This window comes from Symphalangus syndactylus, chromosome 11 (genome assembly GCF_028878055.3).
Source record: "Symphalangus syndactylus isolate Jambi chromosome 11, NHGRI_mSymSyn1-v2.1_pri, whole genome shotgun sequence".
NCBI classification, from domain to species: Eukaryota; Metazoa; Chordata; class Mammalia; order Primates; family Hylobatidae; genus Symphalangus; species Symphalangus syndactylus.
In genome coordinates this window covers 44607843-44679931 of record NC_072433.2, presented here as the reverse complement: position 1 = coordinate 44679931, position 72089 = coordinate 44607843, and positions in this window count along the sequence as shown.

Sequence of the window (72089 nt, the reverse complement as noted above, 5' to 3'; positions counted from 1 at the left end):
CTTTCATGGCAAAGACTTGGGAATCAATGATGACTACAGTTGCCTTGAGACGAAGCCCATATATTTAATCTGGCATTTAGTCATACCTCAATATACCCTTCTGGGTTTATTCCTCCCAACTCTCTCCAATCTTGCACTTCTTATTTATTTATTTACTTATTTATTTAGAGACAGGGTTTCACCTCTTGCCGATGCTGAGTGCAATGATTTGATCATGGCTCACTGCAGCCTCAGCCTCTAGGGCTCAAGTAATCCTCCTACCTCAGCCTCCCAAATAGCTGGGACCACAGGTTTGTGCCATCACGCCTGTCTACTTTTTTTATTTTTGGTAGAAATGGATTTCGCTATGCTCCCAGGCTGGTCTTAAACTGCTGGACTCAGGCAATCCTCCTGCTTCAAAATGTTGCATTTTAGACACATCCACAATGCGTTGGTTTTCTGATACTCCCTACATATCTCCATCCTCAAATGCACCTTCACTGAAGAACTTCTTCAGTTTGCGGTCTTGAAGACTTTTCATCTATTTTTTTATTCATTACTTGACATTATTTACAAGACCAGGATTCTTATTGCTCATGCCTTTGCTTACACAGGTCCCTTCACCCAAATGCTCCTCTCTCCTCCAGCTCCCTCATTCAGCTTGGCCTCATTAATGGCCAAGCTAAATGTCACACCTGATGCTCCTGGTGGTATTATCATCACCCACCTTCATGTTGCCATAGAACCTTCCTTGAAGTCCCCTTACACTACCTGCCACACTTTACCCTATAGATCATGGAGTAACTCAGAAATTGATAACTAAAAGAACATAACAGTCAGAGTTCAATCAAAAGAAAGGAATCATATGATAAATGTTTGAGGTGATGAATATCTTAATTACCCTGATTTGATCACTATCCATTGTATGCATTTAACGGAATATCACATGTACCCCTAAAATATGTACAATCATTATGTATCGATTAAAAAGGAAACCACTCTGATATGTCAAACAGAGGGAATGTAATTGGTTACACAAGTAATGGAAAAAAACAGAAAAATTAAGCAAAGGATGCAAGTTAGCCAAAGATTGGTGATGGTAAGAAGCTGCTACCACCACAAGACTGGCGGGCGGGCAGGAACTGGGAGGAAGTGGGGTTACCAGAGCCTGGGTTTCACGTCATCCAGCAGAAGTTGGAAATGTGGTAGGTCATTTAGTGAGGGCTAGAGCCTCAGAGGAGATGTAACCTCTAGCAGAGATGTTGCTGCAGGCCATGGAGGGAGATGCCTTGACTTCTCTCTTCTTTCCACCATCTGAACCCAGACGGGGGTGAGCTGGCATGGGAACCTGAGGCTCCTGGCTTCATGATATAGAGCAGGGCAGTGCAGGAGTGGGGAATTGCACAGCTCACATGCAAACCTCATGCTTCTAAAAACTAGAACACTTCATTAAAGTAACAGCATGTTTCATTAACTCATCTCCAGCATGAAACCTTACATAACACTTTTAAGGAAATGCAAACTCTTCAGTGTAGCTTATTTCCCTTACTCACCCTCCATTCCTAGCAATTCTTCACTTTGCTCCAGCTACCCTGAGCCTGACACTGAGGAGAACCACCGTGACCTTTCCCTGGGCTGACGCTCATGACTCATTTCCCACCAATCTCAGCTCTTGGTTTGTGGAGTCACTTCATTTGCCCTAAGGAGACTTCAGTGGGTTATTCTCTACTAACACTCATGACCCAAAAGGCTTACACTTGCCCCATTGGTCTCTTCCAGGATGCCATGTTCTCCTGCCATGGCAAGGCTAAGGGAAATGCTCCACCAGGGGACAGCAGAAAGTAAGATGAAGGCTGTGGACTCAAATCCCAGGGTTTGAACTTCAAACACACACCCCGTTCTCTTGGCTACTGACTTTGGGCATTGACTTGATCTCTCCAGAGTTACAGCTTGCAGTGGGAGCATCTACCTCGTAGGGTTACTGTGAGGATTAAGTAAAATGATACATGTAAAACAGTTGGCCCAGTTCCAAGTACGTAATGCATTTAGTAGCTGTGAGCTATCATCATTTTTCCTTTACAATCAGCACAGCCAAAACATCATGAAAGCCTGTGGGTTGTGTGGATGTAGCAGCCAGGTCCACATTCTCCAACAACTTTGTTTTTAATCAGGCAAACATTCTTTTCATAAATACTTTTTATGTCACTAAGTCCAACTAATTTCCAATGTTTCAGAATCAGTCTTGGAATGTCACAGCTGGTAAAGAGCTTAAAGATTGTCTGGTTTAGTTCTCTCTCACTACATAAAGAGGGACAAAAACACAGGGTAAATTCTTCTTCTGTATATATGTGTATATATATACATATACACACACATATATACATATATACATATATATACATGCACATATATAGATAGATATAGATATAGATATAGATGTAGATATAGATATAGATATATCCACACATACAGTCATGCACCACATGGCATTTCGATCGATGACGGACTGCATATATAACAGTGTTCCTGTAAGATTATAATATCACATTTTTATTGTTCTTTTCTATGTCTAAATATGTTTAAGTACACAATGTGTTGCAATTGCCTACAGTATTCGTCATAGCAACATGCTGTCCAGGTTTATAGCTTTGGAGCAATAGACTATAACACATAGCCTAGGTATGTAGTCAGCTATACTATCTAGGTTTGTATAAGTACATTCCATGATGTTCACACAAATGATGAAATTACTTAATGGTGGATTACTCAAAACATATTTCCTTCATTAAGCAACATATAACTGTGTATATCACAGCAAAAAGAAACAAGAAGAAAACATATACGCATTTATGAACTTACCACTTAGAGATAAGTTGCCATTTTCTATATAACCATTTAGTCTTTCTTATAAATATTTTTAAATAAAGATGAAATTGTAGCATACTTACTCTTTTAAAAAGTAACTTTTTTATCCAGATAACACCATTTCTTCATCGTCTTTCCATGTCATTACATATTATTTTTAAGAGCTTCACTTCTCTATTTTATTTAATAAATCCCACTTTTTAAAAAATTGGAAACATTTAAGATGGTTCCAATTTTTCACCATTATAAACAATGGCTCCAAAATGCTTCTGAAGGGGACAAAATACAACCTTTTCCTCCCAGCACTTTAAGTCATTTGGGCTACAAAAAGCTGTTGAGTTTTCGAGCAAACGGCCTGGCTTCTTCAAGCTGCCTCCTCCAGCAAGGAGATTTCTCGCCTGTTGTTATATGAACCTATTCTTGCAGCATGTTCATGAGATCAGGCCTTGCAGAACTGCAGTGAGTGAGTCTGAGGAACAGATCTCATCTTGGCTGGCTTCCTTGGCCTTTTGCCAGATAAAATCTATCCAAATGTTTTCCTCAGGTGTGGGCCCACATTAGAGGCACAGGGGCTTTTTGTGAAGCTCCACAAATACTTTCTTAAAGATGATGCGTGATATCACAAGCTGACTCTATGATGTGTTTTCCCATCCTCTGCCTTTTCGGGACCTGCAGGGCAGGCTTTGTGTAATATAGGAAGCTTCTGAACTGAGAGCAGCCTCTGGGAGCGTCAGACTCCCCAGACTAGAAAGAATTTAGAAGCAGTGGCCAATGCTCTTGGGATGTGGCCAATGATGTTGCAGTCTTTTGTGTAGTCATAAGAGGCTGGTGTCCCGGAGATGATTATGGGGCACTGGGAACAATCCCTTGCCCCAAAACTTATTCTCCAACAACCTGTGACAGTGCCTCAAGCTCTGCCCTAACAAGATATTAAGGTAATAGATACGAAGGCTTTCATAAATTCCTCTGATAAAATCCACAAATCTCAGGGAGAAGCAATGTACTAGTCCATGACCAGCCCCTGGCCCTCCCCTAGGATTCGCTTGTGAAGGGGAGTCAGTATTCGTTTGCTTGGACTGCCATTACAAAGCATCAGACTGGATGACGAACAACAGAAATTTATTTCCCACAGTTCTTCAGGCTGGAAGTTTGAAATCAAGGTGTTGATAGGGTTGGTTCCTTCCTTCTGAAGGCTGTGAGAGAAGGATCTGTGCCAGGCCTCTCTCCTTGGATTATAGATGTTACCACCTTCTCCCTGCATCTTCACACAACCTTCCCTCCGTAGGAGTCTATGTCCAAGTCTCCTCTTCTTATAAGGTCATCAGTCATAATGGACTAGGGCCCTCCTTTGTGACTTTATTTAAACTTAATTGCCTCTTTTAAGCCCTATCTCCAACTACAGTCACAATCTGCAGTACTGGGGGTAGGATTTCAACACATGAATTTGAGTGTGTGAACAATTCAGCCTGAAATGAAGTCTAAGTACATGAATTAACAAAGAAAGATCTCCAAACAATTGCAGACAGAAAGAAAAAGCAAGTTGAAGAATGATATTCTATACACTATCATTTATGAAACAGTTTGAAAGCATAAAAGTTTATATCCTACATTTGTCTCTTAATTCATAAGTGACAGAGACATGGACAGAAAGGATAAATATGACTTTCATAGTAGTTCCTTCTGAGGAGGAAAAGAAAGATGGAATTTTGAAGATTTCAAAGGGTAAACTTTGCTGTGTCTATCATGCATTTTTTTTTTTTTTTTTTTTTTTTTGAGGCGGAGTCTCGCTCTGTCACCCAGGCTGGAGTGCAGTGGCGCAATCTCGGCTCACTGCAAGCTCCGCCTCCCGGGTTCACGCCATTCTCCTGCCTCAGCCTCTCCGAGTAGCTGGGACTACAGGCGCCCGCCACCACGCCCGGCCAATTTTTTTTTTGTATTTTTAGTAGAGACGGGGTTTCACCGTGGTCTCGATCTCCTGACCTCGTGATCCGCCCGCCTCGGCCTCCCAAAGTGCTGGGATTACAAGCGTGAGCCACCGCGCCCGGCCTATCATGCATTTTTTAAGCTGGGGCATGTATATTAAATCATCAGTACTTGTTCCATCTGGAGGTGATTGCGTATGTGTTATGTAGAATACTCTGTATTCTTCTCTGTTTCTGACATTTTCCATGATTTGGACAATGGAGAAAAGAGGCCAGGGCTCATAGAAGAAACCCTGGGTCTGCCTGGCTTTTCTGATACTCTGGGGAGTGACAGGATTGACTCATTTTACCTCTTAGAGTCGGTGGGAGGGCCGTGAGAGATGAGAATGTGCATGATTCAGGAAAAAGGCTCTCAGCACTAACGGCCCTGCCCAGGCTCCTCAGGACATGACCCTGGAAGCCTCTGAGATAGAAGCATAAAAGCCACAGGATGGAGCCTGCCCTTATCCCAGTAAGAGGGGTGAGGGTTCTCCACAGCCTTTTCACTTTCCTTGTACAGCAACCTCCCCAATGTTCCCCAGCACTCCCACCTCTGCCACCTTCTTCTCCAAAGGCACCAAGTGCCTGTGAAGTGTTTACCAGCCTCTATGGAAAGAAGGAGCCCCACGGTGACCTCATTAGGGCACAGTGAAGCAGCTTATGTCCAGGTCTGTTTTATGCCAAGCACGGAGACCAGCCAAGAAGGGTGATCTACCAACTCCGTGCAAGCAGAAAACTCACCAGGAGGTGTGCCAGCCAATTAAAGGGCACCTGAAGCTCTTTTAAATTCTTTTAATTTTTATTTTAATTTATTTTTAATTTTTGAGGATGGAGAACATGCCTTTTTGTCTTTACATTTATTCTCTCCCAAACATCCAGTCGGAGCGCACCTAGTACATGTCTTACACAATATTTTTGGTAAACTGTTCTGTGGAAAGTATACAAAAACATCAGAGTGAGAATAGAAAACCAAAGTATGAATGAAGAAGCACAAACATCAACATCATTTACAGTCTTTCTGGCTTTTTGGCATTTGTAATATCATTTGATTCTCACAATAAACTATGGGCCAGCTGGGATAGAGAGAAACAGACCAGCTTGCAGTCACGAGGCCCAGAGGCCAGAGGTGACTTGTCCACTCTCCTACCTACCCAGCAGCGCCCTCTTCCTCAATTCACCTAGACCCCATCACACCCGACGTTGTCTGCCCCATTCCTTTCACACCCACGCCCCCTTCTCTGCCTTGCTTTCTACTTCAGTCTGATCCTTTCAATTAGGTTAAAGTGTGAGAGCACAATTCAAACGCTACCCTCAGATGTTCAAACGTGGCATTTTTTACATTCTGTAGCTGAGTTAAATTTCCTATGAATCCCTTACTACTGACTGGTAATGGAGCATACAGAATTTAGGCTTTCCAATCAACATCTCAGTATCAAATGGTTGCTAACACTGTTGAGTAAACATTTAGGAAATTCAGGTTTAGTCCAGGCTGTCTCTGCTCCACCTTTTCTGGCTTTGTATTTTAATGATGCTGAATTCCAGGGGATTTTGTGTGGCAACCTAGTGATGATGAGGTAGGAGCTGCAGAACCAAGTGCTGTTATTTTGTTTGTGGGGAGGGAATTCTGGCCCGTTTGTTTCTGGGGTGGCCATGTTCTGACACATACCACTAAAGTCATGGTAGTAAAATGTATAGTGCCCCCAAAGAACCAAGCCTTCCTTGGTCCCAGCAGACACAGTCCCTCCCAAGCTGTAGGGATCCCTGCAGTGCAACTCAACTGCCAGCCTCACTCCCTTTGAAAGGCTATGAGATCTCGATGCTTCTTTCATGGCTCAATAGAGTCAGGGTAATTGAGAGTCACCAATGTCAACCCTCTCACTTCCTACATCATTGCTGCAGCTGGTCCCAACTACAGCCTGTGTGGGATCATGCTATTCCAGCTCCATGTTAAACATGAGAGTTTTTCTCAGAGGCTTGCAATATTTTTCAGATTGACCCTCATGAAATAAGAAGCAAATTCCCTAATCCAGAAGTTTTCCAAACCTATGGGAGTTTTTCTAACTTTGCCTAGGTCTCCACAACTCCTCCTCTCAAGGGGGGGCCCAGAACCCCAACTTGTGATCTCTTGCCTTCCTTCCACCAATTATTTTCTCCCAAGAACATCTCTTTCTCTTCCTTCCTGGTGAAACACACCTCCTGGTGAGTTTTCCACTTGCACAGAATTGGTAGATCACCCTTCCTGGCTGATCTCTGTGCTTGGCATAAAACAGACCTGGACACAAGCTGCTCCACTGCTCCCATATGAGGTCACCGTGGGGCTCCTTCTTCCCATGGAGGCTGGTGAACACTTCACAGGCACTTGGTGCCCTTGGAGAAGAAGATGGCAGAGCTGGGAACACTCTCTTTATTTTAGCTGCTGAATTTTCTCTGCCTGTGGTTACTAGTGAAGCTGTAGGGTCCAAAGTAGCTAGGCCTGGTTATTGATTTATAAATAAGGCAGCTCTTGAAACTCAACCTGACTGTGGTCTTAAAAAGTCAGCTTTGAGATTCAAAACTGACTAGGAAAACAGGATGTTCAGGTAATGAATATACGTCAAAGACTGCAATCTGGTAGTGTAACCATAAGCATCTTGGATGGTAGGGAACCACCACAAACCTGAGTGAAGAGTATCATATCAACCTTTGTTAAATTGGGGAAAGAAGGTATAAAAGATGCTCCTTTCCACCTTTCTCACTCCTGCTCTGCCACACCAAAATGTCTCCAGAGGTATACCGGATGGCTGAAACATCATTCCTACATTCTATTTGCCATTTTGTGCAATGTAAATATATTCTCTCAGGTTCTTTTCTTCACTCATTTATCCCTTCCCCCTCACTCATCTAATAGAAAACTGGGCAGCCGCTTTGAAATGTCACACCTGAAGTTAGCTCAGCTTGAAAAGTTTAAAAATAGTCAACACAGGGAACAAAGGTGTTTAACAGAAACAAATACTGTTAACAGCTCCTCCTAGACACACTTCAGGTTCCCACAGGGTGACAGAATTGATGTGTGAACAAGGACCCTCCTGCTTCTGCTAGGCTATGACTTTCAAAGTCCTTTCTCCATGGGCAAGCCAGGCCTGCCCCAGCCCCAGAAAGCTGAGCACAAGGGAGATGCCTCTTCCCACATCTGAATCCTTGGACCTTTGTCACAGTCTGATTACTCTAGTGTCTTTCAATATCAGTGGCATAAAAACACAAGTTTTATCTCAGTACATATCATTCTATATTATAATCATTCATTTTATTTGTTTGTAGAAAGGCAATGTAGTGATTAAGGGTATAGGTTTTGGAGCAAGATTGCATGAGCTCAAATTTCTGGCTCTACCACCTGCTAGATGTGTGACTTGAGCCAAGCAATTAGCCTTTCTGTTCCTCTGTTTCCTCATCTGCAAACTAGGATAATAATAGTTCTTACCTCATAGAGTAGTAGTAAGAATTAAATGACTTAATATTGTTAAAGTCTTACACTAGAGCTTGGCAGAAAGCACACTTTATTGTGAGTGTTTGCTATTACTAATATATACCTGGACCCCTTTCCTCCACTAGATGGTAAGCTCCCTCATGGCAAGGACTCCATGGTTTGAGGGCTTCAGGACTATGGACAGGACCAACACCCCATAAAGGTCTTCATTCTTTTTTTTTAATTCCCCCTTAGTCATATTTCTAAGAACATTTTAAAAATTTAACTACAAGATAAACATATATTATTGGTAGAAATGGATATTTGTTGAAAAATTGGATTAATGAATGAATAAAACAGCTCTACCTGTTCAGGGTCATCTCTGCACCCTGCACTCCTACCAGTCCGTTCTTTAGTGGGTTTTTTCTCTGTTCATCCTTTCTATCGCTATTCTTGGTACCAGTCAGGTGCACATCCCGGCCATTGTTTTGAATTTATCAGAAAGGATGGTGTGAGATGCGGCAGGGCAGGGGCATTTTCAAAGTCTGGAGATGCTGATACCTGTATATGCTCAGAAGTTCTCTTTTCATGCGGACTTCCCAAATCGCCCTATCTAAAATTGCACCTTCACTTTTTTTCTTATTCCTCTTCCCTGCTTTAGACTTTCTCCTTAGCATTTATTGATATCTACCTTCTTATTTATTTCACATATCTTGCTTGTTTTCTATATCCATCATAGAATGTAAGCTCATGTAAGCTCCCTGAGAACTGGAATATTTATTTTTTGTTTTTCCTTGTATCCTTAGATTCTTGAATAGTGCTTGATGAATTGTAAGGTCTTGATAAATATTTTTGAATGAATGCATAATATACATGAGTACATACTTTAAATAAAATAAGCTATACAAATCTCCAAGCTAAAAATTTGAGTTTGTGTTAACACATGAGCCTGATTAAACTCCCCTCCTCCAAGTGCTAGCATGCAGTCTGCAAGTGAATCAAGACTGCCAAGCCCTTCTCTCTCGGGTCACAGAGAGATGATCTTGGTGAGGTCTGAAAGAAGAAGGAAAACATTCACTTGACATTTAACAGTTCATTGAAATAGCAAACCTGATGTAGAGAACCAGTGCATTTTCAGCATCTGCCTGCTTCCTTTCCAGTACAGAATCTGGCAGACTTAGAGGGAAAAACATTTGTTATCTAGAGCTAAGTGCCACCCACACTTCTATCAAGATGTCTGAGAGACAGCTGTGAGACTACAACTGGCTAGCAAAGGATAACTCGTACTTGTTAAGCCACTACCACATTCCAGGTGCTCTAGTAGGAGCTTTATTTAGAAGATCTCACTTAATCCTGGGTACCATTTTGTATCCATAAAAATGATAACTCTGGGATGTTACTTGCCCAATGCCCCACAACAGGTTAGTTAGAGCCAGGATTTTCTTCAAGCCCCAGCTTCCACATCATGTCAGTTTCCTGCACCATCTGAAGAGTATGAGATACAAACAGGCTGCCAGTTTTGTCTCATGGGGCCAAGGATCATAAAGGATCAGTTTCTCAGTATCCTTGCCCCAGCTTCATCACTTCAACTTACAGCTCATTGGTCTGAATAAGCCACCAACCCCCACCCAAGCACAATGGACTCAGGGAAGTGAAGTCATGCCAAGGTCCAGAAAGAGAAAAGGGAGCAGAATTGTTGACAATCAGCGCTGACAACTACCTCAGTGAGTAAAGCACCAGCAGATCAACCAACTCTGGAGCGTGGGGATATCTCCTGCCCTGGCCGAGACTGAATTCCCCACTGACCTGGTGGGACGAGAGCTCAGAGTTCAAAGCAAATAAAGGATGACATAATTTCTGCTTTCAGGCTTCTGTGGACTGAGGTTTACCCCTGCTAAATGTCTTTGAATTGTAGCAAATGCATTTGAATTTCATACCAGGGATTCAGGCATAGTCAACATTCCACAAATGAATAATTATAATAAAGTGCAGCCTGTGTTATAAGCTAACAAAAGGTCATTCTTCATAGCAAAAGAATGAGTCCTGTTCTATTCATTGTTCTTCCCATGTGTCTCTATTTACTGGTAACACCAACGTCCAAAAATGAACAGGAAAGAGGCTTGGGACAGTCGTCTGCTTTTGAGCTGATTAAAACCACACTGTTTAGGATCAAGAGAGTCCCTGCTTCAGTTCTAAAGCCAATAATTGACTGCCTAAAATGAATGAAAGTGATCTGGCATGGGGCCACAGAATGGAGACTATGTGTAGATGCAAGTGTCATGTATCAAATTTCTTCTGTAATAATTCAGCAAAGAATCATTGCAAATATGCTTTGTGTATTAATACTAGAAACACACAGCTCATGAGGACAAGAGACAGAGACTGAATGACAGGGAGAGACACAGAGAGAGGCACTAGGGGTTAGCCTCACAAGGCAGTATTCAACATTTATTGAGCACTCTGTCAGGTGCTGCCACATATGATCTCATTTAGTCCTCATCACAATTTTGTGGAATGAGCATATAATTATCTCTACATTAGAAATGAGGAAACTGAGGGTCAGAGAGGCTAAGTGACTTTCCTAGGGTGTCATCGTTAATAATAAGACAAAACTGGGACTGGAATCCAAGTTCTTTTTCACTTCAAAGCATTCCCACCCACGACTCCCCCGACTTTTGATTTTTTTCCTTTTTTAGAGACAAAGTCTTGCTGTGTCACCCAGGCTGGAGTGCACTGGCATGATCACAGCTTACTGCAACCTGGAGCTCCTGGGCTCAAGCAATCCTCCCATCTCAGCCTCCTGAGTAGCTGAGAATACAGGTGCGTGCTACCATGCCCAGCTAATTAAAAAAAAAAAAAAATAGAGACAGGGTCTTGCTGCATTGTCAAGGCTGGTCTCCAACTCCTGGCCTCAAGTGATCTTTCCACCTCAGCTTCCTAAGTGGCTGGGAACCATGCTCAGCCAAAGTATGTAGGTTTAGGCACAACTGTGGTAGCCTGCCTCTTGGCAGATAAATCTGCTCATATTACTAGAGCCAAAAGTTGGAGACAGGCTGGTCAATTAAATAAAGGGAAGAGCCAACAAGATTAAAACAGGGTCTGGAGCCTGGCCTAACCCAGGACAGATCTGGCCACATCTTTGGGCTCCCAGTTAGGGTGACACTCCTTCCCAATTTTACATGTTAACATCAGCATAATATAACGTCCCTTTTCATTCTGAAAGCTGCTTTTGTTTGCACTCTGAATTCTATGGTCAACCTAACTTGGGCCCAGATTGGGATGGGACTCCTTGCTGGAGCTAACCCCTGCTCCCTGGTTTTCATTCGTGACTTAGCAGCTTGCTTTGGAGAAACAACTTTGAAGCAGAAAGATGTGACTAAGAAGCAGGACTGGGGTCAGTAACACTCCCCAGGATATTGTGAGTGAGCAATTGTTTGTCCAGGGAGTCTGGGTAGTTGAAAGGATTGCTGAGCAGCCCAGCCAGGAGAACCTGGTTGCTGGCTCACGGAAAGAAGGGCTTGGAGACCCCTCGCTTTCCTCATCCTAAGCTCCAGTTGGGCAGGAGTGGGGGCTGTTCTCACATTCTCTCTGACATTTTGAGCATGAGCTCTGTTCCACACTGCTAGCCCGTGGCAACCAGGCAGCAAGATGAAACTCTGCTGCGTCCCCCAGCCCATAAAGCCTGTCCCTGCTGCACAGTGAAAATTACAGGCTGATATTACAGGGTGTATGATAGGGAAGTAGCCGGAGGTTCCTGACACAATCAGAGTTCAGGTAGCTTTATTGAGAATTGTGAAATGAAACTGCGTTACCCATGTGCCCAAATTTGAACAAGAACACTCCCCATCCCACAAAAAAACAAAAACAATAACTGAAGCTGTGTTTTTTTTCTTCTTCTTCTTCTTGGTAGAAATATTGTAGCAAGCTACGTCTAGGAGTCCAGAATCTTTTTCCCACTTAAAGAGGAAGCAGCTGGGTGCGGTGGCTCATGCCTATAATCCCAGCACTTTGGGAGACTAAGGCGGGTGGATCACGAGTTCAGGAGGTCGAGACCATCCTGGCTAAAATAGTAAAACCCCATCTTTACTAAAAATACAAAATGAAATTAGCTGGTTGTGGTGGCATACACCTGTAGCCCCAGCTACGCCAGAGGCTGAAGCAGGAGAATCGCTGAACCCGGGAGGCGGAGGTTGCAGTGAGTGGAGATCGCACCAGTGCACTCCAGTCTGGGGGAAAGAGTGAGACTCTGTCTCAAAAAAAAAAAAAAAAAGAGGGAGAGAGAAAGCAAGTCTCTGAAGAATAAAGCAACACTCTAAGGACCAAAGAATATAAGACCATCTTTGCTGCAGTAGCCCTCAGGGCCACAGTTTCACATGGAGTTCCTTGGAGCACTAGGGGATAAAACAGACACCTCGAGGGGTTTGGGGAACAACATGGAGACCCAGGGCCCAGGACTCTGAATTCACACACAGCCGTAACTGCAGCATCTCCACATTAGTCATTGGAAATACTGATAATCTGAATATGAGTTTGCTAGAAAACCATTTTTCATTTTACTGCTTTTTAAAGGCTGTTTTTATTAGAGCAAAACTCAACTATGGTAGAAAACATGAGAAAATTGGATCTGAGGCATAGAGGCAGAGATAGTCTGGGAAGGGGTATGAGAGAACCTTCTGGAGTGAGTAAATGCTCTGCAGCTTAAGAGGGTTTGGGTATATGCATTTGTCAAAATTAGTTCAATGGTACACTTAAAATTGGTGCATTTTACTCTATATAAATTTAATCTTAAAAGAAAAATAACTGTAAACCCAAAGACTGAACTCCAGTTAATAATATGCATGCTGCAGTATTTAGGGTAAAGTGTACTGATGCCTGCAATTTACACTGAAATGCCCTAAAACAAAGACATTCTGGTGGATCTGTACAGACAGAAATGGATAGATGGATAGATATGTAATAAACAAGTACCTTCAAATGTCAGTGGTAGAACCTAAGCTGTGGAAATACTCATGTTCACTTTAAACGTTTTGCATTTTTCTGTATGTTTGAAATTTTTCGTAATAAAATATTGAGAGAAAATGTTACATTTATTAGATCAGTACTTCCCAAGCTTTGCCGATTAGAATCTCCTGCAATATTTGTTTTAAAAATACAAATTCTAGGACCTCTTCTTGCAGATTCAGGTTCAGTAGAGCTGGGGCAGACTATCCGCATTTTTATTGAGCCTTCCCCAGGGAATATGAGGATGAGGAAGGTCTGGAAACACTGGGTTACGTTAACCTGCCCCCAGAGAAACTGATGTTGGATGGAAGGAAGAAATACAACTCAGTGAACGCTGAGAGTGGGAACAGCTTCGCGTACAGATCAGACTCAGGTGTGGCACCAGGAACCTCAGGTTGAACAAACTTCTTGCATGACTATGAAGTACAGGAAGTTGTGAGAATCATCAATTTTGGAAACATCTGCCCCAAGAGAGAAAATCTCAGCCCAACTCTGGCTGGTCATGTTCCTAAAATTCCCCAAAATGTGTAAGCCATAAGTAAGGGGGGAGAATGCACCAGTGAGTCCACAGTCCTCTTTGTGCAGGTTTGGTGCTAGCTGTTGCAAGGCGGTGTCTTTTGCTTCCTCTTGGGCCCTCCTAAGGCCTAGAACTTACAGTACAAATTACCCAAGACTGGGTGAGGGAGACAATTTACCCCTCATGCCTTCACTGCCCACAACCCACTGAATGAGATAACTTAGCAACTCTCACTCAAATCCGGTATTGTGCTGTGTGGTGGGGTAGGAGAGAGGAGTTGCAAAGACAGATGAGTCTCAGTGGCTGCCCTCAGAGACAAATGAGCCCAGTGGCAGGCAGGGCAGGACAGCCAGTACCGAGTGGGTCCAGACAAGAGGGGAGTCGGTAAGAGCTAGGGCACCCATGGGACCTCCTGAAAGACTGCAGACTCCAAATGGGCTCAGAGAGTCAGGGCAGATTTCTTTACAGTAGAGCAAAGAAAAGTAGCAATAATGCCAGCCACAAAGGGGCATGTGATGCCTGGTATCATTATACAAACCCAAGCACACATAAAACAGTAATCTATGTCAGCATTAATGAGTGAAGTATAAAAATATGCAAGGGAGAAACATTAATGAGTGAAGTATAAAAATATGCAAGGGAGAACAACGTCAACAAAAAGTGCCTCTGCGGAGGAAGGGGGCACTGGGAGGAAGGCCGCAAAGGAAAGGGCCCTTGGCTGTATCTGTGCCAATTTATTTCCCAGGAGACGGAAGACAAAAAGGGTCAGAGAGGTGATGTGACCCTGATCTTTGCATTTTATTCTCCCCTTGAGACACTTGATGGGTAATTTCCACATCCCTGATTTTGGTAAACCCTGAAAAAATAGAAAACTGAAGCACAACTCTGTAATCCCACAGCCAACCTCATGGCCTGCTAAATGAATTCTCAGCTCCCAGTGCCCTAATGGAACCTCTGCTCCCTCCTTTCTGACTCAAGCATGTCTTTGCTATCACAAGGGATGCAAGATTCAGGGGTGCTACAGGTATGTTTGCATCAGCTCTAAATAATAATAATAATAAAAGAAGTCTAAACTTACCTGCTATTGAGCTTAGACAGGGTTGGGTTCTCTCACTAGATGTTGGGTTCTAGAGACTAAGGTAAAAATCAAGTTAAGTCCAAATAACTCTTGAATATAGCTTAAATCACCCATTAAATCCAAGGTTCAACGTCATGTGGGATTAGGCACAAAATAGAGAGTGGCACTTCTCAGCTGGTGTTTCAGACAATGTGTAGTTTGGAGGTGGAATCCCACTCCTAGTGGCAAGAGGCATTTTGAAATGCTGGCGACTGAGGAGCACCCCAGGCATGCCCCTCGTTTCATGCTCATTCACTCCTGAGGAGAATCACAGAAACCATTCAAATTGCTCTTTTCTTCTTTTGTAATTTTTTCTATATAAAGTGTAGATAGTTTTCTTACTATAGAGGGGATGCATGTGGAATGCAGCTCCACTGAACTTGGTGTAAATGGCTGGGAAGCTGCTGGAAATTATGGCAATACCCCCTCCCCCAACCACCAGCATGATTTACAATGTGAGTTTCTGTGTTGCATTTAACATTCATGATGGGGGCTGTGCCTGTATCCAGTGCCAGTGTAGGGGGCAACTGCTAGGCACAGATATTCTAGTCAAGGGTCCTGCTGTAAGAAGGAGTGTGAGTAGTTTCTGCTGCAATTAGAGGGACAGACTGGGGAAGTAGGGAGAGCACTCTGATTTAGAGAAAATCCCACCCATCCAGATAGATTTGTTTTCATTATCAGCCTGTCTCTGATGGCCAGGTGAAGGGGACACTACCAGCAACCTTGATGGCAGAAAGTTAGTGAGCATGTGGGGAAAAAAAAAGTGGTTCTGGATATATCCACTTTGAAGTCTGCCCCCTATAAAATACAGGGCCATTTCCTGAAGAGGACACCAGTGTTCTTGGTTGTGAAGTTTTCTTCTAATGAAATTTGAGCAGAAATCTCACTTCCAGATGCACCCCGCTTGGCAGAGAAAACTGACAAGAGCACACTCATATCCCAAATAGGCAAAGGGGGCAGGTGGCTCCCACCACCCATCTCTTGCCTTCCCTTCTAGTCCTACATCTTCCTGTGAGTGGGTTTTTGGTGGGGAGGGAAGTTTAGGACCTGAGGCAGAGGGAGGTGAAGATTAGTAAAAGGTAATTGTTGAACAAGAGCATTTGTGAATAATTTAGCAACTACCTAGTTCTCCTTTCTTCCATGTCTACCTATAATTTTTAACTTTCGCAGTAATTAGTAAGTGAGAATTGCTCTGCAAACAGCACAGCTCCAGATTCATTTTTGTAGAGACAGACAATGAAGAAACAGAGATTTGAAAAAGCACTTGCTTATCTAGTTTCTATCATAGCCCACTCCTCACTCATAGAGCACTCTGCACCCTCCAAATCACTTTCACATCTGCCTTATTTATTTCTCAGACAGCTGGAGAGGATGGAGAGCTTTTACAGAGCTGGGGAAACTGAGGCCCAGATAAGCTCAGTGGCAGCGCAAAGAGCACACTGATGGTAAGCATCCCAGCTGTGACCTGGATTCAGGAAACTCTTTGTGGATGTCCTTTTTCCTTGAGGATTTCATGGCAAAAAAATTAACGAGGCTTGGTTGCCATGAGCCCTGGCGATGCCTTACTCACCTAGTGCCTGCACAGTGACAGGCTTTACCTGTGGCTGCAAACAGCCCCAGACAGGAATGAGTTCCAGCCCATAGGGGATGCCTAGAGAGTGCCTGAATGAGCTGTCACCACCCTCCTCCCTTGCATGCTGACAGGGCCTCCTGGCCCCTCCCTGCTGTGACATTTCTCAGCATCAGAACTCAAGCAGACAAGCTCCGCTGGGCCAAGACAGTTTGGGCTATCAAAGTCTGCAGCTGTGATGGAGGCCTGGCATTTGAGTCTATTGATCAATGACAGAAGGAAAACACGAGGCGAAATATGCACCGGGAGATCTTGTTGTCAGAACCAAATAGAGGCTTCTCCTCTCTGTTTTGAAGGCAGCTGAAAAAGCGAGAGAGAGGGAGGAGGAAAAGACAACCACAAAGCGAGGAGAATGTGGCACCTGAAGGTTTTTGTTGGTGCTTAAAAGTTTAAGGTAGGGGCTGCTGAGAGCAAAGGGGCACTCGATGAGGCTCACACGGGGACATGGCGGGAGGCAAGTTGGGTGAAGTTCTCAATTTTCAGATGGAGGCGAAGTCTGTTTGTGTTCCGCAGCCCAAATGCAAATGTTGTGGCTGTATGCTCGCAAGGTGAGAACTTTTTGCCCTAGGTGCAAGACAGGCCTTGTGCCTTCTTGAACTCTACTGATGTGATCCAGTTGTAGGCATTCTTTTCTGTCTCTGTAAATGCCAGCCTCAAAGAAAAGCTTAGGCTCAGTCCATCTTGCTTGAATGAGAAAAGATGCATCTGCCTGAAAAGGAGGGAAAAGAAGGACCAGAGGAAGTGAAGGGACCCTCAGCATAGGGGAGACCACATTGGACGGAGAAGCAAAGTACTTGGGCTGTTCTGTTATCTAGACCAAGTCGGTCACCTTCCCCGAGCCTCAGTTTCCTCATCTAAAATATAAGCAGATGAAGGTGATGTTTTTGAAGATTCCTTTTGCTCCCATGAAATGACATCAGTAATTCATCAGCTTGCAGAGCTGGACTGGAGTGGAGCAGAGAGCCAGACTGACCCTTTCAAGTGCAAGAAGATGCTGTGTGGGCAGAAGTAGTACCTTGGAGAAAGGAAGCCCAGGAGGCTGGGAGTCCTCAAACTTTAGTGAGCATCAAGGAATGCCCAATGAATCTTCAGAGATTCTGGCCCAGGGTGGAGCCTAAAAATCTGCATTTTTACAATTTGGCTACTCCAGATAATTCAGATGCTGGGAACCTGTGGCCCACACACTCTGAGTGAAACTGGCATTACTGTTAAAGACATGAGCTTTGGACTCAGAAAGCTAGGTCTACCTCTGTCACCTTCCAGCTATGTGTCCTAGCCTGGTTGCTGAATCTTTCTGAGCCTCAGTTTCTTCATATTGTAGGATGGGGATGACCATATCTGCCTTACAGTGTTGAGGGAATTAAATGAGCTAATGTGTGTAAAGTACTTAGTCAAATCTAGCATGTTATAAATGGTCAGTAAATAGTAGTTGATGCTATTATTATTATTGTCATAATTATGATATTGGAGGGGCTTCTGTAGTGAACAGTTCAGCTAGGAGAATTAGAATGAACATTTACTCCAAGAACAATAATTCCACAGCAGCCCATATTCATTTTCATCAACAAAAAAAGAGTGCTTGCTGATGCTTAAATTTCATATGTAACATTTTAAGATCATTCACTTTTATCTTTGTAACCTCATTACTAGCTTGTTCCTGAAAGTGGCCACACATTCTGGTTTAAGGTAAAGAATTCCATCAGCCAGAGGTAAAAATTCTTCACAACTTTCATCAGCAATTGTGCCTACTCACCCCCTGCATTAGTCCATTTGTGTGATCATAACAGGGATTTATAAATACCTGAGTCTGGGTATTTATTAAGAACAGAAGATTGTTTTCTCACAGAGGTTGGGAAGTCCAAGATCAAGGTGTCAGCAGATTTGGTGTCTGGTGTGGGCTGCACTCTGCTTCCAAGATGACGCCTTCTTGCTGCACCCTCTTCACATGGGGGAAAAGTGGAAAGGCAAAAAGGATGAACATCATGTTCTCACATGGCAGAAAAGATGGGAGGGCCAGGCTAGCCTCTCTTGTAAGATCATTAGTCCCATTCACAAGTGCCAGGTCCTTATGCCTTAGTCACTTCCCAATGGCCCTAGTTCTTAATACCATCACCTTGGGGTTAAAGTTCCAACATATGAATTTTAAAAGGACACAAACAATACACCTCCAGATGCCCTGGTCAAACGTTGTCCTTCAGCCTTGAGCCATAATTAGTTAGCTCTCTTTCCTGGCATGAAACTGAGGGGTGGGGAGGAGAGAATATAAAGGAAACCCTGAGAACCACCATAGGCTTTAGAGGATCTCAAACTCTAAAACCTACAGGGGCCAGGTAGGAATTGCCAATGTATGAAGCAGCCCCAGTGGGTAGATACTGAGTGGCAAACTGGAAAGTGGGTACCCCATTTAAAGGGAGGCAATCCTGCTGAGTGCAACCACTTGTCATGGTGCAGAAGGGGGGTTCTGGGTTCCCCGATGTGATTTAAAAGAAAAAGACTGCTATGATCAGAATGTCTGTTTCCTCCTCAAATTTTATGTTAAAATGCTAAGTGATGGTATTAGGAAGTGGTCCTTTGAGAGATGCTTAGGCCACAGAGGAAGATCCCTCATGAATGAGATTAGTGCCTTATAAAAGGGATCCCAGAGAGCTGCCTTGTAACTTTCCACCATGTGAGGACACAGCTAGAAGAACAGTGTCAGGAAGCAAACGCCCACTAGGCAGCACCAGTGGCTTGGTCTTGGACTTCTCAGCCCCCAGAACTGTGCAAAATAAACCTCTGTTGCTTATAAGTTACCCAGTGTAAAATATTTTGTTATAGATGCCTGAATGGACTAAGACAAAGACATAAATCCATTTTTCTTGGTGAAACCTTTTCGTAAATGTCAATTGAATTATTTCTTTTTCAACACACACACAAAAGATCCAGAAATCCTCTGCCTCCTCCAGAAAGTCATCTCTTTTTCCTCTACCCCACCCTGTCTTTCTCTCTTCCTTATCCTCCCCGTCCTCCCTCCCACCCCAGTGTTCTGTGTCTGACCCACCCTAGTTACCCACAACATCCTTCTTGTTCAGGTTGTTCATGTGCTTACTAAGAAGCATGGAGTTTGCCTTCAGACAGTCCTGGGTTTGAGCTCTATTCATCTATTAGTCCCAGCTCTATTAGTCAGTAGTCACATGGATGTCTCTAAGCCTCAGTTACCTCACAATAAAATGGGGATCATTGTAGTGTCTAGCCACAGTGCTGGCATAAAAGTTGAAGCACCGGGCCTGACTATAGTAAATGCTGCACAGATGATTGCTCTTTGAGTCCAAGAACTGCATCTCCTTCATCTCCCCCACATTGCAGAGGACTAGGCATAAGGTAACATCAGTTTCTTGATTCATTTTTTAAACACAGATATTTTTAACTGAGAAATGTTGATTTTAAAGATTTTATACATGTTACCATGCAGGTCATGCACAAAAAAGGAAGAAGCACTGCTTTCTAACCAGGAATACTAGGAGTACAGGGATTTTGGGTTCCTATGATATTGACAACCTACAGCCACCAGCCCATCATGTGAGCTCAAGTTGACTTAGCATCTTTTGGAAAAAGTGAGAAGAGTCAAAAATGACCTCAAGATTATATGTTTGCATATTGTCTGTGTTTTGCTCACAAAACAGGAGAAGTTGGAAATCGCAGTCCAATCAAGCTGAAAATGGATGCCCAGGACATTTCCTTCAAAGACAAATGTTGCTTCTACTTATGATTAGCTTATTCTGTGGCCTTTGATTCCAAAGGTATCAGAGACTCAGCTTCTTAAAGAAGTGTGTATATGTCAAACACACAGAGAAAGTTTGTTCGTTAGAGAGTGAAAACAAATATTTGGGTAAAACAGACCAGAGAAGGCAAACATATTTGGGATTTTGAATTTTGCAAGACTCCTTCCTTTAGTGACCTAATCAATGATGGGAAAAATAAGTGCCACTGGAAGAAAATAATGAGTGACTATTTTGGTCTAAGTGAAGTAGAGAATTACACCAAATAGAGTGTATAGGTAATTCATATCTGCTATCATAGGGCTGGATTGGCAGATGAGAGTGGGAAAGAAACATAGCTTTAGGGACAAAGACACCAAAGTTCTGAAATCTAATACTGGAAAATCATGTCTTTTATCTGACAAGTGTTTACACACTAGACTCCCACAGGCTTGAGCTACTATTAGATAAACAGCATATAAATGTGCTTTCCACTGGAAACTATGGCTCAAACTAGAGTGTCTAGTCTGCTTTAATCCAAGCCTTGATTGTCACTCAAAATGCAGAGTTCAATTCAACAATCATTTAATACACATCTATTTGTTATTGCACACTCTGTCAAATACTGTTGAGAATAGATAGATGAACAAAGCAGATGTTGTTCCCAAGTAGCCCTTAATAAAGGGGCGGAGATAAGCAAGGTTTACATATGAATGCCATATAATGTAGAATACACAAACACCTATAAACAAAGCATGAGCAGAGTGGTGTGAGTGTATGAGAAAAATACTATTTCAAACTGAGAAGTAAGAGGAAACTTTATGAAATGATTAGTCATGAAACAGAAATGAAGGATAGATAGAAATTTGATGAAAGGTGATTTAGAAGCACACTAAATAGAAAACCCCATGGGGAAGACTCAGAAGAGAAAAGGGAATTTTGGGGGAACCCAATAAGTTCTAAAAAAAGGTTGTTAAAGGATGTAATTATCTATCAAACCATCATATTAGATTAAATAGTTTTTAATTCTCAAGGATTAATTATGTAGTTTTTTATTATATGGTCCTAAGAAGATTGTAAACATCTTGATTTCATGGAATTCTCCTCTTTTCAATTTAATAGTGCACCCTTAATAGGAGTTTAGTAATACACATTTGACAATGAGTTAATCGTACCCAACAGAGTGTAAGTTCCTCCACTGGCTTGCAAATGTATTGAAAAAGGGATTGTGACTTCAATAAAAAGTTTATTCACATCATTATATCCAGTTTTTAGCTAAGTTCTTTGTAATAGTTCGCCTGGAAGAAATGTAGTTTTATTGTCTTAAGATTATGCGGGGTTTGTGATCAACTGCCCTTCTTTAGATCTCATCAATATCTGGCTTCTGATGTTACTTGCTCACACCTGGTTCCCAGTAAGAGGTTTGCTTCTACAAAACATAGCATGCTTCCTGGTCAGCCGAGCTTTTCTCTGTGTGTCCATTGTCCTTGGAAAAGGTGTTGGTCCAGTCTGCTAGACCCATCCTCTTCTCTGAGAACTGCCCACTCTACTCCTGCCAGGGTATGCCTCTGGCAGGTATGTTCCTAATTATATGACCCCGACCCCCTTAGGTACAGCTATTTGGATCAAGTGGATGCCAAATGTGCCAAATTTTCTCTCCTAGGAGATTCTGATTGTGAGATATAGAATAAAGGTGGTAAGCTGACTCAAGTCAGTGGCAACTTTCTAGAGGGGTGGCCTATATATTGATCAGGGTTCCTTTGTTGTCAGCAGAAGAGACTGACTTTGGTTGTTTATTGGAATGGGCATTTATGGTAATATAAGTACCTCACAGAATTGTTGGAAAAGCTAAAAAACTTGATAAGGCACAGAATCCAGGTGACCCTTTAATAAGTGGTAACTTTGGGAATAGTTTTATGGTAAGAACAAGCTGTTCCAGGCACTACAGCCCAAAGAGATAAATCCCAACTGTTTTGAGTCTCTTAAATTTCTGATTAGTGTTCAAATTTCAGGCTTAAACAGCCAATTGGACTATCTTGTGTGATGTGGTTTTTTCTTAACTAGGGCCTCTGTTTATAATTCTACCAGGCTGTGTTCAAAAGGGAAATAATACTTTCTCAAAAGGAAGGTTGGAATGGTGTTAGAAAGAGGAATGAATGTTGGGTAGCCTAAAATAACAATACTCAGGGTCACCAAAGAGGTCCTGCTCCAGCCTTTTCTAGAGACGTGATTTTTCTGTCTTTCTAGGGTTCCATGAGAGGCCTCACTCTCCTTCCAGAAAATTCCTTTTTCTATTTAAGCTGGCTTGAGTTGGTTTATGTTACTTTCAATCAAACATTTATTAGCCAAGACACCATTCATCAATTTCTACAAGAAATTAACCTCAACCTTGGCCCTCCCTTGAAACAGACCCAAGTATCGATTGGGTAGCCCATAAGAAATTAGTAACCTGTAAGATTAGAGTTGGTGTGCACCAAGTGAGCTGTGTGTGTTGGCCTTGGCTAAGTGTCTCTAGTCTGTTCATTTCCATTCACAGAGACTCTTTATGTCCATCCATGCCCTCTTCTCCAGCTCCTGAGTGGATAATAGAATAATTTTTAAATACAACAAGGGGTCTAAGGTTGGAAATGCTCTCATAGCAAGCCAAACAAGCCCCTGGAGCCATGGTAACCGTGCAGATGTGTGCTCCATTACCTTGAATCCTAGAGGAGAGAGATATGCTCACTGAATCCCAGGGCTGCAGGGCCAGTCAAAGATAATTTTAGAGCAAGGATATTCTGCAGTCCATTTTCCTTGGATTAAGAAACAAAAGGAAATTCTCTGTTTAAGTGAGGGAATGGGCTGGGGCAGCAGCCTGAACCATATAAATTGGGTAAGGTGTGTGTAAAGGCTTGGGAGTCTTTTTCCTTAGAAATGTTCCTACTTGAAAGTGTAATATTATTATAACAGTAGCAACATGAGTAATAACAAGAGCTCAACTGTTTCAAGTAGTTGCTACATTTCTAGCTCTGTATTAAGTGCTTAAGATTAAGTGATTAAGATTGGTCATTTATGTTAATGGATTGGTCATTTATGCCCTTAAGAAGAACAATAGTCATGTAATGTAGCTAGATTCTCCCATACATACAATTTTAAAGGCCCTTGTTTGCACCTCTTTTTGAACATGTAGCATTTTCTGTGTGTTTTGTGGTTTTCTAGCTCAATCAATCATCTCTTTACTAGCCGAGGTGTTGTGTGGAGTTTGGGAAGTTGAAATTGGGGAATGGCACAAAAGAGTAATTAGACATGTGCCTGCCCTCAGGGAGCTCACAGCTGAATGGAAAAGACCAAAACCAAAAGAAGCAAAAAAATACTAATAGCCAAATAATAATATCCTGTGGGTTCCCACTGACGTATTTTCCATTCCTATGGCAATGGAGAACAGACCAAAATGAGAGAATGTCTCCTTCTGGAGTAGGAAAGGGCACGGAAGAATAGAACACCAAATCCATCCCTGAAGGCTGAAAAGGTCTACAAGGTGAGTGAGATGCTTCTTATTTCCCCTGATATGTCATGAAGATTTGAAACATTTAATTCAACTTTGAACTCTCTTTCATGTTCACCAATCTCAGGTCCTGGGAGAGGACATTGCACCTAGTAGTTGCAATGATAAATGTTTCTCTAACTGGCTCAAAGGACATGAAGTCTCGAAGTCAGACTTGCTTGTTTTAAAAATAAAATTCAACAAGTTGTGCTTTGCTGTGAAAGGTATAGACTGGCATGTTTAAGTTGAAGTGTAAATCATTCTAAGTTTGGACTGTGTTAAAGACTCTTGAGATTCCTTCTTTTTTCAGAAGAGGAAGAAGGGGAGGATATACATAGACAGATGCAATTAATGACGGAATTTTCCAAAGCGAGGGTAAACTTAATATATTACAGACAGCCTCCCCTGCTCATACTCTAGGTGTGTGGGCTTCCAAAGGGAAAATCCTACATTTGTTAGACATTCCAACTTGATATCAGCTCCTACCACTCTTTTTCTGCTCTCCATACAGCTACAGAGGGCTTGCAGATGCTCCTCACACAGGATACGCCTTCCCCATCTGTATTTGCTACCATCAACATGCAATGTCTCTGAAAAGCGAAGGACACTAAGAATCCTAATGCTTCCCATTACTGATTGAGTGATCTCAGACAATGACATCCTTGGACTAAGGCTCATGCTCCTCACTGGAAAAATAAAGAGGATTGGTCATGCCCACATCCTTTACAGAGCTGTCAAAAGGATTAACAGAGATACTATGGAGAGGGTGTTTTGAAATCATTTCCAAGGGCTCTATATTTTAATGAATTATTGTTCTAACATTGCCTCACGTGAATTAATTGATAAGGTTACAAGTCCCTTAGGAGGTAAGGTGGAGGACTGGGAGGTTTCAACAGGGGAGCATGAGAAGAGAGATTCAAGAGGAGTTGGAAAGAGACTATGAGTTCTGTACCTAGAACTCTTAACCTGAGCAAAAGAGTTCACAACTGGATCCCAGAGTCTTAAAACTGTACACAAAGCATACAGAAATATAGAGTTGTGCATTTTTCCTGAGGGACAAAGTCTTTGCTTTCCTCAGTTTCTCAAGGAGTTCCATTGTTTGGGATGCTGATAAGGCATTGACCTGTGGTGCTGGGAGCCATGCAAGAGCATAACTCCCTGCATGGGATCAGGAAGTCAGGAGCAACTTTGGGGTTAGTTTGGAGGGAGGGGTGCAGAAGAGCTGGAAGGATGATCAAATCAAACTGACTCTGCCATCATTTTGCCTGGTGCCCAACTACTCAACCAACACACCTAGCACAACCAGCTTTGTATTTTATCCCTGGATTAATTTGCTCCTGCTGTGTAACAAAACATCCCAGAACCTAATGATTTAAACAATAGCATTTATTTACTATATGATTCTGTGGGTCAGCAATTTGGACTAGACTAAGCTGAGTGATTCTTTGGTCCCAGCTGGGCTCACTGGTGAATCTACAGTTAGCTGTCAAGTTGTCTGTGGGCTGGCTGATCTGGGCTGGCCTCAAGTGGGGCAGCTCATTGTTTGTTCATAGGATAGCTGGGCAGGAATCTAAGATAGCAAGAGAAAGCTTCTGGGGGCCTAGGCTCAGAATTGGCACACCATCACTTCTATGGCACTGTCATGGGCTATTCCATATTCAAGGGAAAGAGGAACCGATTCCACCTCTTGGGCTGGGCGTGGTGGTTCACTCCTGCAATCCCAGCAATTTGGGAGGCCATGGCAGGAGGATCACTTAAGGTCAGGAGTTCAAAACCAGCCTGGGCAACAAAACAAGACTCTGTCTATACAAAAATAAAAATAGATTAGCTGGGTGTGGTAGCACCTGCCTGTAGTCCCAGCTCCTCGGGAAGCTGAGGTGGAAGGATTGTTTGAGCCAAAAAATTTGAGGCTGCAGTGAGCTATGACTATGTCTCTATGCTGTAGCCTGGGTGACAGAAGGAGACTCTATCTAAAAAAAAATGCACCTCTTGATGGAATGAGCTAAAGTCATATTGCAAAGGACATGGATACAGGGAGTAATGAGGGATGGAGGCTATTTTTGCAATCAACCACATCTCCCAACCCCACGCCTAATTCATCAGCCAATTTGGGATTCCCTTCCATTTAACAGGAATTCTGTTCTCCTTGATCTTATACTGACATCTTTGGCAAAAAGAGAAACCCTCAGGTGGAGATCATGAATGGGCCTAGAGAGGAGAGTGGCTTTCCCAAGGTCACACAGCGAGGAAGCAGCATGGCCAGGACCAGCACTCCCTTCTGTCATTTCTTTTCCTTTATCAGCTACATCACAACACACCTCACTCAATTCCCAATGTTTGGGGACTTCCGAAAGCAGGAATCTACATCAGTGTTTCTCAAAGTATTTGTGAAGGAGAACAAGTTTTTGCTGTTGTTTTTTTGGTTTTATTTCTTATCCATCCTGGACCACTGGCATGCAGCTCAGGCCAGGTAGAACATATCCTGTGAATTTGGCAGCACCCAAACTGCCTCATGATCTATTGAATGAAGCATGTCCCTGGATCACACACTTGGATGTCACCACAATATTAAATTGCTATAAAAGTTTCTAAACACTTACTCTTACTTTCTGCAATCATCCTCCTGCAGACTGGTAACACATACTTGGCAGGGTGTTATCACACCCTGAGTAGATTTTGCTCTACATCCATTGTCTCATTCTATTTTCATCGTATCCTGAGGAGGTAGGAAAACTGGGGCTTGGTGGCCCTTCTGAATCAGATAAGGAAAGTGGAAGCCTGGAAAAGTAAAGGGCTTATCTAAGATCACAAAGGGGTAAGCCAGGAGTAGGACCTAGGGCTCCAGACACCCTGTTCAGTGCTCTTCTTAGCCTGCACCATGTCACTCTGCCTCCCTCAATTGCAATTCAAAAAAAATAACCAAATGTGTTTAGTCAAAGAAATCAGCTTTCTCTTCACATCTCAGGCCTAAAGCTCAAACTGAGTTACTGAGGCTGATGAAAGTTTACCTTGCACGTTTGGGATTTATGCATTATTTACATAATCAGATTGATCCCCCTATGCTCAGAGAAACCAATTCAAAATGTAGTTACATGATATTTCACGTTTAAGCATTTAATGGGCTCTTCATCACTCCCCTAGGAACATGTGGGCCCCAGGGCAGTGATGAGAAGATTTCTCCCGGATGCTTCACAAAGCCAAGTTGCTGAGGCAGCAGAACCAGTCCCCACTTCCCTGCAACCTGTGGCTGCATTCTCCTTGGCTGACACCGGCAAAGTCAGAGCACAGGAAGTGGTGATGGTGAGAGGGCGGCAGGCCCACAGCTCAAAGAGGTCCCAGCCCTGCGTCCACTGTAGAAGGGATAAAGAATATTCACCTGCCATGTGCACCCTCTACACAGCCCAGGGAAGGGCACATTCTTGCACCACACTCTCATATTCCATGACTTAATCCAGGAGCAAATGGCTCTGGGCTGAGGTTCTGCCCATCTGTGATGCTGGGCTGTGGAGACCATATGACGCTGGTCTTAGAAGAGGCAACACCCCCCTGCCCCCAACCAAGTTCTCTTCTGGGCCTGTGCTCTGTGATGCTTCAGAGTTGGGAGAAGCCCTTTTGTCTTGACTTAGCAGACCTTACACTCCCCAGACACTATTCCAGCATATAGGCAAGACAGCCAGGACCTCCATGGGACAAGCTTTAGAGGTCATAGTTTGACATGAAGACATTGAAGAAACCAGCAGGGACACTCTTGAATCTCAGAGTTCAGCAAAGAGGCCTGGATCTTTGGAATTCTGAAATTCCAGGCTGATGGAGGGAGGGTCTTTAAACATCATTTCATCCAGGATTTAACTGTGCTCCATATCCTCACTGTTTTATATATTAACTATCAGGTGAAATTTCCTTTGGGGCCAGGTGCGGCCACTCACGCCTGTAATCCCAGCACTTTGGAAGGCAGAGGCGGGTGGATCACTTGAGGTCAGGAGTTCCAGACCAGCCTGGCCAACATGACGAAACCCTGTCTCTACTAATACATTTTTGTATTTTGTAAAAAATAAAAAAAAAATAGCTGGGCGTGATGGCACACACTTGTAATCCCAGTTACTTGGGAGGCTGAGGCACAAGAATTGCTTAAACCCAGGAGGTGGAGGTTGCAGTAAGCTGAGATTGTGCCACTGCACTCCAGCCTGGGTGACAGAGGGAGACTGTGTCTTAAAAACAAAGGAAAAGAAAAAAAATTTTCTTTGAATAAAAGTCTCAATAGCTGGATATGCAAAAGGAAACCACTGAAGTATTTCAACACCCTCATTTCTACTAGGGGATTGAGGAAACAGGTCTAGGTGGGGAAAGTGATGTCCAACAAGAGTGACATGCTCAAGGCCACTCAGCTAACAGAGACCAGACAAACCACAAGGATCTAGTAGTTTTTCCCACTGGCCCAAGGATCTTTCCTCCACACTCACCTAACATTCCAGTTCCTCCCTATTCCAATGCCTTACCTGGCCTCAGGTGCAGCGGCATCAGTTTAAAGGGGCAGAGGCCTCCAACACTTTGGGGGGCCTCACTGCTGCCTTGAGGTCTTACACATTCCCTCTAGCTGAAAGGCTCTTCCTGCAGATGTTCATTTGGCTGGCTTCCTTGCGGCACTGACATCTTGATCCAATGTCATCTCAGAGAGGTTTGTCCTGCCTTTCCTTTAAAAGTGACTTCTCTACCATCCTTACAAACACATGCCAGGCACCTTCTTCCACATTTTATTTTCTTTACAGCCCTTATTAATGACTGAACTTGTCTTGTTTGTTTGTTAGACTAATTAACATCTGTCTTTCCCAAAAGAATGTAAAGTCATGATCATGGACCTTGTCTGTCTCATCTACTATTTTATCAGCTCCTAGCACACTGCCTGTCACATAGTAGGCACTTCATATGTCTTTGAATGAATGAGTGTTCACTTCATTTTGTATATGAAACATACGACTTTCAGAGTCGTCACAATTTGCTCCAGTGTTCCGTGGGTTTGTCACCACAAATTGCTCCAATCACACTCATCACACACATTTGTGAAGGAATCTGCATGAATCCTTCATCTTCAAGATGCTCACAGCTGAGCTGCTCTGGCAACATCTCAGCTGCTAAATACAAGGGCCATAGAAAAAGCATCCAGTTCCACTTGGCCTTGGTTTCCTGGGTAGCCAAGTTTGTGTGCTTAGATGCACATGACCAAACAGGACTCTCCCAGGGGACATGAGTATTGAAAACTCAGGCACCAGCTGCATGTTTTTTACTTGCTCAAGTAGTCATGGCTGAGACTCTGACAATCAGCTCAGTGGCTTCATCTCCAGGGCCAGAACCAAAACATCAGTGGACAAGATGCCCAGCCCCAATACCAAATGTTTACATCCAAGCCCAGGGAATGCATGGGCTCCAGGCTGTTGAAGATATAATTGTATATTAATTCACATTTTATTGTATATGCACTATTATAATCAGACAAAAATTGAATACCCCATTCTTCTATGCATGGAACCAAGTCACACCTAATATGCTTATCTAAAAGTATTCCCTTTCATGTCAATTCATCAAGAAGATAGGGCAATTGTAAATATTTATGTACTCAACATTGGAGCACCCAAATATATAAAACAACTACTAACAGAACTGAAAAAAAAAACAGCAATACAATAATGGTAGGGGACTTCAATATTGATCCTCAACAATGAGAGATTATCCAGGCAGAATAATCTATCAAGGAAGAAATGACAAATTTGAACATTACTCCAGATCAAACAGACCTAGCAGACATATACAGAATGTTTCACTCAACAGCATTAGAATACACATTCTTCTCAAGTATGGATGGACATCCTCCAGGACAGATCATATGTTAGGCCACAAAACAAGTCTTAACAGATTCAGAAAGATCGAAATTGCATCAAGCATCTTGTCAATTACAAGGATACCAAACTAAAAGTCAATAAGAATAAAAGTTGAAGACTTTACAAATAAGTAGAAATTAAACAATACCCTCCTGAAAAACCAATGGATCAAAGAAAACATCAAAAGGGAAAGTAGAAAGATATCTTGAAATAAATGAAACTGGAAACGCAACATGTCAACACCTATGGGTTGCAGCAAAAGTAGTTCTAAGGAGAAAGTGTATAGCTATATATGACCTCATTAAAAAAATGAAAGATCTCAAAAAAACGCCCTAACTTTACACTTGAAAGTTCAAAAAACTAAGTCCAAAGGTAGCAGAAGAAGGGAAGTTACAAAGATTAGAACAGAAATAACGAAAGACTAGAAAAGATCAACACCACCAAAAGATTTGGTTTTTTGAAAAGGTAAGCAAAATTGACAAATCTTTAGCTAGATTAACCAAGAAAAAAAGAGAGAGAATTCAAATAAATGAAATTACAAATGAAAAAAGGATATATTAACCCCTATCACAGAAATGTAAAGGATCAAAACAGACTTGAACAATTGTATGCCAACAAATTTCATAACATAGCAGAAATGGATAAATTCCTCAAAATATACAACCTACAAAGCCTAAATCATGAGGACATAGAAAATATGAATAGACGAATAATGAGTAAAGAGATTGAATCAGGAATCAAAAATCTCCCAACAGAGAAAAGTCCAGTACCTAACGGCTTCAATGGTAAATAATATAAAACATTAAAGAAAAACTAATACCAATCTTTCTCAAACTCTTCCAAAAAATTGAATAGAGGGACCATTTCCAAACTCATTTTATAAGGACGGCATTACCCTAATACTGAATCCAGATAAGGATGCCACCAGAAAACAATACTGCAGGCCAATATCCCTAATAAACTGTATTAGTCTGTTCTCGTACTGCTATAAAGAAATGCCTGAAACTGGGTAATTTATAAAGAAACAAGGTTTAAGTGGCTCACAGTTCTTCAGGTTGTACAGGAAGCATGGCTGGGGAGGCCTCAGGAAACTTTTGATCATGGAGGAAAGGGAAACAAGCACATCTTGCATGGCCGGAGCAGCAGGAAGACAGTAAGGGGGGAATTGCTACACACCTTTAAACAACCAGATCTCATGAGAACTCACGTGCTATCACGAGAACAGCAAGGTGAAAATCCATCCCCATGATCCAGTAACCTCTCGTCAGCCCTGTCCTCCAACATTGGGGATTACAATTTGACGTGAGATTTGGGTGGAGGCACAAATCCAAACCATATTATAAATATATATGCAAAAATTCTCACAAAATGCTAACAAACTAAATTCAACAGCACATCAAACTATCATTTGCCACGATCAAGTGGGATTTATGTCTGGAATGCAAGGATGGTTCAACATAAACAAATCAATACATGTGATACACCACATTAACAGAAGGAAGGATAAAATCATATAGTCCAAATAGATGCAGAAAAATCATTTGATAAAATTCAGTATTCCTTTATGAGAAAAACCCTCAGCACACTGAATATAGAAGGAATAAACTTCAATATTGCAAGGCCATATATTACAAGCCCAACAAACATCATACTCAATGGTGAAAAGCTGAGAGCTTTTCCTCTAAGATCAGGAAGAAGACAAGGGTGCCTACTCTTACTACTTCTATTCAATATAGCACTGGAAGGTCTAGTCAGAGCAAGTAGGCAAGAGAAAGAAATAAAATACATCCAAATTAGAAGGAATAAGTAAAATCGTCTCTGCAGATGGCATGACCTTATATATAGAAAATCCCAAGGACTCCACCCAAAACCTGTTGGAACAAATAAAGGAGTTCCATAAAGATACAGGATAGAAAATCAACATACAAAAATTAGTTGCATTTCTAATCAAAACCATAATGAGACACCATCTCACACCAGTTAGAATGGCAATCATTAAAAAGTCAGGAAACAACAGGTGCTGGAGAGGATGTGGGGAAATAGGAACAATTTTACACTGTTGGTGAGACTGTAAACTAGTTCAACCATTGTGGAAGACAGTGTGGTGATTCCTCAAGGATCTAGAACTAGAAATACCATTTGACCCAGCCATCCCATTACTGGGTATATACCCAGAGGATTATAAATCATGCTGCTATAAAGACATATGCACACGTATATTTATTGTGGCACTCCACAATAGCAAAGACTTGGAACCAACCCAAATGTCCATCAATGATAGACTGGATTAAGAAAATGTGGCACATATACACCATGGAATACTATGCAGCCATAAAAAAGGATGAGTTCATGTCCTTTTTAGGGACATGGATGAAGCCAGAAACCATCATTCTGAGCAAACTATCACAAGGACAAAAAACCAAACACTGCATGTTCTCACTCATAGGTGGGAATTGAACAATGAGAACACTTGGACACAGGATGGGGAACATCACACACCAGGGCCTGTCATGAGGTGGGGGGAGGAGGGAGGGATAGCATTAGGAGATATACCTAATGTAAATGACGAGTTAATGGGTGCAGCACACCAGTATAGCACATTTATACATATCTAACAAACCTGCACATTGTGCACATGTACCCTAGAACTTAAAGTATAATAATAATAATTAAAAAACAAAACAAATAAGTTAGTTGCAATTCTAACAATGAACTATCTGAAAAATAAATAAAGAAAACTTCATTTACAGCAGTATCAAAAACAATCAAATACTTAGGAATGAATTTAACCAAGGAAGTGAAAGATCTGTACATTGAAAACTATAAAACATTGAAAAAAGAAATTGAAGAACATACAAATAAATGAAAGGATTTCTCTTGTCAGTGGATTATAATAATTAATATTGTTAAAGTGTCCATACTATCCAAGTGATACACAGATTCAGTGTAATTTCTATCTAAATTCCAATGGCATTTTTCACAGAAATAGAAAACAATTCTAAAATTTACATGGAACCACAAAAAAAATAGCCAAAACAGTCTTAAGAAAGAAGAACAAAGGTGGAGGAATCATGTCCTGATTTCAAAATATATTACAAAGCTACAGTAATCAAAATAATATGGCATTGGCATGAAAGCAGACATGTAGACAAATGGAACTATATTGCTACCCCAGAAATAAATCCATACATAAGTACAACTAATATTTGACAAGAGCCTCAAAGATAGTCTCTTCAATAAATAGTGTGGGGAAAACTGGATATTCACTTGCAAAATAATAAATTTCCCTTATCTGATGCCACTCACAAAAATTAACTTGAAATAGATTAAAGACTTAAACATAAGGCCCAAACTAAAATTCTTAGAAGAAAAAATAGGAAAAAGACTCTTCGACAATGAGTTTTTGGATACGACACCAAAAGCACAGTAACAAAAGCAACAATAAATAAGTGGGACTACATCAAACTAAAAAGCTTCTGCACAGCAAAGGAAACAATCAACAAAATCAAAAGTCAACCTATAGAAGGGGAAAAATATTGTAAATCATAGATCTGATAAGGGGTTAATATCCAAAATATATAAGGAACTCATACAACTCAATAGCAAACAATTAATTAATTAATTAATTAATATATAATATACATATTAATATAGCTTAATAGGACCAGCTCCTGGTATTTTTACCAGGATGCTAAATTCTAGATTACAAGAGTGTGCTTTCATGGCAGTAGACCCACCCTTACACATCTTTGTGTTCTGACTTACCTGATCCACCTCCATCAGGGTCTTCTCTTCTGCACATTTTTTTGGGTTTCTGCTGGCACCAATACCTAGGTCACACACTCTTTTAGTGAATAAGCTTTTTTTCTTTGTAAAGGGATTATATTTACTCACTTTACCTATGCTTAAGACTGTTATTGGTCTGGTTATTAGAATGAAAGCAATGAGGGGAGGCAGAGGTGGATATTTTGGAAGAAAGCATCATTTGGAGAAACACCCACCCCAGGAAAGGACTCTTGGAGAGAGGAGGCTATTCTCCTCTACCAAGAGAAAGAGGCTGCATCTACTACCTAAGAGGGCCCAGGAAAATCTGGGGGTTCAAGTTTTATAGACATCTACCCAAATGTCTTGAGTCCATGTCTCAGGGACCCATTCCTTCCCTAACATGGTCCTGACTTTGGCACAGGGCATCAGTTGAGATTGTTCATTCCATCTGCAGCCATAAAAAATAAGAGTCTTTTTAAAATTGTCATGGAGACTTCCTACATTTCACAATAGAAGAGTGAATTATCAAATTTCTGCTAAAGGCAATGAGGGCTCAGTTCTACTCTAACCTCTAGAAAGCATAACGAATGACTCCTAGAATTAACTCCCAGAAAGATAAGAGGCCAGAGCATTTGTTCATGAGCTCCCATCCTGGTTGGCTGGGAGTGGCCCCCCAGGGTGTTAACTTGCCCACATTTCTAGATTTCACTTGTATGCAAGTCAGTGCATTCCACAACTTTTGGGAAGACTTTGAGGCAGAAAGATGGGATGTTGTCATCACAAGATGACTTAGAGCTCACATGGATCTGTCCTCCAGAACTGAACTAAGAACTAGGCCAAGAGGACTCAACATGCCATCCTCATTTACCTCCAAAGATCTTCTAATGTCTAGAGTTTCACGTGGCAATGGTTACCTGGAGACAAGGAGTAGGTGACCACCTTACGTGGCACATAACTCTTCAAATTTCCACAGCCTCTTCCTGGCCAACTTCACTAACTTAGAAAAATTTACTTTGCCTCTGTAGATGTTAGACTTCTAAATTGGAAGTTAGAATAGCCAGATAACATAAAATTTGGAATGAACAAAAAGATAACCTGAACCAATATTTTCATTCTGTGACTGAGAAAACAAGTCTATCTGTCAAGATATAATTGACTTGATATTTAGATATCCTAGTTGTGTGATTCTTTCTCATTTGCCTCTCTCCACACCTCAAGCCCCAGCTAGTTGTCTTATGAGAGGAAGTAAATGACTCCATGGAGCCCATAACTCCAGAATGTTTCTAGAAACATATCTATGTTCACCAACCAGACTTCTGGATGGCCACCAGGACAATTGTCCCCTGCTTACCTTCACTGTGATACTTCACAGCCACTTCAAACACAAAGCTATCCCAGAGAGAACCCTCTTTTCCACAAATCTACATCTCTTCCTGAATTCCTGTTAATTCTATATTTTTCCTTTTCTCATACACTGTTGCTCACATCTATTTTGGGTTTGAAATTTTTCATTTTTCACTTCCACCACTGAAATCATCTTTTAACTGGTCTTCCTGTCATTAGTTTCCCTCCCCTCTAATCTGTCTTCCAAAGCACTGCCACAATGATGCTTATAAAATGCAAAAAGGAAAAAGCTACTACACTTTCCAAAATCCAGTGGTTCACTATCACATATAACATACAATTATCTCTTCTTTTAACAAATAAGTACTGAGTACCTGCCTATTTTCTTGCTAGGTGCTATGTTTACAGTGGCAGACAACACAAACATGCACCTCTGGAGCTTTAATTGCCATGGACTTTTAAAAAGCTTTATTCCTTTAAATGTGTTCTACTAGTACAGTCATGTTGTATTTCCTGCTCACGTCCTAAAATTATTTCTTGAAACGCTTCCATCTCTGCAAAATTATTTCAGTCATATTGACTTGGAGATCGTTTAAGAAACAAATCCCCATGAAAGAAAAGTTTTATTACCTGGCCAGCATGTTTGCTGAATGGACAAATGAACAATAAACCGCTGCAGGGTAAAACTAGGATGAGCCAAACAAGGCACCCAGGGCACAAAATGTAAGGAAGCACTCACTCTCAGGGTGTGCCCTCCGTGCTCTGTTGCCCTACTCTGGTTTGGGTCCTGGACAGCCATTAGAAGCCAAGGATGACTGGGGGTGAAGAAGAGAAAGTTGTTTGTGTGAGCTGTCCATGGTGCTGATTAGGCAACTGGCTTTGTGCACTGTCCAGGGTTCTGTTTAGAAGCTGCACATCTATGGTTTCCTTTGCCTATGTGCAGCCTTGGTTTTCCATAGATCTTTGTTTGAGGATCAAAGTGGCTAAGGTATGTGGCACACCACAGGTTCCAGGCTTCATTCCAAAATGCACCAAGAAAACCAGACAGAATATGTCTCTGCCATTTGGTTTCTGGAAAAAACAGGTGCTGTGCATTCTCTGGTGCCTAGCGAAGCCAAAATACCCACCCCTTAACTCTGCAGGGCCATTATAAAAATGTGTTCTCCAAATTGTCTCTATAAATAATATCCAGGAATTTTCAAATGTCTCTGGGATGTCTTTCAATCCTGAGAACTAGAAGTACTTTAAAGAGTTATTCTGAGTCTACTCAAAAGTACTGGCCTCATTAACAAATCAAAACCCCCATAAACAACCTGAATAGTCTCTACTCACATTGGGAAAAATCTAGGTAGATTAAGATTTCTTTCACTAAATTTTACCCTACATGACACAAAGTTTATCCAGAATGAAGCTAAAAATAAAGTTGAAGGAAGAAGGAGAAGAATGGATTCCTCTATGGCACCCTGCATTAAGCGGAAATTTGGCTTGCTTTTATCTATTTGTGTGGTTTTGTGATTCTTTGAGTGAAAAAAATCTGTTAAACTGTGCATTGGTTTTGGTTGGTCTTGTCTTCTGCAATATATACACAGACTGAATTTTGTGGGAAATTTCATATAGTAGGTGAATAGAATCCTAAAATGACAGACCTTGAAGATACCTAGTCTAACTTCTACATTAAACAAATGAAGAAGCTGATGTTAAATGGGATCTTTTCTCTATCAAGGTCATAAAATGAGCTGGTGGCAGGGCTAGAATCAGAGTTTAGATTTTCCATCTGCAAAACAAACATTCTCTTCTCACATGAAAATTCATCTTTCCCATAAGTTCTGGTCACCTGACATTGGAACTATGAAGAACACATAAGGGAAATAAGATTGCAATAAATCATAATAGTACTATGTCCTAGACACTGTACTTTAATCAATGACTCTATAAAGTAAATATGATGACTACTGTTGTTTTATTATTTGTTGTTGTTTCTTATTGCTGTTATTCTTATTATCATCATCATCACACTTCCTTTACAATGAAGAAATTAAGGTTTAGAGAGGTTCAGTAACTTACCTAAGGTCACAGAGATAGTAAGCAGCTGAACAGGGATTTGGATTTAGATTTGCCTCCAAAATGTGTGGCTCCTTCACTAACACACTGTTCTACCTTCCTATTTTCTTCTTTGCTTGCTTTGAAAACATTTGGTTTTATGTTCACCTACATGAAATGCACTAAATCTCTGGTGATGGCAGTGTTTTACATTTCTAACCAGATGCAGCTGAGCAGATCAATGCATGAAGTAAATCACAAAATAGAGATTGAACTTAACAGGTAAGTTGCCCTATTGTCTATAATTATATAAGCTCAGTATAATTCAAATAAATGGTGCTTATATCATGATGTTTGGCCACACATGGCTAAATAATGCCTATTATTTTTTATATTATTAACAAAAATAATAAACAACTATCAAATTTCTATCATACTCCAGTTAATTTATAGATCAGACTTCACATAATCTGTAAAACAACCTTGCATTATAGGTACAATTAGCCCTGTTTTATGGATGCAGAAACTGAGGTCCAGAGAATTTAGATCACTTCTCCATCTTTTAATGTCATTTTGGCTGATTTTGTTGTTTTCAGGACTTGGCCTGCTTCAAATGACAAACCATTCTCCAGTGGGGTTGTGTCCCACATTTTGCTAATTTTGCCAGGGCAGCAAGTGCCTGGCTTATTTCGTTTTATTTTTGTTCCAATGTATTTCGGTGTATATTGTGATAGTTGCTCAGCAGAACTGGACAGCTTACACATGGCCAAGCACATATCTCATTATCTCACTGTTGAGTGTGTGCTCATGTTCCCTTGTCCTGGAAAGCCCTTCCTTTCAACTCTAGATACTCAAATCTCAACTGTTGAGGCTCAAATGGCAACTCCTCCATGTCATTCTTCTTGATGTCTGCCCCAGAAAAATAATTTCTACTTCCTTTTAATTCCCATAGAAGTTCATTTAAGTGACTCATTACATATTCACTTATTAATTTATTAATTGAGCAAGAGAGGATTTATTGCCTACCAGACATTATGCTTAAAAGTTAAGTTGGTTTTAAAAAGCCACTTATTAAAACGTCTTATGGGCCAGGTGCGGTGGCTCACGCCTGTAATCCCAACACTTTGGGAGGTGAATCACCTGAGGTCAGGAGTTCGAGACCAGCCTGGTCAACATGGTGAAACCCTGTCTCTACTAAAAATACAAATGTATTTTTGTATTGTACAAATGTTGGGTGTGGTGGTACATGCCTGTAATCCCAGCTACTCGGGAGGCTGAGGGAGGAGAATTGCTTGAACCCAGGAGATGGAGGTTGCAGTGAGCTGAGATCACACCACTGCACTCCAGCCTGGGTGACAGAGTGAGACTTCATCTCAAAAAAAAAAAAAAACAAAACAAAACTTATGGCATTTATTGCATTCTACTTTTTGAGCTGCTTATTCACTTTAATTTTACTTCCATACTAATACACACCAAACTCTTTCAGGACAAAAATCACATCTCATTTATATTCATATTAGGACATATGATACCAAACAAATTTCCAATAAATGGCTTTTAGGAAAAATGTATTATTTGGAAAAATGAAAATATTGGTTAATTTTACAATTTACATGAATTACTAAATCATTATTTCTAATAACAATTGGTGTAATCACATACAAAGTAACCCAGCAAGGATGTCATCAAAAAAAAAAAAAAGACCTAGAAATGAAGGGAGAGCAACACACCTCATTTCATTTGGTTTTGGTTTTGTTTTTCCAAAAATGTTTTATGTTTATCTACATGACCTGTCCCAAATCGCTGGAGAAAGCTTATGTTATGCAAATTGGTGCCAGAGGTAAATTACAAAAGAGAAGTGAGCCTTCAGAACAATTGAGGTCCATCGTATTGCTGGGGCCCATTAAAATTCTTCTTCCTCTCTGAGGCTTTGCTCTGCAAGGAAGTCAACAGTTGAACCTATTCCTAACTTGACTTTCGTTCTTAGTACCTGGGACACTTGGCTTGGTGTGAGTCTTTGTTTTTGTTTCTTGTAATGTGACTGTGGTTCTCTGGCACCAGGCAGGCTCTTCTCCTCAGTTGGTGACTTTACTTTCTGCCATGTGTGAGCTCACCACCTGCAACTAGAATCTATAAAACTCAGTGGGATAAAGTTCTGGTTTTTGTAATTGTTGCTGAAGCATATTTTTTTCCCTCTTTAAAAAAATTCCCTTTGTAATTTTAAAAGAGTCTTTAGCCATGTGCAAGGTAAATAGCATCTATGAAATCAACTTCAAAACCTCCAAGTCACCATAATGCTGTCTTAGGGAAATGTTAGGTTGACTCTTGATGGACATTGAGTCTAGATCTTTTTCCTGTCTTTTCCTATCTGAATCTTATTTTCTGTTCCTATCTTAGGAGCACACTGGAATCTACAATCTCAAGGTATTAGGGAAAAATCTTTCTGACCATACCACCTATCCAAAGGATGAAAATCTAGCTCACTTCCAGCCTTTTCAGTTGTTATTTCCATACCTGCTTTACAAAATTCTGTACTTTTTCTCCTACAATTGGCAACAGTCGTGCATGTGTGTATGGAGATGGCATCCTCTTTAGGGAACATATTAAATTGACTATGCACAATTGAATATCCTCTGTGATCACTAAATGAAAACCTCCAAAGGAAAGGGATAAAAGAAAGAGCTCAGAGAAGGGGGCAGAACATTACTCAGGCACCAAGGAAGTCTTCCAAAGAGTTCCATTTCAGTGAAGTATGTCTTGTTTTGATGATACAAGTCTCTCTATATGTTTTTTAAATTACTGGCAAAAGAGTTTGAGAATCAACTGGTGAAAAGATTTCCAAAGGCTTATCAGTTTGCTGAATTCATCTTCCATCAATGACCTAGGAAAAGACACCTGATAGAAGCCTTCCCCATTCCTGGACACTGAAAAATCTGCATATAAATAAAACATCTGTTAATCTCCTGGCTGAGTTCCTGCCCCACTGGAGGCACAAAGCTGTGTTGTTATGGAAATGCAGCGAGATGGGGGTCACAATACACTTTCTGTCTTTATTATCATCTTCTCTGCTATAGAAAGTGTTCCGATGCAAGGCCACTAAATTTAGTCTCATTTTATAGACATTACAGAAACACATTTATTTCACCTGAAGGATTCAAAGGCCATGGTGAATGGGTTCCTATCTAGGAAGAAAGTCAGCCTCATTGAATGGAATCTTGTGAAATTCTAGATGTGATTATCTCCTCCATTCTGATGACAGCAGCCACATGGCTCAGGTTTACAGCAACGCTATCTGTACTCGTGGAAGCTGGACACAACTGTATGGAGAAGAAACCTCGTTGGCTCTTTAATTTGCTCTTGCAGGGAAAATATGGAGAATGCAGGAAAACACCCAGATTGAAGTTTGGCTGCCCAAGCTGCAAATACTTAGGAAACCAAACAACTGGCATGTTGTAATTGATGAAATAAGGAGAAGGGGGAAATGCACTTTTAAAGAGATGGAAGAATACATTGTGTGAGTTGATAAGCAATGCTGCAGAGACCTAAAACATGAGCCATATTTCACCATTTTAATAAAATAATTCCATTGGTTTGAGGCACATTTTTTCCTTTAAAAAATCCTCATTTTACAATAAATATTTGTTGATCCCTTTTTGCATGTCTAGCCATATAAATTTTCCATGAAGTAGTCACCTTTTGATTCTGTGGTTTGAAACCTGACTTGCCATGTTGCCTCAATGAGCCCTTTTCTTTCTTTATAATAAGGAACTAATAATTATGCTAAAGTTGAACATTATTATGAGGAGTTCATCCCTAGGATGAGCAAAGTATCTATAGACCTGAGTTAGAATCCTTGCACGTCTGTTATGACCTTGAATGTTATTTTATTTTTTTGAAACTTGCTTCTTGGTCTATAAAATGAAAGTAATGAGGTCTACCTCTTAAAAGTGCTCTGGAGATGAAATTATATAATGCATGTAAAGGTCATATCCTGGTGTGCCACACATAGTTTAGGAAATGTGAGGACTACTGAAAAGGTGACACAAAGCCACTTCTTTCCAGATGCTAACGTTTAATTAGAACAGACAAGAAGTGGAAGCAGAAAGGTTCCAGTTCTGTTCACCAAACGCAACTGAAAACCTGGATAGAATGCATGGAACTAAGTGAGGACTCCAAAAAGTAAACAGTAGCTAGCACATTGGAGAAGGAAAAATAACTTGAACTATATGTTTTCTAATGTAACACTTCCTGAATTTTCTTCCTTCTGATTCTCCAGGCCTGACCTCAAACACAGCCCAAATTCTGGAACCTCATATAAAGTGTGAACCTAAGATCCTTAAGAGAAGCCACTAATTTCTGGTTCAGAGTGAAAATAGGGCACGTACAAAACAGGGAGAGTGAGGTAAATTCCCGAATTTTTTGTTTTGTGGTTTTATCTTCCTGTCCCATTCCAGTTCCCAGGCAATCCCCAGTCCCAAAGCTGTAATCCCACAGCTGTTGAGAGGCAGCAGGACAGGGGCAAGGCAGAAATGGTGGTGGTTGCCAGCAAATACCTAAAATTCTGAGGGAGGGTTAGTACCACCTGAACAAGATAGAGGGGCTCACTGTTGCATTCAGCCTTTCTCTATCTTCCTTCCATTTGACCACAGAGACAGAGCCCTTTGTTGGAACTGTGCAACAGAGCAGGGAGACTAAAATCTCAGCTTTTTAGCTGGAGGACCAAGATGCAAAAATCTGGGGAGCCAGAGAGTGTCAAAAAGATTGAAGAGAGGAGGCAGCTTGAGAAATGTATCCATAGTCATATGTGAATTTTAGGCTCACCCACAAGCTGTGCATGCATGGATATGACTCTGAACAGCATATCTGAGGCTTTCAGAATTGAACCACAGAGCAAATATTTCCCAGAGTTATGCACATTGGAAGAAATCTAGGCAGCACTGGAAAAGCTTTGAAACTGAACTGACATGGGCACCACAGCCCATTAAAGATTGGCTATAGCCTGAATGCAACTGAGTTGATTGCCTTGTTTTTTTTTTTTAAATCCATAATATTAAAACAAGAGCAAAAGTTATAACATAATACTCAAAATTCTTAGGCTATAATCCAAAATTATTTCCCATAGGAAAAAAAATCTTAACAACTTGTAAAGGAAAAGAAAATCAACAGACAGCATCCAAGATAACAAAGATGTTGAAATTATCAGACAAAGACTTTAAAGCAGTTGTTATAATCACACTCAGGAAGTAAGGGCAAATGCTCGTGAAACAAGGGAAATATAGAAAGTCTCAGCAGAAAAATAAAAGCTATAAAAATAATGGAGAGGAATATTATAAATAAAAACAATAATAACCAAAACAAAAATTTCACTTGATGCGTACAAAGTAATTTCCAGAGGAAAGAGTCAGTAAACTTGAAGATAGATCAGTACAGAGTATCTAACCTGAAAAATGGAGAAGAAAAATGAAGAAAAAACCAGAATAGAGCCTAAGGAAACTATGAGAAAAGACCCCAAAATTTAACTTCTGCATTGCCAGAGTATCAGATGGAGAGGAGAAGGAGTGTGGTACAGAAAAAATATTTGAATAAATAATATCTAAAAATTTTCTAATTTGGCAAATGATATAAATTTGCATATTCAAAAAACCCCAGTCCAGTGAACTCAAAACAGAAAAAAAACAAGAAATCCATGCAAAGACACATTATAATCAAATTGATGAGAACAAAAGACAATAGAAAAAAATATTGAAAGCAGCCAAAAATAAATAAATAAATAAAATAAAGATGAATGTTACCTATAGGATAACAACAATTCAAATTACTGCTGACTTGTCATAATGAACCATGGAGGCTTTAAAGTAGTGGAACATTTTTTAAATGCTGAAAGCAAAACAGATTCTGCCAACAACAACAACATACCCTGCCAACCCAAAGTTCTGTATACAGCAACTATCTTTCAGGAATGAAGTTGAAATGAAAATATTCTCAGATAAAAGAAAACAAATAGAATCTATGACCAGCGTTAGGAGTGAAAGAAGAGTAACAGAAATGGTAAACATCTGGGTAAATTTAACAGATTATTTTTCTCATTTAAGTTCTTTAAAATACATATGGTGGTGTAAAGGTATCTATATCTTCTCGGGTATGTTTTGCTTGTTTGTGGCTTTAGAGGAATTGGTTCATTTTATTTAAGATATTAAATTTACATGCATAAATATCCATTTAATGTTTGTGGGGCCTATCGTGACATCTTTCTCATTCTTCTTACTGGTAATTTGTGTCTTCTTGGGTTTCCATTTGCTAGTCTGGTTAGATGTTTTTCAACAAATAGTGATGAAATAATTGCATATTTCTATGCCCCCAAAAGTGAGCCTCAATCCATACCTCATGCCTTATACAAAAATTAAGTCATATCTAAATGCAAAACTATAAAACTTCTAGAAAAATAGAGGAAATGTGAATAATATTATGTTAGGTAAAAATATTCTTAATGATTCCAAGTACATGATTCTTAGAAGAAAATACTGATAAATTGGACTTCATCAACAATTTTTTAATTTTTTAATTTTTAATTTTTGTGGGTACATAGTAAGTATACATATTTTTTAAAAGATTACTTTCCAAAAGACACTGTTAAGAGAATAAAAACTCAAGCTACAGATTGAGAGAAAATATTTGCAAGTAATATATTCAACAAAGGACTTATATCCAGAATATATAAAGAATTCTTAAAACTCTAAGAAAAATAACTCTATTAAGAATATAAATGGGCAAGAAATTTGAAAAAAAAAATGCTTCATGAAAGAAGACATTGAGGACAAAAAAGCACATGAAAAGATATACATCATCAAGCTTACCTCATGAAGTACGCTGACTATCAAGTGCTACCTACAATACAGAGCAACTGGAATTCTTGCACACTGTTGGTGATAATGAAGAAATGGTACAGGTTCAGTCAGTCTGTAAATAGACAATTTCTTATAAAGTTTGACATACGCTTACCTTGAACCAAACATTCCACTTTGGCCAGGTGCACTGGCTCACACCTGTAATCCCAGCACTTTGGGAGGCTGAGGCAGGTGGATCTTGAGTCCAGGAGTTTGAGACAAGCCTGGCCAACATGGTGAAACCCCATCTCTACTAAAAATGCAAAAATTATCCAGGCGTCATGGCGTGTTCCTCTAATTCCAGCTGCTCGGGAGGCTGAGGTAGGAGAATCGCTTGAACCTGGGAGGCGGAGTTTGCAGTGAGCCGAGATCACACCACTGCACTCCAGCCTGGGGGACAGAGCAAGACTCCATCTCAAAAATAAATAAATAAATAAATACACAAACAAACCTTCCACTTTTAGGTAATTACTCAAGAGAAATGAAAACATATGTATGCAAAAGACTTGCACACAAATGTTTATGGCAGGCTTATTTATAATAGCTAAAAACTAGATATATCCCAAATGTCCATTCGCAGGTGAGTAGATACATTATAGTACATTCATACAATGAATTACTACTTGCAATAAAAAGGAATAAAGTACTGATATGCAACAAAACATGAATGAATCTCAAAGGCAGTTTGCTGAATGAAAAAAAGCCAGTCTCAAAGATGACATGTTGTGTGATTCCGTTCATATGACATTCTATGAAAGAAAAATTATAGGGACAGAGAATCCCAGTGGTTTCCAGGGATTTGGGATGAGAGGGGCTTTGGCTACAAAGGCACAGTACAGGAGAATTTGGGGGCTCGTTAGTACTGTTCCGTGTCATGATTGTAGTGGGAGTTACATGAATCTGCACATATGTTAAAACTCCTAGAGCCATACACCAAAAAGAATTAATTTCGTTATTTGCATATGTTTAAAAATGTAAACAATTGTTTAAAGTAGAGGTGAATATCATCTAGGTTTGGGGACTAGTGATTGGCTTTATGTCAGAGATGACGTTTGCCTAGAAATTAAACAAGGATGCCCAGGATTGGAATATTTGAGGAGAACAAAGAGTTTCTGGTTGACTGACTAACACAAAAGGTGCTAAGACAAGGCATAATATATTTGGATAAGGGGAAATAAAATTGCTTCCATTATTATAGGAAACAGTAGCAAGGAAAAAAAAAGTAGTGGATCATAATTTTGAAGTAAGTTAGAAGCCAGATTAAAGCACAGAACAGAAGGTACCACAGTAGGTCCTGGTTCCCAGAATGTTTCCCCCATGGCCCCCCAGATGGATAACAATACATGACCTTCTCCAGTTTGCATCACCATATTGGATTGAATGCACGCTCCCCCCTCAAATCACTAAAATAATTATAATTTCCACAAACATAAAATGTAACTCAGCAAGGGAGACTCACTGCACGCTCTCACGTGGTTTAAAGGCTCTTGCGCTGTTCATAATGGCCCCCACGCCCTTTTAGTCTCATTCAGAAAAGCATCTTGGAATTTTAGTGACAGTGATGCTATAAGGATAAACTTCAGTCTATCATAGGTTATTAAAAATTAATAATTTACCAAAAATTGCAAACTTTAGCACTTTAGTTAATTTGACTATTTTTTCATAATAAATTACTCACAACACTATATTAGGTTATTGAAACCTTAGAATGAATTTTTACAGTCATTTCAGTAGGCCCTGAAGAAACGTGGCATCATCTCCTGTGTTATTGTGGAGCTTATTTCATCACTCAACTCTGTTGGCATTAAGTGGCTAATAAAGTAGACAAGATACTAATCTTTATGGAGCTCTGTGTCTAGTGAACATGAAAAAGATATATGAATGAGACATGGTTAAGGAAAGACAAGGTTAGAGGAGATTGAAGGAAAGGTAGAAACCCATGCTGCCAGGAGGTAATTTGTATGTGGATGGAAAAATTGGTCAAGACTCTTTCTGGTTGCAAATTATAGAAACAGAACTCAAATTAGCTTATGCATGAGAAGGCTATCATTGGGTCATGCGACTGAAAATCCAGGGCTGCTAAGCAGGGCTAAGTATGTCTCATCAGAAATCCAGCTCCACCTGTGCACTCTGCTTTCTCCAAATGACTATTCTCAGACTGCCTTATTCCACACAGTGTCAGGATGGCCACTAGCAGTCTTATACTTACCCCATAATCCCAGAAGAAAGAGAGCTTACCTTTTTCACCTTTTCCAGAAATCACAGGGCACACCTTTATTGTCTCAGATTGGCCCATAAATCACGTAACCATCTCTGGATCAATTTCGGAAACACAAAAATGATGATGGGTTGAGTGGCCAAAACCAGGCCATATATTCATCAATGGAGCCAGAATCTAGGGTCATTCAAATTTGAACTGATAGTTGGGAGTGGGAGATTTTTCAACCCAAATGTAGCTACTGTATTTGGATGGGGAGGGAATAGCTGATGGCAGGAAAAGCAATGAAAATAGAGTTTTCCTGAATGGGATTAATATGGGAAGTAAGCTCAGCCCACTCTAGATCCATTAATAAGATTCCAGAAAGACTCTAAAATGGGAGAGCTCTAATTCAAAAGTCTGCCCTCCACAGGTACTCATATTATGAAATCTGTTCCTTCTTCTCACACTTATTTCACTTAGGAGTTGGGATCTTTTCTGTTGTGTCTCAGAACTTCAGGGTTAAGACCCTTCCTAGGTGATGGATAAAGGAAGTCATTGTCCAGATGAAAGACTCATGAACTTGGAGACAGGTGATTTGCACATGAATCCTGAATATCCCTACTTTCCTGGCTCTCAGCCCCTCATCATGACAATGCAATTGGTGTGGGAATCAAATGAGCCCTGTGTTTCATGTCAGATCCTAGAGGAAGACATTATTGTTGTTGGCTTCTCATAAGTTAGTCTTGCATTGTCAGCTTTACTGCATACTCCTTAAGGGAGGAGAATGATTTCTCACCCTGTTTGGTATCCCAAAAGGCCTATCACAAGCCTTTGTAGGTTCTTTGTATTCACACAGCAAGTTCTTCCTAATTGTTTATGAAGTGAGTAAATCAGTGAGTTAGTGAAGGAAAGAGGGAATGACTTTGGGCTTAGATGCCAATACAAATTTCTCAAATGATTTATTTTATCATGATCACATTTTTAACATCAATGAGCAAAGATAAAAGCCTAATTCTCTGATCTCTGGAAATATTATGTGTAGTTCTGGGCATACCTTTAAAAGACATAAAGAAGCTAGGGGAAGTGAGGGGGAGGACATCGAAAATGATCAAGGAGGTGGGGACAGAGATGCCATTCAAGGATAGATCAAAATGAGCCACTTTGTTCTGGAAATATAAAGGCTAAGAAAGAAATGATCAAAGTCTCTGAGCTCCTGGAGGGGATAGATGGGATGGAGAAGATTTCCTCTGCCTCTCCCTCCACCCAGTGTCCCCTAATGCTCACATCACAGGCAGAATTTGGGGATTAATTCAATGGGGTCTTTCTCATGACTTTCTCATGCAAATTGAGAGCCATTTTTGAATGAGCCATTTTCAAATTCACCTTAGGAATGAAGCCATTGAAGCAACTTGGACGTCGGGAACTCACTGAAGACCAGACTAAAGAGGGGCTTGTTCTAATAGTAATTCATCTAAAAAGTTGGAGATTCTGTAGAAGATCTGATGAGGGCCAATCACTGAGGAAAAATGGATAGCATCATAAAACAGTGGGTAGTAAGGGAACTGGTATGTCTGATCTTTTAAAGGAAAGAGCAATTAAAGAAATCCTTACAGACTCCTCCTGGATGAATTGTAGGCTCAATTTCTTTAGAGTATCTTCTGCTCCCATCAAGCTTGCTGACACCTGTCTCTCTGAATCACACTATTATACTAAGAACAGAGATTCAACATCAGATTAGAGTTTAAATACTGGTTTCTGCAATAGTTAGGAGTCATTGTGTCACAAGTGATAGATAATCTAATTCAAATTGGCTTAAGCATAAAAAGAATTTTTGATTCAAGTTCATGCAATTGTAATGATGAAACAGGACTCTAACAAATATCATCAAATCAAAATATGTCTTTATCCTTTCTCTCTCTGTGACTGTCTGTCTCTAACTTCCACCCTAAGATAAACTGATTCCTTCTTTGTTGAGCCCACTGAAGCTCATGGATTACTCCTGTGTTGCGTAACAACTCCAAGGAAATTAGAACTCCTTTCCAGGAACTCTCATGCAAGTCCTGGGATTGAGTATCATGGGATCAACTAGGTCACATGTCCCTCACTGTGGTTAGCAGCAAGAAAAAACCCAGCTGGCCAGACCTGAGCCACAAGCTCATTCTTGAAGCTGAGGGAGTGTGGCCACATCCATTTGAATCATATGGACTGATGGGGAGATCCCCAAAGAAAACTTAAAGAACTATTAGCAGAAGAAGAGAAAAATGAAAGTAGGTCAGCTAAAATAGCGAAGGTACATTTCAGTTGATGAACATGCCCAGCATCTCTGAAAAGCATTTTGCCAACTACCTGTACAACTCCTATGCATCTTTGTAAGCCTCGCTCAAGAGGCCCTCCCCCAAAAAGCTCCCCCCCACCACCATCACCCTTCAGCTCTTTCTCCTTGCCCTGATTTCCAATGGCACACAATTTGGCAGCCTGTCTTCTCTCTCCCAGAGAGGTCTTCAGAGATGGGGACCATATATCACCCTCCTCTTATACTGTCTGTCCAAAGCAATGTCAGCTGGAACAAATCAGAATACATAATGTGCACCTGGAAAACAAGCCTCTTTCTAAACAGGGAGGTGAATTTCAACTCAAACTGAGGACAGGCTTTCTAATAAGCAGAGCTTCCCAGCAAATGTGAGACAAGGACTGGACCTCCCTGATTAGGGAGGCACAAGAGGAGACTTATGCTCCATCAGGAGAGTACCTGAGCCAGATGAATTTAAAGTTTTGTCTTAAACCTGGTCCTACTGAAACAGAGGCAGATTTGGAGAGTGCTCTTGGGAGATACACCTGTAGAGACGTAAGGAAGATTCGATTAAACAGAAGGAAAAGCTGACCCACAAGGAGGCTTCAGCTGAGGATGCAGCCAATCCTAAAGGCAGTTCTGGAACCAGGAGGGCTCTTCAGAGTTGTTACAAATTGAGACAAGGTGCTGGTATTTTGCATCAGCCAGTAATTGGCTGTGAGCTCTCCTATGGGTGGGTAAGGCAGTTCCCCACTCCCAAGGGCAACTTCCAGGGAGGGATGCAGCTGTCAGCCCATGCACCTGACATTCCCAGCAATGGGGAATGGATATGTTGCTCTTGAGGAGTGGATGTGGATGGAGCATCCAGTAGCCATTACCTGTTCCATCTCACCTAAGATATTTTGAGATGCCCACTTGTTTTTGAGACTGAATGAGAATTATTTGGCATTCTCTATCTCTGACCTGTTCATGCCAAATCTTAGTACTGGATATAAGTGGAGTCTGGTTGCATGATCAGTTGCTCAGATCAAAGTGGGAAAAATAAGAAAATAAATAGGATTTGATCACTTTCCCTGGAAGTTATTTCCATTAACAATAAATCCTTTCTATATGGCTTAACTTCATGCTAACGGCTCTCCCAGCCTCCCTAGCAACTCCACTACCCATTTAACTAGCAAGACATAACCGTGACAGCAACTTTTTAGATACCGAGAGGCTTTGGTACAAACATCTTGATCACTACTAGAGGCCCTGCCCAGCCAGAGAACCCACACTGTCCTCTGAGACCCAGTCGTGTGACATGCAAGTAAATGTTCCACAGCAGGCTCTGGCCAGGGGAGGGCATTATTTGTAGCATTCACCTATTTCTGTGGTGTAAATACTCCCACTGTGGCCAATTTCAAACTACCAAAGTGTCATTACTGAATACAGAGTTGGAAAAATGTGCACACAATCATTTCCTTCAGGTCTAGGCTTGGACTGGATTAACTCCAAGATAAGGTTTCCCAGAAAAAATGGTTAAAATGCTGTGGTATGATTTTTGAAATTTGCCCAAATCTACGGCTGAGAAAAGCATTAGAAAAGATTTGCATTGGGTAAAGATAAAACTGAGAGCTAACTTCACCCAGCCCTAGCCATATCTTCAAGCATTACAGTGATAGGTATATATGCAGGTTAACTTCCTGAAAATGCCTGTCAAAGCTAATTTATCTTCTCTAGGGCTTCAGCCTCATCCTTGGGTGAAGTCACATAGGCTTATAGAAAGCTCTTATGACTCTGTCAGCTCTCTGCCTCCCGCTTTCCTCCCTGAACTTGAGTTCTTTTTCTAATCTCTCTTTTTTATTTTTTTTATTTTTAGTAGAAACGGGGTTTCACCATGTTGGCCAGGCTAGTCTCGAACTCCTGACCTCAGGAGATCCACCCACCTCAGCATCCCAAAGTGCTGGGATTGCAGGCATGAGCCACCGCACCTAGGCTTCTAACCTCTTATCTCCCTGATTTCCAGCCTATTTTCTCACATCTCTTTTAGCATGTCTTTGCATTAATTATCAAACTTGACTATCTGCTAGATTCTCAATCACATTATTTTCTCCTGGGTCTTTCAGATCTTTCATGGTTCTACACCCTGCCATTCTTAGGAGCAGCCGGTGACTTGGTGCTTCATTTATTCATTTAAAGGACCACTGAAAAATACCAGGAGAAGGCCTGATTCAGCCCTCTCTGCTGGGGCATGTTTGAGGAGCTTTGGAAAGGAGCAGTATGGATGTCTTCCATGAAATCATTTCCAGAAGGCTGAGATGTGCCACGAAGACATTCCTTTCACTCTCTCTCCCCTGATTTATTTTAATACCCTCTGATGGGAAATCCTTCTACACTTCCCAGGTCAGGTTGGTCTCACCTTCCTCAAGCCCCTGGGCACAGACCAGAAGAGGCATGTCTCTGCCTACATGTCTCTTCTACCCCTTGAGAAGGAAGGATGGCTGTACTTCCTCCTCACTTCACATGTCCAGCAGCCCTCACCACAAGGCTGGGAATGTGTGCTGGATTGGAGCTCTTCCTCCCAGATGCAGGACCCTTGTGATCAGAAATAATGCAGGTTCCTGGGAGAAAGTCCACTTTCACTCATCCTCAAACCTGGCTCAACACTCAACAACAGCCAGACAGTGACCCCCGTGCTGGGACATGAGATCATCTTAGAATTGCTCACTGCCATCTTCCCCTGCAGCACAGCCAGACATCTCTGCCTCTGGGTATTGGCTGAGTTCTTCCTGCGGCCCAGGGGAATAGCCAGAGACCCCAAAGGCTTTTTTCCTTTATTCTATGATTACCATAAAACAGAGCCATTCTTATCTTTTGTGGGTTGGTGCAGATGGCGGTGAATTTATGTTTCTTCTTTTCACCTTTGTTCATTATGACCTGAACATGACTTGAACATGGAGCACCCAGGAAACTTGTCATCTCAGTCACAAGCAGTTACTGGCACAACACAGCCATGCTGGAGACATGGAGAGAGTATCCAGAGGAGGGGCTTGGGCCCCACATGGCGGGGCTGCAAGGGAGTCATTCAGGAGGGATTGGAGAGAGGACCCCAAGGTTTCAAATTTGCAGGACTTCATAGGTGAGAGACTGCAAACCAGTGGCCTATAGGCTAGATCCAGCCCTTACATATATTCAATTGATTCATCCCGTGTTTCTCTTTTGATTGAAATTCTTGCAAAATTTTAAAAATCAAAGGATTGCATGTAAATATCCAATTTCCTCTTTCTCTTGAAAAGTCATATCTGGTAATGCTGCAGGTATATTCCCTCACAGCAACAATGGTTAAAACTAGGAAACTGCTACCTGCTTTATACAGAGCGAGAGCTTTTGGCTTCACCATGCCCCATCAGGCCCACCTTATCCATTTGTAAGTGCTGTGTTTTATGTTTGCCACCCTCACACTGGGTCTTAAAGTCAGTTTTTTTTGTTATGTTTTGTCTTTGTTGTTGTTGTTTTGTTTTGTTTTTTCTTCCATAGCTTCCGTCTCCTCTTCGCTCCATACCTCTACATTTTTCCCCTTGGTCCTTTCTGAGATCTCTTCCTGCCTATCTCACTGCTATCCAAGGTCAAAGCATCCAAGTTCTGGTCTGGGCACGGTCAATCGGACCTTCTATCCCTGGTGGCTGATGGCTGCAAGTGGCAATCAGAAAGAACACAATCTATGGAACCAAACTGGGTTTTAAATTCCAGCAGCCCCTCATCAACTTCTCAGTCCTGATCTATAAAATGGGAGTAGAAGTCTCTAAGTCTATGGCCCTTCACTTTATCTCTTCCTCTTAGAATCCTACCCATCTTCAAGACCCAGATCAGACCCCATATTGTATTGAAAGATTTTCCCTTTGGGCCTTATTCTTCATATCCAGTCTTCTGTTGGAACAAAATATGTCTTTTTAGAGCAGAGGTCGTCAAACTCTGTCTGTAAAGTATTTTAGGAGTTGTGAGCCATTTGGTCTCCATCCCAGCTGCTCAGTTTTACTATTGAAACACAAAAGCATCCATAGACAGTATGTAAACAAATCACAGGGGCTGTGTGCCAATAAAACTTTATGGACACTGAAATTTGAATTTCATATCATTTTCACTTATCACAAGATAACATTCTCTTTTTATTATTTTTCAACCATTTAAAAATATGAAAACCATTCTTTGGTGAAACCCCATCTCTACTAAAAATACAAAAAATTAGCCAGCATGGTGGCGGGCGCCTGTAGTGCCAGCTACTGCGGAGGCTGAGGCGGGAGAATGACGTGAAACCGGGAGGCAGAGCTTGCAGTGAGCCGAGATCGCGCCACTGCACTCCAGCCTGGGCAACAGAGAGAGACTCCGTCTCAAAAAAAAAAAAAAAAATTGAAAACCATTCTTAGTTCATAGGCTATACAAAAAGAGGAAGGCAGTAGGCCAGATTTGGTTCATGGGCCTTAATTGGCCAACCCGTGTCCCAGAGAGTAATTGCTTGTAATTGTTCCTTCTCTTCTCCCTGCTCCCCATCCATCCCTCCCTCCCTTCCTCTTTCTCTCCTTTTTTTCTTCTTTCATGTACTCTGCCTTGCTCTCTCCCCTACCTCCATCTCCCCATCCCAACTTTCTCTTTCCTTCCCTCTCCCTCTTCTACTAGGTTTTGAGCTCCTCAAGGACAGGCACATGTTCACTTCTCCACCACCCAGGCTCAGCACAAGATAGGCTTTCTCCAGAATAATTCGCATAATTCTCTCTCTGCTTTAGGATACTGCTACCAACTTCAGGCTAGTGTTTGGATATTGCCATTGCCTTTATGGCTTGAGTGGATTCATAGGAAGCACAAATTCTAATAGAGAAAACATGTTTTTTATGAAATTTCATTTTCTCATTAACACTAGAAGTAGAAGAAAACATTGTTAACTATTTTGAGAGTCGGGGGAAAGTTTGCTCTAAACCCTTCAGATGACTAAACCTATGAAGACCCCAAAGTCGTGATGCCACATTTCTAAAATGCTGTCTAGCCCACAACCTGGAAAGCCTTTGTTATAGATCTGTTCCCTCCAACTCTCCCCTCAGCCCTGAATGGGCAAAGATTGTCATCCTATTTTTACAGCTGAGGAATCACTGCTGAGAAAGGTTAAATAACTTTCTCAGAGGCTCAGCAGGCCAAGGAGAGAAAGCAGGTTGTCTATGCAATTTTTCCTCTCCTAGGGCTAAAGAGTTAGAAGTTCACCCAAGACTGCAAGCAATTAAGTTGGGCTTTGTTTGCTGAGTCTGGGGCAGACAGCCTGCTCTGCCAGGGTGATGTTTTATCATAAATTCTTCTCCACCCTAGGGTTGTGTTTGGCCTTTCCCTGGGTCTTCAGAACACAGTTGCACATACTTTCTGTATCAGCACAGGGTTTTAGAAAATTATCAAATCATCTACTGCATTGTGATTGCACTGTCACTGCCATGACAGAAATATGTTGTTTTTCCTGTCCCAACATTGATCTTCCCTTTTCTGATGACGCCACCTCAGATTTCTTCTGAAGAAATAACCCCTTCTTCAGGCTTAGTCCATTGGTTCATGTGAGGTCTCATCTTTCAGTTTCAAAAGAGATGCATAGCTCTGTCCTGATCAACCAGAATATTTCATCTCCCTGGGCCTGGAAATTAGTTCAGGATTGGAGATGTGACTCAGTCAGGTAAATGAGATAAGAGTCCCTTGGTTTTGTGGGAACTATTGACAAGGAGAACCCATCTGCACTATGGCTGCTTAGCTAGGAGGGCATAAGGCTGGTGTCGCCTGGAGAAAAGGTCTGCAGGAGAGTAAGTCTAACACAGAAGAGAGCAGAGCTGTGGCACAGGGAGGAGAGAAGAAGTCGAGCACATCACTTGAGCTTCAGGACCCATTTGTGCCTGAAGCCAAACTCTCAGCCTCTTGGGCTAATAAATCTCCTCTGGATTCTTTGTCCAGTCTGTGAGAGATTTGAAAGCCTCATACCCCTTATTTTCTCCTAAGCCTGTTGCCATCTTTTCCCACACCCTGTTCATGGGACTTCTATGCCTTGGATTCTCCCTAAGAGTACTTTCAATTTCAGTCTAGACTTCAAGACTCAGGTCAGATCCCAGGAACCACTCTCACACCATGGATCCACAAGGATCTCTCTCTCTCTGAATTTTCACATTATGACTAGGGTGCGTGATCACATAGAGATGAACATAGGTTGGTGGATTCAGGGAATCTTTGGGAAATTGTGCAAACGGGACTTGCAGATGGTTTTGATGATGGATTATACACATAGGGGACTGTCCTTGGTGACCAGCGTGTTTTGAGCTGGTCATGTTCAGTTTACTATCTTCTCCCACAACTTTCCTCTGTTCAAATTACTACAAAATCAGATACATGATATGTATTAAGGAAACCTCAATTCTATTCTCATTAGCCTATGAAAATTTTCACACCCTGGGTTTTCTCATGCATATAATACCATAATAATAATGCAAATACTAATGCCTTAGCTTTCCTTCTGTAATAATGAAAATACTAAAATTGTTCATTAAAAGTGACTATTAAGATATATGCTTAGAACAGTGCCTAGCACACAGTAAGTGTCTAATAAATGCTACCTATCTATTATTACCATTCATGTTACTATTAGCAGTACTGCTGCTACTACTTCTTCATACTAATGTGGTCATAAACATAAATCCAAACACGGGCATCATATGGCAGGAATCCACATAAAGAGCTTATCTTCATGATCCAGAATATGATCATGTTAATTTTTTTTAGATTCTCTTCAAAATGGGACCACAAAACTTAAAAGAAATCAAGATCCTGAGACTACAGAAATAGCAGCCAAATTTGCCAAAATTTGAAAGTCTGTGCTAGTCACGTGCTGACCCAGGGGGATCTTTGAAGAAGAAGTGGTTAGAAACTGTAGATAGGGGACACACAGTCAGAAGATTTAGCTGGGAGAAGGTTTGGGGGTTGCGGAGACATAAGACAGTAAAAAATTGTGTCTTTTCTTGATATCAGACTGATCTGATAGCTGACTATGGCCCCAGAAAATGTTATTAGAAATGCAGCACCAGTGGAGTTCAAATGCATTTTTAATATCTTCTAAATGCTTAATTTGGTTTTGCTGGAGATGTGTTTCATCATTCCCTCCTGCCCCTTAATTAAGCTAATGACTTTATTTCTTTTCTCCTTTCTGATCAGCTCATAACACATTTCCCAGGCTGGTCTCCCTCCTCAAGCCTGTTGTTTTTGATCTGGTTATTAGCTTTCAAGCTCACATTGTTTTCCATGTGTCAGACTGTTACTGACTGACACTGATCCATTCCGGAGACTCTGGGGCTGGGGGAACTTCAGCTGGCACCATCCCTCCCACTCTTACAAAGAACAAAATCCCTTCCATGTGCATGCCACCTAGCAATTCACTGGGCACTCACACACACATTATTTTGATTGATCCTCCTGAGCAACAACGAAGATAGGCATGATTAACCCCTCCAGTTCACAAACCGTGAGCCTGGAAGCCAGAGCAGTTAATAACCAACCCAGGCTAAACAGCATGGAGATAACAGAACCGAGACTCCACTCACTTGCCTACACTCTTGACTCTTCATTCTGCACCACTGTGCCTACTGCAGTTCTTTTCATTTGAGCCCATGGTGCTTCTCTGGGCACTGCATGTGTACACACAGTCATGGCATTTCAGCCAGGCAGGCACAGACCACTAAGGACACCTCACCAGGATCAGAGAAGAGCCGTACTCTGAGTGGGTGTCCTCACTCCATTTGTGCTCCATGGAGAAGTTAGCCCTTGGATAAACCCCAAAATGACAGCTCTATCTTTGATAGGTCAATTATAGGAAGTTCTGAAGATGCCTTTCCTCTGGAGAATGACTTCATGAGGGTTATCTGGAAACTCCCCTGGCATGAGTCAGAAACTCTTTTGGGGACCAATGAATGGGGTAAAGGGGGTGACTAACACCCCCTTTCCCAAAGAGCCAGCCTCCCACCATTAAAAACTCCAGGAAATAAGAACTTACTTCCTTGGGAATGTGTGATCAATGAGTAAATTCAACAGTGAGTTGAAGGACCATGAGAAACCTCTAAGGTCCCTTTAACATCTAATCTATGGACTTCACTAATTTAATCAACTTACTTTACAGAGGAAACATCTGCTCTGATGGGGCAAGTGACTTGTCAAAGATCACCCATCTAGTTAGAGATGATTATCTAGAAAGGGAACACAATCAGAAGGAGTAAGCAGGTCCTTAAACTGGGAAATGGATGGTGTAAGGGTGAGAAAGTAGAAGGATTAGATCACTCTCAGACAACTTATATTCCCCCCTTATTGTAAGAAATGCCAGTGGAATGATGTCATCTTACAGGAGGAACAGAACTATTCTGTTTTCTTGGGGGTCTTTGTGCTTGGTAAAAACAGAATCATTTACAAAACCAAAGTTTTCTTTACTACAGAGATGAATCTGCAGAAGTCCCAGGGATACCTTGGTCATAAGAAGTCTCAGGTACAGTTATCCAAGATGGAACAGGAGTTCAAGAGCACATCTATTTACTGGACAAAATAAAGCTCCATGGTAAGACAGTTTGCATCTGACAGTCCACTTGTGGCCATTCCCCCACATCCCACTCTCTCGATGAGAGCTGAGACCTTCAATTCAGTGGTACCTGGGCTCAGGAACAGCCTGAAGGTAAGAGCTCTGCCCCACCACCTTGGACAATGAGGACATTTAAAGAGACTCAGTGGACCAAGCATGATGCAGAGTAAGAAAGATGGGCTCAGACTTCTGTGCCGAGAAGCTGAGAAGCAGAACAAAAGGAAGGAAGTTTCCCCCAGGTTCTAAAATAGTCAGGCTGTCACTCAATAAGATGAGAGATTGGGCAGTCACAGAGAAAACAGAGATTTGGCCAGGGATTTTGCCCGTGAAATCACAATCTGGAAATGTTTCTTTCTGGCTGTCCTGGAAGTTCACCATTTCCAAGCTGCATGAGAAGCTGAATGGGCTCTTTCTCCAATGGATTGATCATTGTGCCCAAGCTAATTACTGCCTTAATATCCTACCTCCTGCAGATGGCAAATTGGGCACAGATAAGACAAGTGGCTGGTCCAAAACCACAGGCTGAGTCAGTGGCAGGGATGGGAGTAAGGTTGAGTAACCAGTGGCCCTTCCTTTTGTTACCCTGGCCAAGAAGCAAGCCCTGCCAGAGCAGCTGCCCTTCCCTGGTGCACTGAGATGGGCTGGGATGACATAGTTGAGCCCTGCTCCACCCTCTGCTCCCTAGCTTCCCAGGTGAGCTGTGGCCTGCAGATCTGCTGTGCTGGGAGAATCTGCTTGCTGCAGGATAATATTAGCTCACTTTCATTGCCATGGGCTGGGCGCCCTCCAGCAGCTTGGCTGTAAACCTTTGATCCACTGGGCTCCAGGAGCTGCAGATTTTGACTGTGTGCTCAGCCCTAGACTACCCACACACTGCATGGGGCGGGCAGAGAAAGGAGGGGCCCAGAGGCAGAAATTCAACTCCTCTGCAGCCACCTCAAAAAACGGCAGCACTCTGAGGCAGTCAGGTTAGAAGGGGAGAGGGACACTGTTTCACCATCCTGTTCTCCAAGACCCACCAGTGAGTGTTCCCCAGACCCAGATGCTTGTATACCACGCTTGTGATTTGCCCCATAATAACTGCGTTATTTATTTTATATTTTTATTTAAATTAATTCACCATGGATGGTACAACTCAAATTTATATTGAAAGAAGTTTCAGAATACTTCCACAAATAAAAACTAATACCACTTGCTTTTAAAAATCAATGTAAGATCACACCTACAATCTCAGTGTTTTGGGAAGCAAAGACGGGAGGATTGTTTGAGTCCAGGAGTTCAAGACCAACCTGGGCAACATAGCAAGACCTCATCTTTACAAATGAAAAATAAAATATTGGCCAGGCATGGTGGCTAATCACTTGAGCCCAGGAGTTTGAGGCTGCGGTGAGCTATGATCCCACCACCATACTCCAGCCTGGGCAACAGAGTGAGATCTTGTCTCAAAAATAAACAAAAAAACCAACGTAAGAAAAACAAAAGTACTTCCTAAATTTCAGCTAGACACTGTTTCTTGCCTTGGACTCTGAGTTTGAAGTTTGGAATGTTAAGACAGGATAGCGCCAAATTCATACTTTCTGCTTGGCATAATGAGAATTTTTAAAAGAACTGTAGAGACAATGAGGCCATACACCACCTAAAACCAACCACTGTGTCTCCTGAGTTACATAGACCACCCCTTAGGGAATACTGTATCCTTTTGGTTTCCCTCACCCACTAGCTCCTGGATCTATCAGCACTTTTTACCTAACATTACATGTGTTTATAGACATATGTGCTCTTTCTCATGAGATTGAAAACATCTTAACTTCTAGTCACCCTTTGATATCTGTTTAAGACTAGGAGTTTGCATCAAAACATCTAAATAAGGCCTGCCACAAAGTAGACAAAAAATAAGCATTGGGCATTTCTCTTGGATTTGGTTTGGTTCATCTTAAATTTCTATCATCCTTCCACCCGCCAAAAAAGAAAGCACAGGAACTTGCAGTAGAAACCAATCTCTTGGCTGGTGTTCACACACACACCATGTTAGGAAGAACTGCTAACATCCATTTGATTGATCCAGGCCTGGAATTCTGCTACCATAAAGGAGACTGAGCTCCCTGGCATTGAAAGCATTCAAGTAGGGGCTGGGAGGCCCCTTGCAGTGGATAGGGATTTGGGTGAGATTACTCAGAAGTGCATTCTAACCCTCAAAAGCCGAGACTCCAAGACTCTGGGCTCAAGTTTAACTAAACTTCCTAAAGTTAGTAAGAGCCATGCACGGCCAGGTTTGGTGTATGTGTGAGCACAGGTGTGTGCATGTATGTGGATGCGAATGTGCACAGGGTTACTTGTTCCCTTAGGTCCAGCATTTCCTCATCTCATCTGGCAAGGCCAATTTAACCCCTTAGTGCCAGGCACTGGGATCGCATGCTGTCTCTCTGCTGACAAGCTTCTTGCAAAGGCCCCAAGGGGTTAATTAAGTTTTATTGAGCCAGAGTTTATTGCAGCTGTGTCTTGTCTCTCCCTTTAAACACCTCTGCTTCCTGGGAAGCCAGAGTCCTCTGGGACAATATTTTTAACTCTGTTTAGTTTGCCTGTAACCTATATTTTATTTTATTTGTTTTTCGAGATACTCTAAGGGGAGGGTGCGTGAGGTCATTTCCCCCTGCCCTGCTCTTTATCTGTTGGTGACTCCATTAAATCAGATTGTTTAAATGGAGCACAGATGTTGCTGATTTTTCATATAAAGGAATGCATATTCATTTACATAAATTTCAGTGAATGATAGCAGTTTGGGTTTTATACTGCATGTATGCTTGTGTGTTACACAGACTTGCCGGGCTCCCTCCAGTAAAGAACTGTCAAAGGCCTAAATAGGAAACCTTTCATATTCATGATGTGTTCATTTCCTTGCTTTATTTTATTTTATTTTTGAGACTACCAACCCTTTTCCAGTTATCTCTAATAGCTTAATACGATTAGAGATTTCCTCTAATCACTGCTCAATGTGTTTTTGCTCTATTAAAGATTTATATGACAGCTTTATGGAGCACACCTTTTTAGAATTCAGAAGGATTTTGCAGGTTATTATTCATAACATCTGCCACTTACTGCAAAGAGCCTTAAAACACCCCTTTAATGTGTATTTAATGCGTCTGATACAATATAATATCAAATAAGACGTGTTTTATTATGGCAGCCGTGTTTGTGTAACCACACTAAAGATCTTTCACTGTTGTATACTGCGGTGGAGGGTTTATAATGGCCATAAAAACCTGCATAGAGCTAAACTTGGCATTTAAGGACACACAGAGAGAAATGGTGCTTTAGGGTTTTTTTCTTTCTTTCTTTTATTTGTCTTGGTGCAATGTGGAAAGAAGCAATTTCATAATTTAAAGAGCCACTGAACATAATCTGGGAATAAAACAGTGGTCCTTGGAGAAGTATTAAGGTCAACTATTATTTGAAAATAGACCTCACCAGCCTGTGCTCACAGATCTAAGCTGTAGCCAGTCTGAGCCAACCAAGATTGTGGGGTTCAACTGATTCATCCAGATGTTTCTCTGACCAAAAGAATGTAGCACACCTTTTATTATTCTCTCCCATTAACCTGACATTTTTACCAAACAGCATCTTTTAACAACTCATTTTCATATTTTAATGTATGAAAGATGTACACAGTATGTATGTCTTTAACTAAAATTGTGTGATACATATTTATCAAGATGCTAACGACAGTTGTGTTAGGGTGGTGGAGTGGATTCTGCAGTGTTGGAGACTGGAGCGGAGCAGAAAGAATGCAGACATGGGCCCAGCTCCTAACCAGCCTGCATGGCTTTGGATAAGATATCAATCCCTTCACCCTCTGTTTGCTCCCTTGTGAAGTGGGAATAATACCTATGAACAAAGTTTGCCTAATTAAATGAAATAATGTATTCAAGGTGCTTGGCAAAGTGTCTGGCACTTTGAAGGCGATCAGTGCTGTGTCGCATTTTTATAAGGTGTTAACAGTATGTTTGGGGTGAAAGAAATACATATTTACTTCTTTGTTATAGGGTATCTATAACTGCCAGTCAGAACTTTGGGTCAGCAACACTAGCACACTGAGTAGAAAATTCCAGGCACAAGCAATGACTGTCACTTCTTTATGAACCTGTGCTGCTATGGTGCCTAAATGCATGCTGTGTCTTAGGTTTTAGGGAATACTGCAAATAGACTACAGAGTCTTAGAAGGCCCTACATGAGAAACTTCTGAATGAATCTGGACACCCTCATTTTGCAGAAGGAGGGTCTGGGGTCCAGAGAGAGAAAGGGACTTGCCCCAAAAACACAGGGAGAAAGGTGTAAACCGGGGCCCCTACCTCTCTCTCACCCCTGAACCCAGCCAGGGGCAGATGTGGGCCTTCATTGTCAAGGCTGGGGCCACTGCTCTTTAATGAAAACATACTGAAGCAGCCCCTTGGAATTGCAAGCTCAGCTTTTCCTTACGTTTGCTTATCCTTGTATTCCACCCTGGTCCCACGCATTCCTTCTTGGTGGGCTTAAACCAAGAAGCCCTGTGGTCCTGGTAACCATCTCCAGGATCTGCAAGCTCCAGAGGAGGAAGCAGACAGTATCTACCCAGGCCTTGGGTGTGCCCAGGTGGTTGCTGCTGGGGGTAGCGAGAGTGAGCAGCAGCGGCCCCTTTTGGTGTTACATTTACTACACCTGGTGATTCTGAGGTTGGAACTCCCTAAGTGCCCACTGGCCAAATTTGCTAAACACTTGACTCTCAAACAGCCCTCATTAACGATAGACAGCCATCTCCTTTCTGATGGGTTTGGAGTAAATATGTAATCGGGGAGTTTTTAAGCCATGTTCTGTAAAGTGCCGTCTGCGTCTGCCATTTGGTTATTTTATGCGGTCATCAAAGCTATTCTAGGGACGAAGGGGAGGAATGATACAGGCAGAGTGGGGACGGGGTAGACATTGATACAGGCTGTTTGCTGCTTGATCTGCAGGGTTCAATTACCAACATGGGTAAAAACCCTGAGGACCTGCAAAACACTCATGCATGTACAGAAGGTTACGTATCCTTTCAGCACTCCTGGGAGACTCAGAAATGACAAGGTCACCCAGACGTCAATGACAGCTCTGAAATTTTTTCTTTCTCAAAAAAATATTTTAGAGTCCTTATATTACCAATGTTTTATTATGAAAATATTAAATCATATAGTAAAGTTAAAGGAATTTTACAATGAATCACAGTATCTAGACTCTACTATGAACATTTTACTATCCATGCTTTATCACGTTATTTACCCATCTATGCATTCTTTTAGCCATCAATTAATCCATTTTATTTGGGGGATAAGTCAAAGTAAATTGAAGACTTTATATATTTTCCCCTAAGTAGCCCAGCATGGATTTTATTGAAAGAGTTCAAATTTTGTTTGCAATTTCTTTGTGTTGATATAAAATTTACATATAATAAAATGTAAAAATCCTAAATGCATTCCATGAGTTTTAATGAGTGTGCACACCTGTGTAACTCAAACTCCTACCAAGTTCTAGAACATTACCATCACTGCCAGGGAATACCCTCTTGCCTCTTGACTATAAATTCTTACCTCCATTCCCCAGAGGCGACTGCTATTCTGATTTCTTCCCACTGTAGACTAGTTTTGTCCTGTAGAATTTCATATAAATGATTACATAGTAGATACACTTATTTAAGGCTTATTGCATTCAAAATAATGATTTTTGAGATTCATCCATGTTATTGCATATGTTGGTAGTTTATTCCTTTCTATTATTGAGTAATATAGCATTGAACAAATATACTACTTTATTCATTCTCTTATCAATGGACATGAGTTATAACTACTACAAATAAAGCTTCTATGAACATTCCTGTGCAAACCTTTTTGTAGACATATATTTTCTTTTTCTGTGGGTCAATACTTAGAAGTGAAATCACTGGGTCATAGGATAGCATGTTCAGTAAAGTAAGAAATCACCAAATCTTCAAAAATGATTGTAGCATTTACATTCCCATCAACAATATATGAGGGTTCAAGTTGCTTCACAATCTTACAATATTTGGGGTTGTCGGTTTTTTCAGTTTAGCTATTCCAATAGATGTGGAATAATATCTCAGTGTGGTTTTGATTTGCATTTCCCTAATGACTAATGATGTTGTCCATTTTTATGTGTTTATTGGACATGCATATATCTCCTTTTGTGAAGTATCTATTTAAATCTTTTGTCCACTTTTAATTAGGTTATTTGTCTTTTTATTGTTGAGTAATAGGAGTTATTGATATATCCTAAATACCAGTCCTTTTCCACATACATGTTTTGCAATATTTTCTTATCTGTGACTTGCCTATTTATTATCTTACATTTACCTTTTGGTGAACAGTTTTAATTTTGATGAACTCTAATGATTTTTCATTGACATTGCTGTTGTGTGGGCTGTGCCTACTTCTCTAAAAGCCGTATGATTTTAGCTCTTGCATTTACATCTAAATATATCTTGAATTGATTTTTGTGTATTGTATGAGGTAGGAACTGTGATTACTTTTTGAATAATATGGGTTTAGATTCTTCCAGTACAATTAATGAAAAAGATTTTCATTTCACCATTTGATTGCTTTGTTGCATTTGTTGAAAATCAAATCATAAATGCATAAGTGGGCATTCTCTATTTCATTTTATGGACCTATTCGTCAGTCCCTATGCCAATATCATACTGTCTTCATTACTGTAGCTTTATAGTAAGCCTTGAAATCAGGATAAATAAACCCTCCAGCTTTGTTCTTATTTTTCAAGATTAGATAGTTGGTATATTTTAGATCTTTGGATTTTCATGTAAGTTTTATAATCAGCTTGTCAGTTTCTGCCAAAAAATTTAAAAATCCTTTTGGAATTTTGTTTGGGATTGCATTGAATCTTTAAGACAACTTGAGGATAATTGACATTTGAACAGTGTTGGGTCTTCCTATTCCTGAACATGGTATATCTCACTATTTCTTTAGGTCTCCTTTAATTTCTCTCAGCAACGTTTTCTAGTTTCTAGTGTGGAGATTTTACATAGCTTCCTTAAATTTATTCCTAAGTATCTTAGGTTTTGACACTATTTTAAATGAATTTTGCTTTTTAAATTTTATTTTCTAATTGTCAATAGTTTATAAATATACCTTTTATTTTTGTGTATTAAGTTAATGCCCTGCAACCTGATTAAATGCACTTGTTAGTTTTAACAGTGTTTCTATAGATTCCTTAGGATTTTCTACATAAATAATTATGTCAGTTTATAATAACTAAATTTTGCTTCTTTATTATCTTCATGATTTTTATTTGGTTTTCTTGCCTTGTTGCAATAGCTAGGGCCTACCAGTACTATATTAAATAGCAGCAATGAGAGTGGGCAAATCTTGCCTTGTTACTAATCTCAGGAAACATGCATTCTTTCATTATTATGTAGGATATTAGCTGTAGGGTTTTTTTTGTGTGTGTTTCTTTTTAAATTTAAGCCAGAATAGCATTTTATTTACTTAGAAAAATAATTATAAATGTGGCACAGACTGAACTGTCATATACTCTGATTTTCTCCCATAAAGAATTCTATACAAAAAGCCAGATCACAATCAGAAAAAAATAACAATATTAAGATTTGACCAAAAAAAATCTAGCCTATGAAATCCAGTTTACAGTAGAACCCCAAAATAAACTATGCATGTGTATTTTTATTGTTGTTTGGTACTATATTTTAAATTTATATAATCTATCAAAGTGAGTTTTATTTTTCCAGCTTTAGTGAGGTATGATTGACAAATAAAAATGCATATATTTAGGGTGTGCACTGTAATGTTTTGATATATGTATACATTGTGAAATGACTACTGTAATCAAGCTACTGAACACACCCATCACCTCACATAATTACCATTTTTGTGTGTGGGAAAGGAACACTTGAGATTTACTCTCTTAGCAAATTTCAAGTAAATGACTCAGGGTTATTAACTATAGTTGCCATGCTGCACATCAGGTCTCCAGTACTTATTCCTCTCCTAACTGTAGGCTTGTACCCTGTGGCCAAAATCTCCCTTTTTCCCAACCTTCCAGCTTCTGGTAACCACCATCCTACTCTCTAAACAAATGCTATATGATGTCTCTTATATGTGGAAGCTAAAAAAGTCAAACTCATAGCTGTAGGTATTTTTGTAGGTATCCTTTATCAGATTGAGAAAGTTATTTTCTATTTGTAGTTGGATGAAAATTTTTTATCAGAAACTGATTTTGAATTCTCAAATGCTTATTCAGCATCCATTGAAATGACCATAAGTTTCTGTTTTGTTTTGCTTTCTGTTAAACCATCCTTGCATTCCTGGGATAAACACTGCAATGTTATGTTGTCACCTATAATTTTTATTTCATAATTGTTAAAAGTATCATTTTATACATATTTAGACATGGAAATAAAATCACTCTTGTACATACATAAAAACAAAAATATAAGCTACAGAAATAGGTAGCTTATCTTTTAAGTTTAAGTGATCTTTAAGAATAAGTGAACTTTAAGAATAAGTTTAAGTAATCTATTGTACAAGTATTCACACAATTTCTTTACATTTAGCATCCAAATCTTGTTGATTACTTTTATCTCTGAATCATCAGTGCTGCTGTTTTTCTATACAGTGTTGTATTCTTTGCAAATCAAAAGGATTGTAATGTAGAATTTACTAAAATTATATTCCATTATTTTCTTCAGGATTTTCTTCCAGGCTGCTGTCACTGCTGCTATAAGCACTGATGTTATGCACAAACACTGACAACCACATAATAACTCTCATCTGCCTAACACAATCGTAGGTTAAAATGTAAACAATGGCCGGGCGCGGTGGCTCACGCTTGTAATCCCAGCACTTTGGGAGGCCGAGGCGGGCGGATCACGAGGTCAGGAGATCGAGACCATGGTGAAACCCCGTCTCTACCAAAAATACAAAAAATTAGCCGGGCGTGGTGGCGGGCGCCTGTAGTCCCAGCTACTCGGAGAGGCTGAGGCAGGAGAATGGCGTGAACCCGGGAGGCGGAGCTTGCAGTGAGCCGAGATCGCGCCACTGCACTCCAGCCTGGGTGACAGAGCAAGACTCCATCTCAAAAAAAAAAAAAAAAAAAAAAAAATGTAAACAAAATTTAGATTATACCACTGCTGAATATAGTAATAACTTTAATTTTTCTTGTATTACTAGACAGATTTGTAATGGGAAATTTTATTTACCACATGACGGATGTTTGGTCATGTTTGAAATTTTACAGGGAGAAAATACTCGGACAAAAATGTTATTTTATTTTTAAAAATAAAGAACATGATTTTTTTCTAATAAAAATTGCATACATTTATTATATACAACATGATGTTTTGAACTATGTATACATTTATGATAGCTAAATTGAGCTGATTAACATATGCATACCTCACATACTTATTATTTTGGAGTTGGGGAGATATTGGTCAAAGAATACACAATTTCAGTTAGGTAGGAGGAATAAGTTTAAGTGATCTACTGTACAACATGGTGACTATAGCTAATAAGAATGTACTGTATTCTTGAAAATTGCTAAGAGTAGCTCCTAGGAAAAAATTTTAACAGATACTTAAGAAAATTAGTTAAAAGCCTTCAGGAATAGTTTATGCCCACTTTTAACTCCAGAGAGTTTACAAATAAAGGGGGCTTTGGAAGATCATCCAGTCCAATGAGATCATTGAAAGTTGGGGATATGGACACTTGACTAGTCAATTAGACCATAAGCTTCTTGAGAGCAGAAACCAAGTGTGTTTTCGTCATCACAATAACACCTGTGCCTTCATATCTTTTGATATGTAGTTAGTACACAATAAATACTTTCTGAAAGGATGGATAAATGAATGAGGCATAGAGAAGGTATCAGTTTGTCCAAGGTCACATGGAGGAGATTTACTGTCTGATGGGACTAGAATTTGGGTCACTTGACTCTATTGGCCTATACTCAGTCAACCACCACATCCAACTAAGAGTTGGGACAGTTTTCTGACCTTGCACAGGCTCTCTGTGTGTGAGTTTATGTATGTGTGCCTATATGTGTGTGTGTGCCTACGTGTGTGTGTTATAATTTTGGGATCCTTTGTGTGCACCATGGATCTTTCCTCATATAGCATCAAGTACAAAAGTCTAGACCTTGTTGTCATAGCATAATGGGAATTTCTGTCTTTCCTGTCCCCATGCCATCACTGAAAGTGAGTCACAGCTGCAGTATGCAGCTATTAATCACTCCTGTTAGCCAGACTGCATCTCAGTGGCATGTTGTGCATTATTAAATTATGCCATCACTCACTCTTGGGCTGCTGTGTTTAACTGCATGGAAAGAATTACTGATCAAATCTCCCCAAATACTTTCTTCCCTAGCACAAATCAAGCCCTGTTTGTCTGAGCAAAGGTCACATGGCTAAATGCCATGGATAATGAAAACCATTTCAGGCTCTGGCACAACCATCTCCAGATACACACCAACTGAGCCAACCCCCTTCTTAGCTTCCCTTCTGAACACAGGCATCTCCATTTTTTCCTTGTTCCAATCCTTTATTCTTATCAAGGCCCATGGCAGTCTGAAACCTGCACTCATGATCCCTCTGCTGTCAATCACACTTGTCCTCAGTCCTCTTCACCTCTTTCCCATCTCAGTAAATGGAACCACCATCTACCAAGATACTGGAGTCAGAACATGGGAAAGAACCTTGCCCTTTTCCTCAATCCTTAATTCGTTAAGTAAATTATATTTATTCTACTTCCAAAGAGATCTCAAATCTGTGCATTTCTCTCTATTCACCTGCTCTTGCTCCCTGTAGCCTGTTCTCCCCACAACAGTCACAATGATTAAAACCCACAGAGAGAACATGTCCCTTCTCTGCTCAGCACCATTCAGTGCCTTCCCATTTCTCATGGCATAGAATCCAAACCGTTTACCACAGCCAACAAGACTGCATATCTTGCTCCTGCCTAACTCTTCATCCACAGCATGTAGGACTCTCCCTCAATGACCACATAGCAGTCCCAGCCTTTTGTTTCCTTGAACACACTAAGTTCATCCCTGCTCTAGGATCTTAGCATATGCTATTTCCTCTGCCTGGATCACTCTTAAGCTGGCTCTTCACACGGCCAGACCCTTGTTGTAATTTACACATTAGCTTAAATACCACTTCCTCCAAGAAGTCTACCTAAGCTCCTTATGCAAAATAGGATCTTCCAATGATTCATTTCTCTCCGAGCACTTATTACCACCAGGTGATTATTGTATCTGTCCAGTTATTTGCTTTTGATATGTCTTCCCTCATTAAGCTATTAGGTCCTCTAAGTCAGAGCTTTGTATTGTTCAACGCTGGCACATATACCTGTGGGTGCACGTATACATACACACACATATTAGAATAAAATCCTACTTCCTCCATGAAGTCTCCCCAGCCTGCTCACCCACACTCATCCCTCCTCCCTCTTATTTGTCCTCACTGGATCCAACAGAGGTTCCCATAACTGTATACTTCACCATCTCTACTTCTTTTCTGGGTGCCTCTCATCTAGCCGATGTGATTGTAATTTCCCTCATGAAGGGGATTTCTAACTATTTTGCATGTAAATGCTTTTTTCATATAAATATTTGAAGAAATTTGTACATTCTACTCTGTGTTTTAGTGATTTCTGTATTTTTTATGTTTCTTGCTTGTCAGAGGTAGAAGTTCACCTCAAGTTTTAAGCAGAAGGAAATAATTTATTTTAACTGATTAATGCAATGAAAAGGCCAGGGCGGTGCTGCCTTCAGGTACAAATGGATTCAGGGGCTCTCGTGATATTATCAGGACCCAGTCTCTCCCATTTCCTGCCTCTCCTCTTCTGTAAGTTGGCTCCCCTCTCAGGCTTTACCAGGGAACAGGATGGCAGTCAGAGGCTCTATCCATCTATCCTCATTTCTGGACACTCTCAGAGAAGCTCTGAAGTTTATTCCAGTCGAGTGGAATCTAATCATTTGCTCTCTTTTAAGCTATCACTGAGGCCAGGGGAAGAGAATTCCCAGGTTATTTTTGACCTGGTTTCTGTTTCCACAGTATAGGGTGTGGGTGGGTCCCCAAGTCAAAGCCAAGGACTGAACTAGAGAAAAGGAGAATGAATGCTCAGGAGACCACAGGTTCACTCAGTAAACATTTATGAGACCCTCCTGTGAACCAGATGCTGGAGACACAGAGATAAGTAAGCTGTCAGGTCTCAGCCCTGGAGGAACAAAGAAGGAAAAGAGATATGTGATCAAACACTGTATCACATGAGACCAATCCCAGGGTGGTCTGGAAGCTTACGTGAGGGAGGAGAAGGGTTTCAGGAAAACAGTGGCATTTGAAGTGGGCCTCCAGGGAAAGGGGCAATTGCACCTGAAAAATAGGAGAAAGGATTTCTCAGGGGAATGGAATGCAAGTCCCAGAGATGTGAAAAAGAAGGTCCTGGTGCTTGTGCTGGGATTGGGGGAAGCATGAGCATGGGAACATAAGAGATAGAGGGGAAGTTCTAGAACAAACGTTTGGTGCAAAGTTTACAAACTGGCAACCTGCCCCCAAATCCAGCTTACACCTATGTTTTGTTTGACCAGTGTAGTGTTTTAATTCTTAAAATAGCTTTCAAATTTAAAAATTAGGGGATTTTACATGAAATTCAGATATTCAGCTTCTCTGAAAATATTAGATGGGACATCATAGGTCCATATTCCCTCGTGTCCATAATTAACTGGAAATGCATTATCCCTATCCCATGTAGATGGGATAAGTGAGTTTCATTTCCTCACAGACCCCACCAAGCTCTCTGCATGCATCCCTATTGCCTTCCTGGCCTTGGAAGTCATCTGAGTTTCAGATCTCTGGCCTGATGAAAGAACCTGAATCTAGAATGGTGAATGTTTTGTTTGCCAAGTGAAGATATTCAGATTTTATCCTCAGGCAATGCGTATCCACTGACAGTTTTAAAACAAGTTAATGTCATGATTTGTTTTTATTCATCTTTATATTTTCTCCAACAATTAGCACAATGGCTCACACAAAGCAGGTGTTACGTCACTATTGAATGAATTAATTAAAGAAGGAATAAATCTTAAAAATTAATGAGTAACAACCACTTCAGAAAGCTTTTTGGAAGTATGTACCAAAGCTAAATACACACTAACCCACGACCCAGCAATTCCACTCCTAGGAATCTCTTCAACAGAAATGCATGTGTGTTTACTACAACACATGAATGAGAATGTTCATAGCAGGCAAAAACTGCTTGGGGAAAAACACATAAATGTTCATCAACAGAAGAATAGATAAATAAATGGTGGTGTATTTACACAGCAGAATGCCACTAAATGGCAATGAGAATGGTGATCTACAGCCACAAACAAAAATATGGATGAATCTTGAATCTTTTTTTTTTGAGATGGAATCTTGCTCTGTCACCCAGGCTGGAGTGCAGTGGTGCTATCTCCGCTCGCTGCAAGCTCCGCCTCCCCAGTTCACGCCACTCTCCTGCCTCAGCCTCCTGAGTAGCTGGGATTACAGGCGCCCGCCACCACGCCCAGCTAATTTTTTGTATTTTTAGTAGAGATGGTGTTTCACCATGTTAGCCAGGATGGTCTCAATCTCCTGACCTCGTGATCTGCCTGCCTCGGCCTCCCAAAGTGCTGGGATTATAGGCATGAACCACTGCGCCTGGCCTGGATGAATCTTACAAGCATAATATTGAGTGAAAGAAACAAAAGAGTACATACTCTAAGATTTCATGTCTATAAAGTATAAAATCAAGGGCAATTATTCTATCCCATTACAAGTTAATAATATGGTTAGTCTCAGAGGAGGGCTTATTGACTGGAAAGGAGCCTCTGGGGATTCTGGGCTACTGTCTTGCCTGATTCTTGATCTGCTTGCTGATAAACAGGTGTATTTCATTTGTGAAAATTTAGAGGCTGTACCCTCTAAACAGGCACACTTTTCTGTATACAAAACAAACCTACAAGTCCCTTTCTGAAATCTCGCAACATCCAGCATAGCAATTGCTCAATACATTCTGAGTGATCGATTCAAGCCAAATCTGTTCTCATCTCATAAACTATCCTAATAACCTAGTAAGCGCATCTTTTATTAGACTGATTAATTTGGGAAGATGGAAGACAACTCGACAGTGTGGAGACTTTGGGAATAGCCATTCTGGAAGCAAGGGGCCAGGTTACAGCAAGAAGTGAGTGAGAGAGACCTCAAGCCTCTGATAGTTGGCAGGCCCTGGCCAGGACCACCAGGCCTAATTAAAGCACTTGGTGAGAATTAATGCTCTTCCAGAATATTAGCAAAGTTTGAGAACTCGCACTGCATGAGGAAAAAGAAATTAGTCTCATGCCAAATGAATCTATTCAATAAAGTTCTATTGAGCACTTGCTACGAGCAGAGCTGGCCGGATCCTACAAGGGTAGCAGCAGTGGGAAAAGGAGAGCCTGTCCTTTAGATGCTCAGGATATGGTAGGAAGCACGCAGATGGAGGCCAGGGATAACAGATGTCAAGAAGAGGGATGAGCAGGTTGCTCCTGAGAGCCATTCTAATTTCAAGACCAGAATGGAAAGTGGGAGATGGCCCTGCAGGATGGAATCAGAGTTCATCGGGAGGTGACAAAGGGTAAACATTCTCCAGCTGGAGGGATTGTAGCAGCAAAGCCCTGAGGAGTGAGGGTGCCTGGTGTGTCTCCAAGGGGGATGCAGTCCAGGGTAGCTAGAGATCCAAGTGCATGGGACACTGGAAGGGATAAGGGACAGGCAAGATTGTCCAGGTCACGAATGGCTTTGAATGAGTGCTCGGCTTTTTTCCTGCAGGTGATTGGTGATGGTGCTGGTGGCAGTGGTGTTCGATGGGGGAAGACTCTCAGGATTTTGAGGAAATGCAGAATACATTTCAACCTGTATTTTAACTAATATCAGTCTGGTGATCTTATGAAGAAGGGTGAAACTGAATAGGGGTTACAGACTCAGACGCCCAAAGAATTAGGCATCCAGTACAGGAAGAGGGCTAGGCAATATTATAAGTGCCATAATAAATGGGAACTGCTATTCTATCATTACTATTGGGGAAGAAGAGGGAGTGGTGGAGACTGCTATAAACCACTGGTGCACCCAGTGAGGCAGTAGATACGCACCTCCCACTGACAATTGTCATACAGAGACATGGGCCCAATGTTATTCCATAGTCCAATTTTCTAGAAAAGCTGGAGATCTGGATGTTGACATCCATGCAATCTATTGTGA